This window comes from Impatiens glandulifera, chromosome 3 (genome assembly GCF_907164915.1).
Source record: "Impatiens glandulifera chromosome 3, dImpGla2.1, whole genome shotgun sequence".
NCBI lineage: Eukaryota > Viridiplantae > Streptophyta > Magnoliopsida > Ericales > Balsaminaceae > Impatiens > Impatiens glandulifera.
The window spans coordinates 6645279-6706226 of NC_061864.1; the positions used below are offsets into that span (position 1 = coordinate 6645279).

At 30.1% G+C, this 60948-nt stretch overlaps 10 protein-coding genes and 1 non-coding gene across 16 annotated transcripts; 7 read left to right on the forward strand and 4 right to left on the reverse strand.

Annotated features, from left to right (window-relative positions):
- Positions 1 to 11745: 11745 nt before the first annotated feature.
- Positions 11746 to 17706, forward strand: LOC124932937 (LRR receptor-like serine/threonine-protein kinase ERL2). Of its 3 annotated transcripts, none has more exons than XM_047473649.1 (27): positions 11746 to 12195; positions 12278 to 12419; positions 12524 to 12595; positions 12682 to 12753; positions 12821 to 12892; positions 12986 to 13057; positions 13277 to 13348; positions 13430 to 13501; positions 13578 to 13649; positions 13726 to 13794; positions 13876 to 13947; positions 14028 to 14099; positions 14180 to 14251; positions 14326 to 14397; positions 14505 to 14576; positions 14662 to 14733; positions 14818 to 14889; positions 14970 to 15041; positions 15131 to 15202; positions 15428 to 15499; positions 15591 to 15662; positions 15744 to 15815; positions 15894 to 15967; positions 16048 to 16179; positions 16257 to 16595; positions 16670 to 17040; positions 17115 to 17706. In XM_047473649.1, exons 1-27 carry the CDS (start codon positions 12096 to 12098, stop codon positions 17496 to 17498), a joined length of 2979 nt encoding a protein of 992 aa, XP_047329605.1. In that variant the 5' UTR covers positions 11746 to 12095; the 3' UTR covers positions 17499 to 17706. The 3 variants fall into 3 exon arrangements, with proteins under 3 accessions (XP_047329605.1, XP_047329607.1, XP_047329606.1); XM_047473651.1 differs by having other exon boundaries at positions 17119 to 17244; XM_047473650.1 differs by lacking the exon at positions 16048 to 16179.
- Positions 17482 to 22338, reverse strand: LOC124932938. 2 transcript variants are annotated; one of them, XR_007098799.1, is made up of 15 exons: positions 21958 to 22338; positions 21623 to 21778; positions 21196 to 21355; positions 20930 to 21032; positions 19905 to 20002; positions 19627 to 19675; positions 19456 to 19515; positions 19309 to 19359; positions 19147 to 19205; positions 18906 to 18987; positions 18740 to 18808; positions 18616 to 18663; positions 18489 to 18533; positions 17933 to 17999; positions 17482 to 17602 (listed from the first exon to the last, which is right to left on the reverse strand). XR_007098799.1 is itself a non-coding variant. In XM_047473653.1 (14 exons), the coding sequence occupies exons 1-14, from the start codon at positions 22106 to 22108 to the stop codon at positions 17994 to 17996; spliced, it is 1137 nt and encodes a 378-aa protein (XP_047329609.1). In that variant the 5' UTR covers positions 22109 to 22338; the 3' UTR covers positions 17798 to 17993. The 2 variants fall into 2 exon arrangements, 1 of the variants encoding a protein (XP_047329609.1); XM_047473653.1 differs by lacking the exon at positions 17482 to 17602 and having other exon boundaries at positions 17798 to 17999.
- A 2365-nt stretch (positions 22339 to 24703) lies between these two features.
- On the reverse strand, positions 24704 to 25748 carry LOC124929600. Its single transcript, XM_047470004.1, has 2 exons — positions 24924 to 25748; positions 24704 to 24847 (listed from the first exon to the last, which is right to left on the reverse strand). Exons 1-2 carry the CDS (start codon positions 25668 to 25670, stop codon positions 24704 to 24706), a joined length of 891 nt encoding a protein of 296 aa, XP_047325960.1. The 5' UTR covers positions 25671 to 25748.
- Positions 25749 to 28298: 2550 nt separating this feature from the next.
- On the reverse strand, positions 28299 to 30201 carry LOC124929353 (protein PSK SIMULATOR 3). Its single transcript, XM_047469697.1, has one exon. The coding sequence runs from the start codon at positions 29976 to 29978 to the stop codon at positions 28572 to 28574; it is 1407 nt and encodes a 468-aa protein (XP_047325653.1). The 5' UTR covers positions 29979 to 30201; the 3' UTR covers positions 28299 to 28571.
- A 13947-nt stretch (positions 30202 to 44148) lies between these two features.
- LOC124932307 (65-kDa microtubule-associated protein 3-like) lies at positions 44149 to 47250 on the forward strand. Its single transcript, XM_047472923.1, has 9 exons — positions 44149 to 44297; positions 44379 to 44458; positions 44531 to 44737; positions 44807 to 45049; positions 45138 to 45350; positions 45434 to 45589; positions 45668 to 46144; positions 46230 to 46304; positions 46378 to 47250. Exons 2-9 carry the CDS (start codon positions 44384 to 44386, stop codon positions 47113 to 47115), a joined length of 2184 nt encoding a protein of 727 aa, XP_047328879.1. The 5' UTR covers positions 44149 to 44297; positions 44379 to 44383; the 3' UTR covers positions 47116 to 47250.
- A 294-nt stretch (positions 47251 to 47544) lies between these two features.
- On the forward strand, positions 47545 to 49371 carry LOC124932144 (AT-hook motif nuclear-localized protein 1-like). The gene is made up of 5 exons (XM_047472751.1): positions 47545 to 48222; positions 48459 to 48502; positions 48589 to 48726; positions 48800 to 48961; positions 49058 to 49371. The coding sequence occupies exons 1-5, from the start codon at positions 47871 to 47873 to the stop codon at positions 49157 to 49159; spliced, it is 798 nt and encodes a 265-aa protein (XP_047328707.1). The 5' UTR covers positions 47545 to 47870; the 3' UTR covers positions 49160 to 49371.
- A 629-nt stretch (positions 49372 to 50000) lies between these two features.
- Positions 50001 to 51697, reverse strand: LOC124931519 (protein PPLZ12-like). Its single transcript, XM_047472000.1, has 5 exons — positions 51202 to 51697; positions 51012 to 51132; positions 50821 to 50912; positions 50638 to 50734; positions 50001 to 50558 (listed from the first exon to the last, which is right to left on the reverse strand). Exons 1-5 carry the CDS (start codon positions 51388 to 51390, stop codon positions 50191 to 50193), a joined length of 867 nt encoding a protein of 288 aa, XP_047327956.1. The 5' UTR covers positions 51391 to 51697; the 3' UTR covers positions 50001 to 50190.
- Positions 51698 to 52074: 377 nt separating this feature from the next.
- TRNAM-CAU lies at positions 52075 to 52158 on the forward strand. The gene is given in 2 exon segments: positions 52075 to 52112; positions 52123 to 52158. It is a non-coding gene; the product is annotated as a tRNA-Met (tRNA).
- A 127-nt stretch (positions 52159 to 52285) lies between these two features.
- LOC124931346 (40S ribosomal protein S13-like) lies at positions 52286 to 53703 on the forward strand. Its single transcript, XM_047471790.1, has 5 exons — positions 52286 to 52428; positions 52513 to 52585; positions 52667 to 52805; positions 52907 to 53093; positions 53366 to 53703. The coding sequence occupies exons 1-5, from the start codon at positions 52406 to 52408 to the stop codon at positions 53397 to 53399; spliced, it is 456 nt and encodes a 151-aa protein (XP_047327746.1). The 5' UTR covers positions 52286 to 52405; the 3' UTR covers positions 53400 to 53703.
- A 1806-nt stretch (positions 53704 to 55509) lies between these two features.
- Positions 55510 to 57216, forward strand: LOC124931563 (chloride conductance regulatory protein ICln). The gene is made up of 7 exons (XM_047472056.1): positions 55510 to 55730; positions 55804 to 55927; positions 56257 to 56374; positions 56468 to 56533; positions 56618 to 56674; positions 56769 to 56857; positions 56945 to 57216. The coding sequence occupies exons 1-7, from the start codon at positions 55567 to 55569 to the stop codon at positions 57017 to 57019; spliced, it is 693 nt and encodes a 230-aa protein (XP_047328012.1). The 5' UTR covers positions 55510 to 55566; the 3' UTR covers positions 57020 to 57216.
- Positions 57217 to 57841: 625 nt separating this feature from the next.
- Positions 57842 to 59133, forward strand: LOC124928811 (40S ribosomal protein S20-2-like). Of its 3 annotated transcripts, none has more exons than XM_047469062.1 (4): positions 57842 to 57959; positions 58081 to 58222; positions 58463 to 58576; positions 58807 to 59133. In XM_047469062.1, the coding sequence occupies exons 2-4, from the start codon at positions 58105 to 58107 to the stop codon at positions 58947 to 58949; spliced, it is 375 nt and encodes a 124-aa protein (XP_047325018.1). In that variant the 5' UTR covers positions 57842 to 57959; positions 58081 to 58104; the 3' UTR covers positions 58950 to 59133. The 3 variants fall into 3 exon arrangements, with proteins under 3 accessions (XP_047325018.1, XP_047325016.1, XP_047325017.1); XM_047469060.1 differs by having other exon boundaries at positions 57849 to 57959; positions 58084 to 58222; XM_047469061.1 differs by having other exon boundaries at positions 57874 to 57959; positions 58078 to 58222.
- Positions 59134 to 60948: the final 1815 nt, after the last annotated feature.

The following is a 60948-nucleotide window of genomic DNA, read 5'->3' on the forward strand; positions in this document are numbered from 1 at the left end:
ATGTAACTATGACAGTAGATGAACACAGTAAATAGACACGTGCTGGACATGCTGGACATGTAGAAATTAATATGCATGTAAGTTCGATACAGTTAAGACGGTAGATAGACACGTAAGGTAGACAGGTGCTGAAAATGTAGATGGACATGTAACAGTAAACATGCAAAGATAGACAGATGCTAGACATGTAGAGAATGTGAATTAATGTACTTAGGATTGTGAAATGTGAATTCTGACTGTGAATTAGGATTTTTTTCAGCCTCCTTTTAATGAAAATATAGATCGGGATGCTTTATGCAGTTTCAATTTTTTTAAGTGATCATAATCTTGTTTTCATATGTTTTGGGTTTTATAAATGAATCTAATTCTTTAATGTCTTAACTTTATAAAGTTACTTAAGATTATGTTGAAAACTAATTTGAATTTTTGTAATTTAAATATATCATAAATATTGAATAACCTTAAACAAAGCTCATTTATAAAAAAAAAATATATATTTGTTGTGTAAAAGTATTTAATCAAATACTGAATTAGGGTTAAAACAAGAAAAACTACATGTGAGATATAATTAAGGTGTATTGATATAATCTATTAAGAGCTTGTTCGGTTTGAATATTTTATTTAAATAAATCCGGTTTATCTATTTACAAGATGTATAAGTTTTGAGATATGTTTTTTTAAAAGAATTTAAAGAGTATTAATAAATAATAAACTAATTTTGTTTAAATAGATAATATTTTAGTATTTAAATTTAGTGATTTGATTGATAAAAGAAATATGAAATGATATTTGATTATTATGATATAAATATTTATATTTTTAATTAAAAATTTTAATTATACTAACAATTAATCTATTATTTTGTAATGTCAAAAACAAATTTAATTTAATTATTAAAGATAGTTAAAGTTTGATTATCTAATTGAATAATTATATAAAATATAATTATTACATTAAAGTTTTATTTTAATTACGAAAACAATGTAAATGAGAGAACGAGTTAAGCACATAGTCTGCAAATACATTTAATCATTTAACTATACACAGAACTTGTCCTGACGGACAACCTATGACCTCAGGGAGACTGAGAATATTCACCTCTTATTAACATTAACGTTAGACTGAAAATATACATAGTTAGGTTCATTAATTCCCTAACTTGATGAATAAGATTAAAAGTCGCTTATTGTTTTGTAATTTCTTCCTTCTCTATTTTGTTTTTCAATTTCTCTGCCCAAATATTCTCATATTTGTTTCTTGATATAAGCTTATGCATATTGAATCTTACATGATATTAGAGCAACTCGATACAACTAGGTTTAAGATTCATTAATCATCTCCAAACAAAAGCATCTAAGAGACAACAAAAACAAAACTCTAATTCAATCCGAGAGAAATTTACGATCGACTCTTTGGCGATCAACTTTTAGATGACAAAAAAGAAACGTGATTGACTAGTCGACCATTCTCACATGGAGGAGAGTCGACCATTCTCACATGGACGATCTTTACAAGAATCAACTACTTCGAATGGAGCACGAGCATACAACTTGGACTTTTGTCGAAAATGAAAATTGGTTTCATTGACGATTTTTGTAAGACAGTAGATCCAAAGAGGAAACACTATGGAGAATGGTAGAGGTCACGGTGAGGACCTAGATAATGAATACAACCGACAAGAAAAATAAGGTACTTTCAGAGCACTCTCTATAATATTAGATACGGCACTATACTATCGCCGTCCCTAATAGTTCTAGAATATCAACCACAACGATAACATAGTGTTGTGGCTGTTATTATCGATTATTAGTCACGATATAATGTTATCACCGTGACTAATAATCTTTTTAAAAATGGCGGGAAAGGGCCGGAGAGCGAGAATATTAGCCATGACGTTCATAACGAAAACCGTGGCTGATAATAATAATAGAAGAGTGGTGGAAAAGCCAGAATATTAGCCACGATACCAACAACGAAAGTCGTTGCTGATTTTTTTTATGAACGTCAACGTTACATTGCCGACACTAATAATTTTTATTAACCACAGCATAATAGGCGCTAACACTAATATTTTTTATTGATCGCGGCGTTATTTTGTTGTCACCAATGTTCGTCGTTAAAACCCTATTTCTACTAGTGTTATATATGGAATATGTCGGGTATTTAGTGGGTTATACCGAAATCTATTGTTAGATGTTGGGAAGTATGGATAAAGACGGTGAATTCAGTTGGTCTAAGTCGTTGGGTCCATATATCCCGCTTAACCATTTTTTTTTGAATGAAATCGTAGAACGTTCAGTGATCGTTGTCGACCAATGCGTTTAATTCATAATTATGTTATTATAACAATCCGAGAGGTTTCATTGGATAAACCGAATGAGGAGTTCAGGGAACTAATTGATTTTTTCGAAGACCTTCGTGCTAGTTAAAATTTGTTTTTTGTTTTTTTTGTCGTGAAAATTTTTGTGAGTGTTTTTTTTTTCAAATTTTTGTAATGCTTTTGTTGTTGAGTTGAAGAGACTCTTTGTATCATTTTACTAATGACTAAGCTCTAATCAATTTGCTCTTTTTATGCAGCAAGATAATGATATGATAAAGTAAGAAGAGTTCACATAATATTTTTTTTCATAATTGTAATGTTATCATAATCCAAACTAATCAAGAAAATTGGTAGATTAGTTATTGTATTATCTCTTAAATTAGTTAGTCCCTATTAATTAATTTTTAAAATAAAATTTATTAATTAATTTTACAATTATTATAAATAGATAAATTGTTGTAAATATTATTAATTTAAGATATTACATTAAATTTTTAATTTTTTTTCTTAAAGAAATTAATTAAACAGTTCTTAGTTTTTTTACTATCATAAATTCTAAAATTTAACTATAGTCATATATGAAATTAAAAGATTACTAAATTAAAAAAGACTTATTTAAAATCAAGTAATAAGTAGGCAACAATTAAAAGACCATCTAATGATTACTTGATTTGATTAAGATAACTTAAGATATATGCAAAATTATGTAACAAGGAAACAATTGAAAGACCACTTAATGATTTTTTTTACTTCACTAATTTTTAAAGAAGAAAAATATATAGTATTATTAACAAAACTAGATTTATCATGTATTATAATTTTAAAATATATATTTTTTAAAATAACATTTTTAATTTAGGGTTTACTTCTAGGCCTTGTTCGGATTGATGATTGATGATTTTGAGGAAGTGACGATTATCTTTTGTAAAAAGACTTAAAAGGTATTAATTTATATAAATAAAATAAAAAAATAATAATTTTAAATAGAGGGTATTTTAGTATTTTGATTAATGAAATGAGTGATTTGATTGATGGAAATGATTGATTGAAAAAACCTAAGAAGAACATGCCCTTCAAAAACAATATTACGTTGGACCAAAAATAAACTAGTAATTGTATATACAGTTGGAGACCAACCTTTGAATTGTTAAAAATAATTATTGTTGTCTATATATATTAACCATTTTTCTGTTTTAATTTTTAAAAATTAACAGATTATTATTTTTTTTAAATGTATAAAATTAAAAAAAATTACCCCATAAATAAATTGAATAATGTGATATATGTACTTGTCCAATTGTGTATAATATAATTTGATATTTTAATAAAAAAGTTAAATGTTGTTTTGATTTAATAGTATGTATTAATTATTATTATCAATCTTAATTTCAGGTCCTTATAAAATAAAAATGTTATTTATTAATAATTTTGTTCATTTTCAAATTAACAGAATTATTATATTTTGTTTAGTATTTTTAAAATTTATATTTTAATTAAATAAATATTAAAATAACTTTTGTTTAATTTATATAACATTTAATATATTTTTATCAATATATATGATATCTCGATAGATTATCATGACTCACTATAACTGAAACAAAAACATTGTTAAACATCTAATAAAAATAAAACTATTTAAGATTAAAAATATTTTTATATATTTATTTTGATAATAAAAAAAACTTAATTTAAAACTTTTGTGTCAATTTATTTTGTAAAAGTTATAGTTGCACCACTTGGGCATACTACTTTGGGCATAATAGTATTTATAAAATATTAATAATACTAATTAATTAGACAAAAAAAAATTAGATTTAACTATAATAAGATTAATAAGATTTTTTTAAAATATAATAAAACAGCTAAACAATCTTTTAGATAATTAATTACAAAATTTTAATTTATATCTTATATGTTGTAAACACACTAATAGTTATATATTATATTTACAATTTAATATTAAGAAATTTATATTACTTCTTATTTTATTCACTCTTATTTTAATTGTTTTTTACTAATAATATAATATTTTTAAAACATTTTAGTATTATGAAATATGAATACTAGTTTTACAATTAATACTTCAAGATATTTCATCAATATTTCAATATATATGGTCTTTTTAAATAATAAGGATTTTTGAATTTTAAGATATTACTTATTTTGATAAAGTCAAATATAAATTAGGAATAATAATATTTATTTAATTCAAAATTTGACTATGTACAAAGAGAGTGACGCATTCAAAATGGTAAGAAAAATATTATCAAAAATAAATATCAGACGTTAAGATAAAAAAGAATAAGTTAAATAAATCCAATGTCTTGCAAAATATCTTGAAAAAGTAAGTTACAAATACATGAAATTTATTCTGAATATATATATATATAACACCTTATTTTTCAAAATTCAAATTTAAAATATAAAATATAAAAAATGAACATTATTTTTTTAGATTTACTATTTATTAGGGTTTGAAAAACAAAATATTTTTTTTAGTTTAAAGTTTTTAAAATTATTTTTAAAAAATAAATTATTTATTGAGTCCAATTCTCTACATTATAAACCATTATTTGTTTTATTAATATTTATATTAAATGTTTTTATTTGATTTTAATAAATAAATTATTTGTATATCAAACTTTGTAATTTTTATTTTGTTTTTTAAAATAACTTATCAAATATTTGTTTTTTTCATTTTTACCACAAAAATAAGCATAATAACAAGATACAGACAGAGTAAGGACACATAAAACTATACTTGACATGTTTTCAAAAGATTTTTTTTTTAAATTAACACACTCAAAACACACCTGAAGACACGGTTAAATAATGTGAATCGTGTTAGACATTTTACTTGTCCATGCCTAATTTGAAGTGAAGTGATTTTCAAAAAATTATGATTATTTTTTCTTTTATTATCTATTTTTTATTATGTTATTCAATTTTTAATAAATTAATAATGTAAAATAAATACAACTTTTTAATTTAAAGTTTGTGTTAAATAATTTTATAAATAAAAAAATCTTATACATTTAGTGTATACTTATGCATAATACATGCAATAATATTGATGTAGGTACTTGTTATGTTGAATTAAAAAAATGGGTTTAAAATGATTTATATGACTATTTATTTACAGTAAGAAATTAAGAATTATAATATTTTTTATTTTTTAATATAATTATAATTTTATTTTTATAAGTTTTAAGGTTTTAGAAATAAATTAAAGCGTGTTTTTATAACTTAACTTATTATTTATTTAATATATTAAAATATTATTTAATATATGTCTATTTAATAACAAATATTTATATTCACTTATTTTGTTTTATATATTTAAGTGAAATATATTTAAAATAAATTAAAATATTAAACTTAAAGAAAAAAAAAGCTAAACACGTTACTTTAAAAATAATTATATTACTTTATTTTTATAAATTTAATAAATTTACTACAATAAAAAAAGTTAGTATTAAGTTTTTCATTTTTTTTATACAAGTATAACAAATTTTATTTTATTTTCGTTTTAATCAAAATTCATCAGTGAAATACTACTATATTAATTTCAAACAGTATCTAGAAAATAAAATTTTAATCATATCTAAAATAATTATAAAAAATGATATATGAAATATATATATATATATATTTGTAGACACTCAAATTTAACTCATTTAATTTGATAAATTTTTAAATAAATTTAAGGTCTTTAAAATGTTTTTTATTTTATTTTAAGACTCCTAAATAAAATAATTATTTTAGATAAATGTTATATTCATAAATTAAAAATAATTAAACACAAACTAAATAAATATTTTTGTATAATATTGTATTTATTAGTATTCAAAATAAATGTCAATCAAAATTTTGAACCACAAACAAATAAGAATTTTGAGAAAATGTTACCTTCTTAATCTCAAAATAAATAAAATTTAGTTCATAAATAAATTAAATAATTATTTTGAACAATTTTGTATTCATTAATTCAAATTAATTAATTTATGAAATGAATAAATTAATTAATTACTTGTAACAATATTTATCTATTAATTCCAAATTAAGTAAATTAAATTAAATAATTATTTTGATTAAATATTATAGCCATTTAAATTTAAAAATAATTAAAAATAAAATTCTAAAACACACAAAATAATATAAAAGTAAAATTGTAGGTCTACTAATTAATTTTTAAAAGTTTATAAAAACAAAATAAAATAAATAAAGAGGAAAAAGTCAAACGGGACTCAAATCATTTGGTCCAAATGAAACCTAGACCACGCGGAGTCCATGCACGCTGACAGTAAGGCCAAACAGCAACGCCAACAAACATACACTGACGGACTGAGCTCAATGTGCGCGCCCAACAAGCGTTCACATCGTTCGCAGCTTGAAGTCGTCTTCTTCTTCATGACAAGGAATAAGCATGGTCAATTTTTTGAAAATCGATCATTGTTTATCTTTCTCCATACTCAACCAAAATATAAGATTAAAATGTTAAAAGGATCACAATAGTCATGTAACCATCTCCCCTTTAATCTTAAGGTAAAATTATGACTTTAACCGATCAAATTCAGTCTAATAATTGAAAATCATTGATAGTCTTTCGTATGAAATTCATAAAACTTGGGACATTAACTAACCTAAGACTCCTATAAAAAAGATTTACGGACCAAGACGAATCAGAAGAACCAAAACACAAATAATCAATCAACCTCTTTCATAATTCATCCAAAAAAAATTAAATTTTTTAAGATTTGGTTGGAAATCTTATATATAGTTTTTAAACTCAGTTCTGATCTATCCAAAACTTTTAATAAAAGCCTAAAAATGTTATCCAACTCATAGTAAGTTATCAATCTCATTAAAAATTTATGTTGGAAAATAAAGTTGAAAATTTTGTATTTTTCGGTTCAAGTGTTATTCAATATCGCTTAATTTTTTTTACCTGATATCGACCTTAAGATCATTTAAGAACATTTTGTCAAAACCAAATCAAATCGTTCAACTTAAATCAGAAAACTCCAAATTTGATTTTAAAATTTCTAAAAAGTGGGTTTCTGACCAATAACTGTAAGCCATTAAGGACTTTCATCGTCCTTTCAAACGATGATGGAAACATTTTAAAATCAATTTTAAAGAAAATGAGGCATTCTCATTTGTTTATCCTTTCACTTGTCATTTTTTTCTAGTAAAATTAAGAAAATGAGAAAAATAAGCTTTTTCAAACCATTGGAATCTCTAAAACAAAAATTCAAGAGAATAATTATATATGGCTTTCACTTGGATCTAACTATAAAAAGAAATTTATAAGTATTATATAGATGAGAAGATGTCAAATACCCTAAAACACATATGCATAACTTGTTGTAAGAGAAAAAAAATTAGTGACTTCTTTCTTGGGCCACCAAAGTTATTTGATGGACTAGCTTCACCTTTGACAGAACACATCTTTATCAAAATTTTCTACATAATTGATATTATTTGTCTTTTCTCTCTTGTCCCCTCAGGGAAGATGAAAAAAAAATCATTTGATTTCAACTTCTGACTTGTGTTAATATAAATTCTTATCATTTTTTTTTAAACTTAATTAGTTCCTCTTTTATTTATATTTAAATCCTAATTTTTTTTTTAAAAAAAAAACAGTTCTCTTTAAAATTGGTTTACTCTTTGTAAATAAATAAAAATTTAATTTAGAATTTATTTTTAAAGGGAATTGGAGTCACTAATTATAAATTGTCTTTTTTTTAAAAAAATTATTATTACTTATATTAATTATTTTTATTGAATTTTAATAAATGTATAATTTAAAATAAAATAAAACTTTGTAATTTTAAGATTTTTATTTAAATTTTCTCTTAAAATAATCTTAAATAACTAACTTTTATTATACTCCTTAAAATAATTTAAGGCACTACAAGATAAAAGCACAAACACAATAAGTTGTGATGGTTAAAGTATAATTTTTAATTAAATTTTAAAAAGTTTGTATTATGGAAAAACGACACAACTGTACACGGTTAAATCAAACTACACCGCAACACGTCACAATTTCATTTGTCCACATTTAGTTTGAATTAAGAATTAGTTTAAAAAATATTAATATTAATTTTTAATACTTATATTATTTGTTTTCTTTTTAATAAATTTAAAATATAAATAAATCTAACTTTGTAATTTTAAATTAATGATTTTATAGTTTATTACAAATAATAAAAAAAAAAAAGTTAGACAGATTTTAAGTTAATTTTATTTTAAAATAATGTTGGACATATAAAGCTAGTCACCTTAATGTTAGGTTCGTGTGCAAGGATATGTTGTGATATCTTATCTTTTGAATTTATTTTCAAAAATTATAACAATTAAAGCATGAGATAGTAAATAATAATAAATAAATTTTTTTAAAGCTAGTCACAACTTTTCGGATGCCTAGTTTGAAGTAAGGAATAATTAAAAAATAATAATAAATATTTTTAAAGCTTTGATATATTTAAAAATTGAACAGCAAGAAATAGTAAAGCATGAGATAGACACGTGACGGACATGTAGAAGAACCGCATTCTAGATTGATGTAGTTAAAATTTTCAGTGTATTGTTTGTTTTGTTTAAAAGTATATTGATGATAATAATGATTTTAATAATAATAATAATTTGAAATTTTTTTATATTTTTTCAAATAATTATAAAAATTTTATTTATATAAATTAATTTATTTTTATTTTTTATAAATTCTTAAATTTATAAAATAGCTTTAAATTGTTTAATGTTTTATAAAAAATATTCAGTTGTTAATAAAAAATAAATTTGAACTGGGCTTAAGTCCAGTAAATTTGAACTGGGCTTAAAGCTCAGTAAAATTGAACTGAGCTTAAACCCAATAAAACCACTATAACCTTTTAGAGGTCTTTTGATGGATATTATTTAGAATTATCATCCAAACTCATATATATGGTATATTTATTTTAATCTATCACTCAATTAATTGATTAATTAAAATATATTTATTTTTATTATATAAAAATTTAAATTTTAAATACAAAATAACATTATAATAATTCAACTAATTAAAAACTTAAATAACTTAATTTTAATCAAAATAAATAAAAATTTCAATTAAAAAAATAATAATCAACATCAAACCAGTCCTGCCATCTTAGACAAATCACTTAAACTATAAAATGTTTAAACTTGTAGAATATGGGCTAATCAACTATTGATTTATTCATGTTCATGTAAATAAGTGTAGGGTTATTTAGAAATAATTTGAATTATTTAAAAGAAAATAATGAAAAATTATATTCTTTAAGTTAAATGGTTAACATATATTTTTTATATTTGGTAGTGTAAAATATTATAAGAAATAAAGTAAATATATTTTAATTAATTATTTAAACCATCTAATTAATGAAATTTTTATCAAACAATACTTACTCATTATAGAGCGGAGTCATTTGAGTTAAAAACGAAACCGTCTGATTTTTTTTTTTAACCTGACTGAATTTAATAATAAAATATTCTACTGTAGTTTTAGGAAGAAGACCTTAACCGAATATTGGACTCAGCCAACTCGGGATTGCTCCCTTTAATAGCCACTAATATTAAATAAATAATTGAAAAAATATGTTTGATACATAGGTGGGTTTTGGAAAACATGGGCTATATATATATATATTCATCGTGTAATTATTTAATTTATTAATTAAATAAGTTTGATGAGAATTAAAATAATTAATAATTTCTCAAATAATAAATTAAAATATTTTAAATAATGTATCAAAATATTTTAATTTGACCTAAATAATATTAAAAATATACAAGCTCAAACAATATTGTCTATGGTGAGAAAGAAGAAGCGTGGGACCCATGAAGAAGTTGATCGATTAATTACACACATCATAGCACCCGTGATGGCTGTCTCACCTATATAAATGATTAAATTAAATTTTGTATTACAAAAATTATGTTTACAATTTTTGTTTTGTAATAAGGAAACGGTCAGATGAGATGAGAAATGACAAAGTAATAATAACCAGAATATGTAAGTTATTTTTTTTTATTAATTGAAGATTCGAGCATTGAATTATTCTATATAGGACTATATATTGATTTGTATGTTTTCTTAAACATGTATTTTTCTTTCTTAACTAATTTATTGTTAAGAAATTAGTATTTTTTTAGAAGAGTGATAAGTGATGAACTTGTCACTACATTACTGTAACCGTGAAGGAAAGAAAAGAAAGAGAAAAATTATTCATTTTTTAACGAATCAAATTAAGCATAATTCTCACTCAAATTTCTTTCTATAATCATTTCTTTCTTTTTTTCATTATTCTCACACATCACACATTTTTTAAAACATTTAAATTACATTCGATAATTTAAAACGCATATATCTCAAAAGAAATACTTAATATAAAACATAAACTAGGTTCAAATTGGTAAACAGAATAAAGTTATATTGTTTCAAAATTATGTAAAAAATAAATACAAAATTTATCCATATTAATATGTTCTCAAATATTTTCTTAGATCATACATTTTTTTAATCACCCAAGCATATTTAACAAACTAAAAAGTATAAATCTCGGAAAAAAAAATATAATTTCATTTATAAATGTGTTAAACTAATTAAAAAAACGAAAATGTTAGGTTATAACAAAATAGACACGTTTAGTCAATTTAGGAAAAAATCAAATTATTAAAACTTTGATAGTTCGGAAGAACTTTATACGACAAAATTTAAAATTCGAGTCTCGTTGAAAAAATAATAGAAAAAAAAAGAAAAAAAAAACTTTGATAGTTCGGAAGAACTTTATACGACAAAATTTAAAATTCGAGTCTCGTTGAAAAAAAAATAGAAAAAAAAAGAAAAAAATATAAATTAAGATAATATAAAATTAAGAGAAATGATTGAGAGAGGGAATTTGAGGTAGGGAATGATGTGGTGGCGCAATTTGATTAGCAAAAAAAATAACAAAATTTCTCTCATTTCTCTCTCTTTACCTTTTATTCTTTTTACAACTAGAGTGATGTAGTGACACATCATTCCCTCTCCATTTCCTTCCTCCAATTCTCTCCCCTTTCACTCCTCTAATTAAATAATATCTTATTCTACAATATATATAAAGCCTTGTATAAATAAATTGTTATAATAGTTTGTTCAAACTCTAACTATTGAGTAAGTTGTTTCCTTTTTCTTTCTTATTTTGGTAATTAGAATATCATTTTTTCCAAAGAAAAATGGTTGATATAAAGAAAGTGAACCGGTTTTGCCATTTTACGATTCTGTTGTCCTTTTCTTTCATTTTTTACCTTTGTCCGGGAGGGGACCCACCCACTACCAACAGTAGATTAAGGCGGCATACCGGCGGAACAGTTGCCGGCGACCAACAGCTTTTCTTCAAGAGTTAGAGACAGACAGACGCTGCCTAGACGACGACCACTCCTCCTATACCATTCTCCTTTTCATGACAATGTGTAGGCCTTTTAAGATGCACTCTTCTTACGACACGTGTCATGCCCATTTTCATGTTAACGCTGATCGGAATCCGGCGACCATACCACTGGATTGGACCTGCCTTGTTTATTTTTACAAATTAATATGATTTTCAAATAAAAATCTCTTTCTCCTCCTTTTTGGGTCTTCTCTGTCGCAGTCTTCTTCTATCCCCATTAACACAATATTGACGTACTACTCCACTCTCTAACAATCCTTTTCCACTTCCACTATAGCTACCTTTGTTTCTTCAATCATCTTCTCTAATCGACGACAATGGAGCTACTGCATCTCTTACTCCAAAAAATACTTTTCTGCACAGCAATGGCAGTATTTTTTGCCCTGTTCCCTCTTGCATCTTCTGTCAACGATGAAGGTGGTTGTTACTTCGTCATGCCATTGCCGTATGAAGTTCTGATAATTGTACAAGTCAGTCATGCATTTTTTTATGCCTACAGGAAAAGCATTGATGTCTCTCAAGGCGTCTTTCAGAAATGAAGCTAACATGCTGGTGGAATGGGATGACACTCAGAATGTTGTAGATTTCTGTTCGTGGAGTGGTATAGTCTGCGATGATTCCAGTCTTTCTGTTGTTTCTCTGTATGTTTCTTTCTCTCTCTCAGACCTCAATTAATGATGAACAACCAATATTTGTATTGTTCATGTTTCTGAGTGATGTTTTCTTCTCTATGTCTGTCTTCAAGGAATTTGTCTAATCTGGGTTTGGGTGGAGAGATTGCACTAGCTATTGGTGACCTGAAGAATCTGGAATCACTGTAAAATCTCTCTGGAAAAACAAAATTACTATTTGCTCTCAACTGCTTACTGATTATTATTATTATACCATTTTCAAAACTTGTAGAGATCTTAGAGGGAACCGTTTAACTGGTCAAGTTCCAGATGAGATTGGAGATTGCATATCACTTCAACTCCTGTAAGATTCTCAATATTTTTATGCTTAACAATGTTGGAAGTAACTAAACGAGAACTTCTCATTGTAGGGACTTATCCTACAATATGCTTGAAGGAGACATTCCCTTCTCGATATCTAACCTCAAGCAGCTTGAGATACTGTGAGTTATCTATCCCCATTTGATGAACATTTGTGTTCTACTTTTTAAATACTCTTACTGTAAATCATTCCCTTTGTATTCTTCTTCATCCAGGAGATTGAGGAGCAATCAGTTGACAGGTCCTATCCCTTCAACATTAACACAGATACCCAATCTTAATACTATGTGAGTTTTATTCCTACTCAATCATGTATTGTTCTTTCTCAGGCCATGTTTGGTCTAGGGTTAGTTGTATAAATATATAATTTTATATTTTAAAATAAAAAGTATTTTGGTTGATGATTTGAATAATGGGTTATTTTAAATTAATCTCAACTAACCCACATGAAACAAGACCTAGTTATTCTAACAAGATGCTTTTGCAAATAATCGTATATTTTGTAGCGACCTTGCTACTAATAGGATTACAGGGGAGATACCGAGGTTGATATATTGGAATGAAGTTATGCAGTATTTGTAAGTAGTTATGACACTACACATATTGCACTTATACAATTTTACACATATTAATAATGATTAGTTATATATGTTTGACAGGGATTTACATCATAATCTACTTACAGGAACACTATCCCCAGATATGTGCCAACTTTCTAGCTTGTGGTACTTGTGAGTATATTTACAAGCAGCAACCCATTATTTTAAAAATAAACATATCATTGAAAGTTTTCGTTATTGCTTTCAGCAATATAAAAGAAAATAACATCACAGGAACAATCCCAGAAAGTATTGGTAACTGTACAAGCTTTGAGATTTTGTAAGTTAATAATAGATGCATGCAATTGTGTTGTTTTTTATCATATGAAACTCATTTCTGGTTGATTGGATCTCAGGGATATCTCATACAATCAGATAACAGGAGAAATTCCTTACAATATTGGGTATCTACAAGTGGCCACTTTGTTAGTTTCCAACCAATAACTTGTATTTTTTATTTACTCTGTTGATATTTGCATGTGGTTTATTTTCTTTTCATGTCGCAGATCCCTGCAGAATAATAAACTGACAGGGAAAATTCCTGAGGTGATTGGTCTTATGCAAGCTCTTGCTGTTCTGTGAGTTTATGAATTCAGGGCTTTCTGTTTGAACAAAAGGGTTATTATTGATATATGATATATTTTTTTCTAAATTGTAGGGATTTAAGTGAGAATGAATTAGTGGGACCAATACCACCAATTCTTGGTAATTTATCATATACAGGGAAACTGTGAGTTTCTGCAATTTATATTCTAGGATTTTGTCAGTCTGTTTGTCCTGTATACTAATACAAGTTTTTTACTCTACTAGATATCTCCATGGCAACAAACTAACAGGGCCAATTCCACCAGAGCTTGGAAATATGTCAAAGCTCAGTTATCTGTAAGTTGCATCTGTTAGCAACTTAGCATTTTCTCGTGCCTTACCTGATAGAATGGTAATCTATTCTATTCTAGGCAATTAAACGACAACGAGTTGGATGGTGGAATTCCAGCTGAACTTGGAAAACTAAAGCAGCTCTTTGAACTGTGAGATTTTTTTATTTTTATTTTTTGCATTTACTTAAAAAATCTTCAGATAAGTGTCTTTGATCTAGTTAATTGATGCCCTCAATCATTTTTTTTTTATCTTGCAGGAATCTTGCAAACAATAAACTAGAAGGACCTATCCCTCACAATATCAGTTCATGCACAGCTCTAAATCAATTGTAGGCAATCTAAACAATTTTATATTAATATTTTTGATAATATAGCGTATGGATCTCTGACTGTCACCTACTATTTCTTTTCCAGAAATGTTTTTCGTAATCGTTTAAATGGGAGTATCCCCATTGACTTCTCTAGTCTTATGAGCATGACATACCTGTAAGTTATTTTCTGATTCTATCGTGAATACTAACATGATCTTGTTTATAATATTAAGCACCTTGCTTTCTTTCACCCTTTCAGGAATCTGTCATCTAATCATTTCAGTGGCAATATTCCTTTAGAGCTGGGGAGAATAGTCAATTTGGATACCATGTATGTGTTGGAATATAAGTTTTGTATACTTGGTTACTATCAAGTTTAACCAAGGTGAAACCCCCCCATAAAATTTTCAGGGATCTCTCAGGAAATTTCTTCACTGGCTCCATTCCCTCATCTGTTGGTGATCTAGAGCACCTTCTCATCATGTGAGGAACATTCTTGATCCAAATCTATAATTTGGCTTAAGTTGTGGCTACTAATATATATCTTTTTTTCCTTACATGATGTGAAATAGGAACTTGACTCACAATCTTCTTGATGGTACACTACCAGCGAAATTGGGAAGTTTGAGAAGTGTACAAATTATGTTAGTATCGTCTTCAAGACCTTCAAGATTTAATCAATCTCAAAGAACCACCTTTTGGAAACACCTACTGTTTATGTTTCTATATCTGAATCCATTTCTAGATATAAAAAATTCCAATGCGTTTGTGTATATGGAAACTGATCAAGAGATATCAACCAAAATAATAAGCATTTCCGGGAATGTATTTTGATGGTACTTAACATGTTCTTTTGTTTTCTTTTGCAGAGATTTATCATTCAATAACCTAACAGGGAATATACCTGAAGAGTTGGGTCAGTTACAAAACATTATGTCCATGTAAGTTACAAATGTTAAATGTACTATAGTTTAAACATTTCAAATATTTCCCAACTAAACAAAGTTAGTTCTACCTCTCATGTTTTATTAGTATATTGAACAACAACAACCTGTTTGGAGATATTCCATTTCAGCTGACTAATTGTCTAAGTCTCAACAGCCTGTGAGTTCTTTTGCATAATCCTTTTTTATCTTCTTTTCTAAGTTTTACTTGATCTGGATAGCTAATTAGTTCATGTTATAGGAATGTATCCTACAACAATCTATCTGGGATTGTTCCCCAGTTGCGTAACTTTTCCCGGTTTTCACTAGAGAGGTATACTTGTATCAAAACATCTCAACCCAATGTCTATGGTCTTAGCTACTAATTTTTATTTGTTACGTAATCCTGCAGTTTTATTGGAAACCCATTCTTATGTGGGAACCGGCTAGGACCAATGTGCTGCACACACGCACCAAAATCGAGAGGTTTTAATCTACCTTCATGATTTCTTTTTAAGAATATTGTCGGCCTCAATCAATTCACATGTCCTTTTGTTCCATTGTAGCAATTCTCTCGAGGACAGCTATTGTTTATTTTACTGTGGGCTTTTTCATCCTATTGTGTACGATAATGCTCACTCTATACAAAACCAACAAACAAGCTCCCTTCGAAACAAAATCTGAAAAGTGGATGAAATGTATGTATTTTGGTGACCTTTCTCAGATGAACTTATTTTTCAGGGCACCAAAGTGACACTTTTTTTTTAATTCTTAGGTCCGCCCAAGCTAGTTGTTCTTCATATGGATATGGCCATGCATACCTACAATGACATAATGAGCGTCACTGAGAATCTAAGTGACGCGTACGTTATTGGACATGGTGCATCCAGTACAGTATACAAATGTGAACTAAAGAATTCTCGACCAATCGCAATCAAGCGATTATACAATCAATGTGGGCATAACTTGATGGAATTTGATACCGAGCTTACAACCATTGGAAGCATTCGACACAGAAATCTTGTTTGTTTGCATGGATATGCTTTGACACCTGTTGGGAACCTCCTGTTCTACGATTACATGGAAAATGGATCTCTGTGGGATCTTCTTCATGGTCAGTTATATATATATGTGGAATTACCTAGTTTTGCATTCACTGATCACTAAAAATGAAACCTGATCCAACAGGGCCGTCTAAGAAAGTAAACCTGGACTGGGAGACACGGTTGAAGATAGCCGTTGGAGCAGCTCAAGGGCTATCTTATCTCCATCATGATTGTGATCCTAGAATTATTCATAGAGACGTTAAATCATCAAATATATTGTTGGATGAGAATTTTGATGCCCGATTATCTGATTTTGGGATTGCAAAATCCATACCAGCAGCCAAGACCCATGCATCAACCTGTGTTGTTGGAACCATTGGGTACATCGACCCTGAGTATGCTCGCACGACTCGGCTAAATGAAAAATCAGACGTTTATAGCTTTGGAATAGTTCTCCTTGAGCTGCTGACTGGTAGAAAGGCAGTTGACAATGAATCTAACCTCCTGCAGCTGGTAAGTCGCCTCTATTTCTCAGAATAATAAAGTTTTTTGCCGCTGCCTTCAATGATTGGATTATATTGTTTCAGATAGTGAGTAAAGCGGGCAATAACACAGTGATGGAAGCAGTTGATCCAGAGGTTACTGTTACGTGTACGGACTTGTTCTATGTCAGAAAAACAATGCAGCTTGCTTTACTGTGCACGAAGAGTCATCCTAGTGAAAGACCAACTATGCATGAGGTGGCAAGAGTTTTGGTCTCCATTCTACCACCTCCAACTGCTAAGATGTCGACGAATCCAAACCTTGCTAAACCTGTTGACTATGCAAGGTTTGTGATCAACAGGGGAGGATGGCCTGGTAGCCAGCCCCAGGCCGCTGACTCTCATCTGCAGCTAGCTGATGAAGTTGATTCGTCTGATGCTCGGTGGTTGGTTCGTTTTGAGGAACTAGTATCAACAAATACTGAATAGGATTTGCCTATTGCTAACTAGCTACTGTTAGTTTCAACAAAATTAGCTGGGCATCTCTAATTGTTGTGGCCCGCTTGGGTTTCGTCCCTCTCCCATCTCATTCTCTGAAACGTCGGTAAATGTTGTGTTTTGGTTACGTGAATTTAACTTTCTATGCTAAATTATATACTCTAATTAATGACCTGGTTAATATTGAATTAAAGTCTCAGCTTAGATTCATTACCAGCTAAATAATGGCACTATTTCTATGTCAACTGAGACAATCTTTAGCCTTAGGAGCTATCACTAAATGAAGATAATTATTTATTATACAGTATATATATTATTTAAAAAAAAATATTAATAACATCAGAGAGAGATAGCTATATATATGTACACTTGCTTAGAGAAAACTAAAGTAGGACATTATCATTAGCAAAATTCATTAGTAATACCTTATCACAGAAGGGTTGAATATGCCACGTGGAAACACTCATTTATCTTCACTCCATTTCCCTAGTTCTAACAACAAAGGGTAAGGTGGGTTAGTTAAAATTTATATTGCCTAAATTAGTGCATAATATTAGAGCTATCTTTGAGGACTTCGAACCTCATCCCTCGCCTATCCAGAAAAACTAAAAAGAGTAAGGCGCATAGGCCAATGTATTTTGAATGATTAAGCCAACAATTAACTATTTGTTTCAGCTTTGTCAACATCTTTAGATTAATTATTTTTTCAATTCAAATCAAAACACTTGTATGTTCAAATAGACAATTATACACCACCTTACAATTAACTATTTTTCATAGCATCATAAATAAACATTAAATGGGCATTCATATATTTTTTTTAAGTGTTCCATGTATTATTAAGATTTGTTTCTATAGTATTGCCAGGGTTGATTACCAATTATCATCAACCTTTTAGGTTTTTCCTTTTGCAAGTTGAGAATTTAGAATGGATCAAAATGAGAATCAAATCATAGGAAAGTGTGAGCATAAGTTGGGCACCTGAATTTCTCGATTGAAGCAACCTGGTATATTTTCTTTATAATCCTAAAAGTGATCAACAACAAGATAAGTGTAAACAAGAGTAAAATTGAGTATATTAGAAGTTTGGATTCCCTCATGAATTTACCTTAGCTACTGATTCCGTAATTAGCTCTGGTTCAGATTTCAGAGACAGCTAAAATATATGTAATGGAGTTAATTAGTACACACGCATAGAGAAGGGAAGTGGTGGGGGTGAATTCATGTTTTACCTTGCCAAACAATTCTGTGGGTGGTGGATTATGGGGAAAGCTGTTGTCTTCGTTTAGTAGTGTAAGTTCCTAAAAGAAATGATAAAAAATAGAAAAGTCACCTCCTGTAACTCAAAATTGCCTCAATCAGAGGTTGATAATTACCTCTTGAAGAAAAAAATATTACCTCATTATCAAGCAGACAGGCTGCTTCTCTTTTCATTATATCATACTCACAGTTCTTACTGGTGTTGTCTCCACAGCTCATCCTGAGACAGAATAATGATTATCTTCTGTAACAAAACCCCCTAAATATTTATCTTAATATATTTAAAGTAACTTTTATTTTACTACACAATACAAGTAATAGTTATCCAGGTGGGTCAGTGAATGTTGACTTAAACTTAGCATTGGTTGAAGTCACTTACTTTAGGGCGTTTATTACGCTCGCTCTTGAAGCAGGCTTACAGCTCTGATTGGTCTTTACCTACACTAACAAATTAATAAGCAAATAGAGACATTACAGAAAAAAAAATGAAGTCAGAATTGTAGATAACTAGAAGGGAGTAGTAATATTTGCATGCACCTACATCAGAAGGGAACTGTTGTTGTCTTGTCTTTGCATTCTTCAAGGGGAAGGCCTAGTATTTAATAAGGAAAAAATGGGAAATAGTTGAATCACTCAAAGAGCTTATTTAAATTTTAAAGGGTTTTTTTAGGCAATATTTACAGCTTACTTGAATTACTGGAGAAAATGTGTTTTTTCTTGCATGTCTAAATGAAGAAGATTTGCATATCTGCATGAATTAAGTCAAAAGCCCACACAGCATACAATTAAATTCTTGAGATTCAAGAACATAGGGACATTTCAATATTAACTTTAAAGTTCAATGGTTTGCTTTAAATACATGAGCAGCTTTTTTTGCACGTTCACCATTCTCTATGGTGTTCTTCAACCTGAAATATGAAAAGGGAGTGTTCATATGGCTAAATAGGTTGAAAATTTACAGAAATCATTCTAAGGCCCCATTTGGAAACACTTATTGTTTTTGTTTCACTGTCAATACCTATTTTCACCAACAGAAACAAAATAAATTTCTGAATTCGTCTATGACTAAATTTAGTTTCCAAACAATCGAAAACAGTAAAAAGAAAAATAAGTGTTTCCAAATGGAACACAGTCTACCTGTGTCTTTGTGCTCTAATTGCTGTTTCAAGGATAGGCTCTCTTGGTTTAGTAACTTTAGGCCTACAATTTATTATACTAACATCAACTGGTCGAACCTGGAGACAAATAGAGAGTGGCAAAGAGAGATAATGAGAATCATGATGCAAATTGCTTCAAAGTTTGAAAAAAAGATCAAGATAGTGCCAAGTAAAATTTGTGTACATTCTACATGTTAGAAATGATCCAATGATCAATCTTATCTTGCATCTCTAGAGGATTACTACACACTTCAAAGGAAACAGTTTACCTTGCGGGACATCATATTCTGGAGTTTCAGCCTAGCAGGCCACAAATACAAATATTGCTAGCAGATTGTGATAACAGCTTATGCTAATTGTCTAGAAATGTATGAAAGATAGGAAAGACCACACATATAAACTGAGAAAAGGCACTTGATGAAAAACTCATATGACAGCAGACACTAAGTTAAGAGAATCCACACCTTATTTATAGAACTCAATTTGGTAATGAAGTCAATATTTTCTTTATTCCTATTAGTTTATTAAGCTAAACTACTTTGCAAAAGGTTCATGAAAAACAGCTAAATGAGACTAACCTGTACTCCTTAAAATCTTTACATATTTACGTTTACTAATATGTTCAATATAGAGTTAATTCATATAAATATTTTAAGGCGGATTGTTGTACAAGTATCCGTATGTGACGTGATTATAGCTTAGTAAATAAACATGCACAGATTCTCACAAACAATGTCAGTCCAAGTGACAATAACATGTTCAGCATCTCCATGATTCAGTACTTTAATGACTTTAAGACTTCACTAGTAAAAATGAGTCACAATTTCTCTTATAAATCTAGAAATATTTAGTCAATGTTTGTGATGATTTCAGGATTTGAACCAAGAACAGAGACAAAATCATCAAATGCGCACAATTGAGCAAAAGCTTATTGAATGGACCAGTGAAACCTCGGGTGCTCAAGCAAATGACAAAAATATAGTGTGTAATAGACTAAAATCACACCTTACATAAATAGCCATATTCCAGCCTTTGTCTTTTGGTTGCTTCAACAACACGACTACTCTGGGAACTCCTGTCATCGCTAGTTATGGATGAACTCTTAGACCTGGCAGTTCAAGGAATGAGAAATGTAAGCAAACATTATGATCATGTTCGTGTATTTGAAAATTGAAATTAACACAGCAGAAGGAGATATATAACAAATTAGACAAGTGATAGCCACGATATGACACCAGGCAAATGTATATATATAAAAGAAGAAATACGACCTTCCAAAGTGATTACCAAAACCTTCTCTTGCATGGTTTATCTTGGCCAAATGGCTTGCTGTAGGTTTCATGAATGTTGAACTCTTTGTCTTTGATGATTTTGCACTACTTTTTGTTTTATCTTTTGAAACATCTTCAGTCATGCTCCTTTGATGAGATCCTGTTCATGAATGGGGCATAAGATATAAACAAGCTTAATGACAACAGATCTGGCTAACGATTACCATGAAAGCAAAAGAAATCCAACAAAAACTGTTCTTCCAATTAAATTGAGTGCTAGATGGAATTAGTATACATTTTGAAAATTGGGAGATATAATTATATGCAAAGACCAGAAGCTCCTAAAATCGGAACAGTAATACCGAAAACTGCTATTGAAAATAAAATAGTATTAAACTCATAAAAAATAACCAAAACGAAACAGTACCTCTGTCGTTATCATAGAGTACAGAAGCTTGAGTTTCAAAGTCAACATCAGTGGCAGTGCAAATATTAGTCATATTTCCACCATGATTTGACTTGGGAGGAGCGTCCGAGTTATTGAGTTTGCTATATTCCATTCGGTGCAACCTCGTCGCGAAAGCTAAAAACGAAGTGAGTAAAAATGAATTAAAGAGCGAGTTTAGATGATAATAGAGTATGTATGTATGTATATGTAGACGGATGATAAACATATAAAATGAAATTTGAATAGAATTCATCTAGATGAACAGACAAAGAGATAATTGACAAGAGATGTTAAGAATTGAAGAAAATACATACTAGATGGAAACCAGTTTTGAGCTTCTTCAGCCTCGGAAGGTGATTCAGGACGAGTGAAATCGAAGAACCGAGCTGCATCGAACTCATATTCAGGATCGACGTCAGATATCGTAAGGGAATGATCATCGAGGCTATCGAAATCGTGATCCATATTCCAAGCCCGTCGTCAATGACGTCCCGCTCCGAGAAGAAGGCGAGAGAGGCGGAGATGGAAGGAGAATATATATACATACATATTTAGGAGCTCCAGGAGTGGAAGCTTAATAGCTCCATCATCGTCGTCGAGATGAGGAAATGGGAAGGAATTATGGTTTTGGCAGAATGGAAATGAATAAAATCAACAATGATCCCAGCCAAGCTATGACGCGCCTTCGTCCATTTAGCGCCAAGCCTCACGAGTCATGACGCCTCTATTGTGAAAAGTGGGCCATTTTCTGTTTAACTCCCCGTCATGTCCCTTTCTCTCTCTCTCTTTTTCTATCTGTTTTCCCGGTTAGTTAATTAATTGTAGGGCCCATACAATTAATTAAAAACAAATGTTTTTACGTAAAAGATGAAAATTTTAACTTTCACCCGCATTGAGTATCCTGTTATTTGATGATGGGTTATTTGAGATATATTATTAACCTAGTTACCCAATCCAAATCAAATAAGCTTGTTTGATATTTAAGAGTTTAATTAAAAATAAGAGATATAAATTAAGTGTTTTAGCATTTTATCATTTTTTAAAATATATGATTAAGTATTAAATTATAATAAATAAATAACATTGTTTTAAAAAAAATTGTGAACACTCAAACTTAGTGATAATACAAAAACTTGTATCTTAATGGTTATGAATTTAAGTTTTTACACTCCTGATCATTTACAAACAATAAAATATATTAAAAATTATAGTTACATTCATTCATTTGAATAAATAATAATCTTTTTTTTAATTTCAAAATATAAATTTATTTATTTTCCTTGTAAATTAAATTTATTTATAAACTAATAAAGTATTAATATTATAAATTTAAAATTGCTTACAAATTTGCTTAGTTTAAAATTTTATCTAAATTAAACTATTATTTTATAAAATAATAAAATCCTAATATTAAATTCAAGATTGTAAGAGCTTTCTTGAGTGGGAGTAGGTTATTTGGGTTTTTTATTTGATTTTTTTTTTAATTAGTTATGTTAGGTAGGTTTTTAACTGATTGTATTATTATATTATTTAAATTTAAATTTTATAAAAACATAGTAAAATTATTTTAATAATTTGATTAATCAATTGTTTTATTGAATTATAAAGGATTAATTTTTTTTATTGTATAAAAAAATCCACATAAATATAGTTTTAAGTAATTCGTTTGATGATATTACAAAAGGGAAGAACGTCAATTTTATTTATAAAGTTGAAATGATATGTCAAATTTATTTATAAAGTTGTAAAATTTTATTTATGTATATAAACTTGTCAAAATGTGTCAAAATTATTTAACATAACGAAACACGGGGTTAAGTTTTTTACACGTGGATATTTATTTTTTATATTTTTTTAACCTATTTTTTAGGTTTCAAACGTACCTTCTTTTTCTATTTAATATATAAAATTAAATAAATAAAATTTCTCTTCTTCTACCCGCAACCAATCCATTCACATTCAAGAACTCAACAAATGAATCTCAATTTATAGAGAATGTTGCAAATAGTTTTTTCTATTCCTTTTTAACTAGATCATTCATAGACTTTGATATTGCTGTTAGACTCGTGATCTGATCATCGGATGGACTAGTTTCGATCAAACAATATAATATCTGTAATAAACATCGCTTATCTGCGATTGAACTCTGTAATTGAGGATCTAATTAAATGAATTTCAAAACCCTAGTTGAAGCGATCTTGGAACTAGTTATTCCTTTACGAAGAACAATCAAAAACAATGACAAACAGAAGACATGTCACATTTAACTTATCAACTCCAACTACGATTATAATTAAAACTAGAATCTCAATAACCATTTCTAGAATCTCAATTTTATTTTTCAAAATTCAAACCATCACAGTTGATCGCTAAAAACTTATTGTTCTAATCTCCTAGCGAAATCGAAAATTGCAGACAAGTTATTCAAATGAAATCCAGAATTTCTAATTTCGATGTTTCGCATTGAATATATAACCTATTGTTTTGACATCAATTGAGAAGAACATAGAGTGAAATTCGGAGAGAGAAGACGAAATGGGTCTAAGAAATGGTGATGAGATTTCGGAAATTAAGATTTAGAATGAAAAGAATATGAATCGGTGAAGAAGGAGAGAGAATGAAATTTTTATTTTTATTTATTAAATGTAAAGAAAAAGTCGGTTTGAAATGAAAAAAAATAAGTTAAAACAAAGTATAAAATAAATATCCACGTGTATAAAAACTTAACTCCGTTTGAAACATTCCGTTATGTTAAATAATTTTGACACATTTTGACAAGTTTGTATACATAAATAGAATTTTAAAGCTTTATAAATAAATTTGACACCACCTTTTAACTTTATAAATAAATAACCGTTACAAAAGTGTATAAAATTGATATATTAAAGTGATGAATTTGATTTTTCATGTATTATTAAAATTAGAGTGAAACAACCAATAATATAAAACGGAATATGAAATCATTTATAATATAAAGGAAATAGTTACTTAAAATAAAAGGCAATGGAGAAATAGTTTTCAATCCAAAACAAATAAATACAAACCAATGTCCCATCATTTTCACATAAATTTGAGTCGATGAAAATGATCATGATGAGTCTTCTTCCAAATGGAGTTTGGCCAGTGCATTATTCCTCCTCCAATCTTGTCAATAACTCCAAACATGCAGCCTCCCATACATAGATCACTCTTGTCTATCACTTCCTGTCATCATTCATTCATTCATTCACTAACTTAGTTGAAATAACATTATTTGTGTAAGTAACAATATATATATTACCATGGAAAGGCCCTGTCTTTGGATTTGAATTGCTTTCCTTTTGCGGCTAATTCTTCGGCTCATCATTATCAGCTCTCCCAGCGTATGCACCCGTCTAGCCACAACACACGCCTTGCTTTCGCCGCCCTCCTTCTCCTCGACAGTAGCCATAGAGCTCGATCCTGTCTCTGAATAAGAGTTCCCTGCATTTTGTCGTAAACCGCCTTGATGGGAGGAAAGCAACGGAAATAGACGCTCCAAGAATGATACCCCAACTAGACTCGCACCTCCCGCCCCGTAGGTTCCCTCCGATTCAGATTCTGGCGACGAAGGACTCGAGTTCCAATCCACTGGATCAACAGCATTATAAGAAGCTGGCTCTGTGGAAATATTCGAACAAAGCGACGCATCAGCCTCGGACCGTAGTCCATAATATTCAACATCGCGATCTTCTGAGAGGAGAGGAATAATATCTTCAGAGTAAGCCGGAGGAGGCGGAAGCGCCAGAACGGGAAGGATTTGTTGTTCAGTATTTTCCGGCGGGTGGGAAAAACAAGAAAAGGGTTTTCCGGGTAACTCCTCCCATTCGAATGGCACTGAAGCGATAAGCTTGAGCGGTGGAGGGATGGTGGCGACGTTAGCAGTGGTGGTGGTGTCGGGCTTCCAGTGATGTTTAGCGGTTCCTGGGCGTTCTTCCCATAAAAAAGGGACCGCCGGCGGGTGTTTTTGCCTTATGGAGGTATGCTGTTTGAGTTGTTGTTGTTCCATTGTGGGTTTGGGGGGAAACTGTGATGAAATTGGGTCTTATTTTATAATGTAGACTATAGGAAATGTTTTTGTGGAGTTGGAAATTATGTTATAGCTTAAGGGTTTAGTTAAACTACTCCTCTTAATATTTTTAGTGATTCAAGAAACTTTTAATTTCATATCTTCCATTATTTATTTGTATAGAAATAGTAGTTATAGAAGAAAGCCCAAAAACAATGCTGTTTTTGTGTGTGTGCAAATGAAGGTCTATTCTGAGGCTTGGGCTTTCATGAATGGCCGGGACAGTTTATTAGCAATTGTCAATAAAAGCTATTTGCTTTCAAGTTTTATGGGATTATCTAATTTTGACAAAGTAGATGCGACAAGAGGAACCAAACAAGACAAGATTTATTAGGAAAACCAAACTTTACTAAATGTGGTGGTGGTAAAGAAAGTATGAGAGAACTGTAGAATGGTATTTTTGGTGGTCCAGCCAGCACAAATATTATGGAATACACAAAAGACCTTTCACAACCGCCCCATTTTGACCTATATCGTTCCACAATTTAAGGTTTAATGGTCCACTTTCTTGTCACAAATATTTCTTGCTTTTACGCGTTGTAAGTCGTCGTTCCACTCAAGTTTGTGGTGCGACTTCCCCACTCTGATTCTTGCACGTGGACTACATGGGTTCACCTCGTGGGTTGGGTTTGAGGTATACGATACCGACTAATGTAATTTTAAGTGTCGCATATTAATAAATTTAATTTTTGAAGTATTCTAGAACAATATAATTATCTCCAAAATCTTAGTAATATTCTTTTCAGATTGTAAAATAGTGATGGAGGTACCTTCATCTCATGATGTACATATACAAAATAAATAATATGTTAAAAAAAGATTTTGATTAATTGTGAGAGGAAAGACGTTTCACCTTTAAGAAAGAGTTTATATACCCCATTTATAATTATAGATTCGTAGAGCTATAATTAGGGGTGAGCATTGGGTGGTTTAATCCGAAATCCAATCCGAATCCTAAATATTAATTCGGATTGGATATTTCAGATTGGACTGAGATCGGATCGGATTGAGTTCGGATTGAATTAAATCGGATTGGATTAGGATTATCCAAACTATCTAAATAAAAAAATATTTTTTAATTAATTTTCTTTAAATTAAATTTCATCTCAATATAATATATATTTTACTTATCATAACTTGAAAACGATATTTTTTTTTATTTTTATTATTATTATTTTTATTATTTTTTTCAGATTCAAATTTAATAATAATAAAAAAAATCGAATTTAAAAAAAAAATTATTATTTTTTTAAAAAAAAAAAAATTGTTGACTAATTTCAAGCTGATATATATAAATATTTTTTAGTTTGGATTATCCAAACCATTTTCAATCCAATCCGTATACGATCAGTATTAATTAGTAAAATGGTTTGGATTACGGATTGAATAAACTTAGTTTGGATTTAATACAGATCGAACAAAACGGATTGATTTTACCCATTTGCTCACCCCTAGCTATAATTCAAGTAAAGTTTTTTTTTAAATAAAAAATAAAAATCATTTGGACTCAGAATATATATGTTTCCACTTGGTTATCAATATTATGATTCATGCAACATTATTGGGTCTATTCTAGTATGTCTTCAGAATTAATCAGCTTAGAGACAAAGTAACACAATTTCTCATCTTCCCCATTTACTCATTCTTATAAGTTATTGTCATGCCTTCGTTTGTTTGTTAAATAAGCCTACCTATGTGTGTTTGGGAAGGCTCAACATCTCTTCAGGTTTAAACAGTAGTTAATGATATTTCATATTTGTCCGCCGTTATTAATCAATCAAAGTAGTTATAAAGAGAATTATCCCCTATTGAGTTCTCATCATTAAAATGTATGGAAAGAGACAGATCTATATTAGAGTTCAGTTAGTTTCAACTCACTTTTTTTTTTTTTTAAATGTGTCATCACTTTTTTTCGTTTTAATTAATTTTTTTTTCTAATTCTAGAAAATGACAAAATTTAGGTTCATATACTCTTTTTATTTATAATTTTCTTTCTATTATTTTAAACCTTCATCGTATTTTTTTTAAAGTTCATCCACACTCTAATTTTAATTAGGACATCCTAAAAGATTTAGTTTATGATCTTTTGATCTTTTGAATTTGATTTCATGTATGAATATAGAAGATAGTGCATTTATTCTTGTTTATAACGTTTTAAATTTAAGTGTCAATATATACTAATTTTTTATCTTGAATTAAAAGAAAAATAATGCATTCTAAAAAAAAATCAAATAATAAATTTCTCAATATATTTAAAAAAAATAGAAACTAATAATGTTATTTTTATGAAGCTTGTTGTGATTCTTTAACGAAAGTTAGTAAAATTGGTAGAAGTTAATAGTTCTTCTCTCAATAATTTACTCGGTTGTGCTTAAATATTTATTTTTTCATTTTAAAAAAAAAAGAAATAAACTTAAAAAAAAAATCTTTAAAACTCAAAATAAAATAAATTAAAGCAAAAAAAATCAATTATTTTATTTTGGCGAGTAAAAAAATATAATTTAAATTTGAAAAACGATAAGACTCACTCCACCTTCATATTAAATCTGAAGAACCTGATGATAGCAATAGAAGAAAGCATAAAACTTATTATTTAATTAAAGCTTCGATAATTCTCAACATTTTTTATACTATTACTACTTTGAATCATTTACATTAAAGGATCACTGGGAAGACAAAAAAAAAAAAAATTAAGAAGAAAGGAATTAGAAGCTTTCTCTCAGATCCAAGTGGGTTGAGTTCATCTGATCGATAGAAGCAAGAAGAACTAGAAGACATTATAGTATATATAGATTGCATTTGCATGTAGAAGACTGTAGATGAGCAAAAAAATGAATGATTTCAGTTGATGCTTTTATAACACTCGATCAAGGCCTTAGCATTCATTTCCCTATCGAACCTCCATATGTAATTCAAACCCACCAATAATTCAGTAATGGCAGCTTCAGTCTTGTCCTTGTTCGCGAAGAACAACGTTTGCAATAGAAGAACGCTGGTCTTTTGAATCATATGCTGTTGTTCAAAGCTTCTCTCGCTTTGCCACTTTATCATATTATGTGCCAACGGCGAAAGCCATCCCAGTATCTTCCCCAGCGCGTCTCTCCACTCTCCGGCCAGACATGGATCACTAGCCGAGAAACCCACACCTTTTAACCGCGTCCTGAGGGACGATCGTATGCTACTCGGGAGCATTGAGTACAGATCATCTCTAGCGTCCATTCCAACTAGCTGAGGTGATTTTATCATCTTCTCCATTACTATGATCAAGTTTGCGTAGTGCAGAGGTAGAGCTGCTGCTCCTAGAGTACTCGATGGAGCCCTCAACGCCTTTGAATTCATCTCGATAAATCCAGGGCTACGATCATCGTGAATCTTATAAGATGGGCTCATCGTGATCAGCGGCCCTGGTACGAAGTTGCAGTTATCTTGATTTTCCGACGGGTACACGGTGGCGGAGGCAGAGAGGCTCCGGTGAAGAGAGCCGGGAGGAAGGGTATGTCCGACTCCGACACCGAATACGTTTTTGATTCTAGACAGGATTGTGAAAATCAATCTGACGAGAAACGAATTGACAGTGTCGTAGCTTCTATTCCATAAAGATTTATCTTTTAAAAGCTTAATCTCCTGCCTCTGCCATATAATCCTCTGTTTGAGATCAATAATCCTCTGTTCCTTCACCGATTTGTCATTGTCTTTGGAATGAATCAACTTCTTTAAAGCAGTTTCAAGTGTTGTAAGCATATCCATCTCTTTGTGAAGGGTAGCGGTTGAGGCGATTAAACGATCGATTTTCTTTACTTTAGCGTCGGTTTCTTTGGCGGAAAGAATAACCCAGTTGTGAGGATCCAAACCCATGTCAGCAAAGAGATGAAATAGCCGATCGAAGTTACTGAGAGATGGATCAACGCAGCGGGAGCTGAACCGGGAAGCGGATCGGGCGAGTAAGCCGAGATTGTCGACCATTTCAGCGCAGGCAAGGCCGAGAAGGAAAGAATCGTCGTTTGAGACAATTTTACGAACACCTTCTAGGCATATGGCTTCGTTCTTAAGACGGATAACGTTTTTGTCAGAAAGGCATTGCCATAAATGGATGAGCTTGGACATGAGGGCGGCGATCTCGAAGGCGAGGACTCCAACGTTGGATTTCTTGATGATGAGGGGTTTCCCGTTGGGGGGTAGGGATCGAACGGAGTCAAAGCCGTTGGATAGAGCTGTTTTAACCTTGATTAACCATGATTCGAGAGCCATTATAGCTTGGAAGAAGAAGAAGATGATGATGATGATTAAAGGACACAACAAGCAGTAGGTACAAGGGAGAGTTGGCCGCAAACGTTTGTTATTAATGTTGATGATTGGGAAGGAGAGAGAGAATATGAGTGGGAGTTAATGCAAGATGCGTATGATGGGGTTGGAAGAGAGAGAGAGATTAGAATAATTGAAGAATGGAGAGTTTGATGCAGAGATAGCTTACATGTATATGCAGAAAGGCTCGTGGGATGTTTGAAAACAATTACATATATAAGCAACAAAGCACTCAGGGAATCAAAACTCATCCACCCAAAATATATATTTTATTAATAATTCAAAAATCAAAATCAAAATCATTTTCATCTCTACTATATATATATATATACTAGGAAGATGACATATCCCTAATTTTTTGGTTTTTCAATTTTATTCAATATTTATAATTCTAAATAAAGTAAAACACAAGTTGATACACTTATTTCATTTATAATTTTTTTTTTTTTTCTTCAAGTTAATCCCAACTCTACTCACTTTTCTCCTTTTCTGAATCCATTTTTAAGGTATACAATTTTTACTGTAGAGTTCTGAAATTGAGATTAAAAAAATAATTATGCTGAAGACATTAATATGTACTTTTTCGTTTGGTTTTAGTTGTGATGTATTTAATTACTATTGATTTGTAATTTTCAATTGTCTTTATGTTTTTATTTTAATTGTACAGGCACGTTGATTTATTATTGTTATTATTATGAGAGAGAGAGCGCGTGATTGCACTAGGGTCGTTTCCTAGCGGTGGAAAGGCGATGATGGTTTAGGTTTTGACGAGAATGATAGCACGCGATTGCATGGCGTAGGGCTATTTCAACTTTATACTCAATTTTTCACTAATAATTTTAGCTAGATGCTCAGATGCTTAATTTATTTTGTTTCTCTCTCTAATTGTTTTATTCTCTTAATAAAAAATAATTGTAGATGAAATTATTTCAAAATAATTCAATATTTAATAGCATTTGATAGTTGTTTTTTTTTTTGTTTTTTTAATAAAAAATTTACTTACTATATTTTATTTATATTCATTCAATTATTTAATTAAAATATTTATATTTTATTCTTATCAAATTTAAATATAAAAAAAATATTACCATAATTCAACCTATCAAAAACATATATAATCTATTATTTCATTAAATATATATATATTTTTAAATCCCAATAAAACTCCCCAAATAACCCTTATGTTTCAAGAATCAATCCAATAAGAAAAATCTAATAAAAGTTATGAAAAATAACTTCTATTGTTCATGTTCTTTTAAGTGAAAATTAAACTCAAAATTATAAATATCTTAAATAAGATTTATATTATTTAATCAACCTAATACATTAGAATCAACTTCTATTATCTATCCTAATTTATCACTAATCAAAATGTCCATAAAAATTGATTATAAAAATAGCAGCTTATAATTAATACAAGCTATTAAAATTATTCTGACTTTCTATATATCACACTTTTTTATGTTTATATGTTAATCATATTATATATATGGCTTAAATTGATTTTGATTATTAATTTATTTATTTATTTGAAAAATATACCTATGTAATGTGATAGAAATGATATTTGTTTAAACATAACAGTAAAATAATATATATTGTTCATATTATTATTAAACACATCAAAATTATTTATTTGAGAGGAACAATAAAAATATTAAACAAAAAAATATTTAACAAAAAAACGAACAGCTTAATTTTTTTTTTATCTAACAACTTCCTAATTAGGCTCACAAATAATTAGCATGGTTGAGTGACAAGTGCCTAAGATATGGTGTACTGAACGACAAAAAAAACAAAGGCTTTAATATCCAAAGGAAAAATCGTTAATATTACCAAATTTACTAACATTGATATCTGGCAAAGGATAACTAGTGGTGTTCTTGGATGCCAACGGATAACTAGTGGTGACTACTGAGGTTGATTAATTAATTAATTAAGATTTAATTGTATGCAAATCTTGGATCGGACCCAATATTTGGTAGTTGGTACAGTAGTCAAAGATGACTTATATTATATAGGAAAATAAAATATGATTATATTTTATGGTTATTTAATTAATTGTTTACTTAGGATTTCGATAATTATTAAATGAGAAATTAATTAGGAAAGCGGTGCAGTGTAGTGCCTGCCTTTAATTTGTTTGGTAGGTGGGTTGGTTTTCCTTCTTTTCATTTTGTCAAAAGGGATATTGTCATTTTCCCCAACTCACCTAATTCCAAGCATAAAATCACATTTCTATATATAGGAGATGATTGTATTCAATTTATTGTCCATATTATTAGAAATCCACAATTACACCCCCACAAGTACATAGTAATCAATCTTAAGAAATTAAAAAAGTCATTTATTTGTTTGATCTAAAAATAACTCAACTAGCATGTGAGTGTGTCTTGTTTATCTAATTAATTGATGTTTTATTTTGTGTTGCATTGTTATAGGTCGTATCTAATTTATTTTTTAAAATGTAACAATGTTTTAATTTAATTTGAGTTGATTTTTTACATGGAAACCTCCTTGAATTTGTTTGACCTCATTTATTATTGATTTACATTAATGAAACAAGTGTATTATTTAAATATTCATAATTAAGTTGAGAATTTGAATTTTTATTTGGTAACATGACACACATTACTCTAAGCTTTACATCTCCTTTTAAGGTTTTTTTTTATCACTTCAAACTTTTAATCCTCGGCCTCCCTCAACTCCCACTTATTATTCCTGTGTGTGACTGTGTGAGAGAGAGATATGAATGTCTTTAAGATAAAAATGAGAAGAAAGTTAGCCGAAAGTAGCGAATTAACGTTAGTAGCGTATGCAGCTAAGAATCTCGTAGTAGTAGTCAATGCCTAAATTAATTATATATATATATAATTAATTTAGGCATTGACTAATACTACGAGATTCTTAGCTGCATACGAATTTAATTTAGGCATTGATTAACTCAATATATATATATATAGTTTTGCCTTTTAACTATGATAACGAATTTAACTTAAAACGTTTTAAGTGAATTGTTTGGAATTGAATTAAAAATAATTAATAATAAGTAATGTATTATCAAACTAAAGTGAATTACATCCAAAACCGTTCCAAGCAGGTATAATCTTTTGCTCAGATTACCAAATTAAATCTGAGTAATTATAAACTAATAATAATAATAATAAATAAATGACAAAAATAATATGAAGTGTAAGTACTGTACATCCACCATATATAAAATGCTCTAGCTAGCTACTCATAATATATTGTACATCGATCTACCGTGCACCAAATTAAAGTTGATGTCAAAAGCAGAAACAACACATAATTATTATTGCAGCCGTTATCAAATCACCTTTCATGTATGTTCTATTCTTAGTGGTCAATATTTTGTAATTGTCATTTTGGCATATTAAATATAAATTAAAGAGTATATTCTTGTGATCAATATTATAATAAATCAGTTTAAAATAACGTCTCACAGTATTAAACTTATTTTCTTACTTTAAAAATTGAAATTAAGTTATTACAAGAAGCTGAATAAATTTTTAATTTACTTCAAAATGACAACAATAATAATAATTTTCAAAAAAAATCAATTATATCTGCAGATATATGAGAGCTTTAGGCGACCAAACCAGAAGGTAGCAGTAAAAGAAAGCCCACATTCTTTACTCTCTTTGTCGGTAAATACACTAGCAATCCATTCATCCTTGTTTAAAGCGCTCCCCTTTTTCTTTTTCTTTTTTAATGTTTTTCTTCTTCTTATTATTATTATCAAAGTAGGAAATTATTCTCTCATCTTTCTCTGTCACGCTCACATACATTCGTATTAAAATTCCAAGTATGATATTTCTTAACTATATTAAAATACATTGGAATAATTGACTAAAGAGATTGACCGTATAACTGACAGGTAATTATATTATATTATTTAAAAATTATTATTTTGTCGTGAGGATGGTCGATCATAAAGTTATAATTATTTTTGAAAATTAATTAACAAAAATAATAAGTGAAATTATTTTATTTTTAATTATTAATATAAAAAATGTGATTGAATTAAAAAAAATTAAGTAAAAACTAGATAGAAAAAAAAATATTTTGATAATTTTTTAGACGAAGTTGAAAAAAAAAAAATTGAACAATTTTTTATAACATGTATGATTACTTTTAATTTTTGATGATTTTTTTAAACAAATAAGTTGAAAGAGATTAACCCAATAACACTTGGTAATATTTAGTGTCAAAAGTCTTGTCAAAAACGTTTAACTTCTAAATAAAATTTATTTATTTTTAAATATTTTAAAAATAAAGTATTCATTTATTTACATGTTAAGTGTCTTTTAATCACAAGTTCACAACTATATATAGAAACATGTACAATAACTAATTAAGACATTAATTTCTCAAACATAAGGTAATGGACAAAACCAAACATATGCTAAATGTCTAAAATGGAAATTAGTACCAAACTTGCATCTTAATTTACCCTCTTGTGGTAATTAAGTAAACCGTACATATACTGGTGCTACCAATTGAAAAAAAAAAAAAATTATGGTTGGTTTATAATTTTATATATAAATGGATAAGTTGGTTCTAAGATAAGATCAATATTATTCTGTTTGTTCCCAATATTTAGGTCAAATCCTAGTACACAACTCTGGGTAATAGTGATAGAATTACAGAAGCACTTGCCGTTGTGTGGTGCAGCCAATGAACGCTTGAAAACAAGAAGAGAGATAGATAAAATAATTGAAGAATAATAATATTAATTAGAAATGACCTTATAAGTGCTTAATTAATTAAGCAAAATAATAAATCTGAAAGGACTTTAGTGCATAGTTGCTTAATTAAGCACAAGAAATATGTTGGTGGATTAACTATACATACATCATGCATTAATTGTGCATGGTGGTTTATGATGAGATCTCCATTCATATATTTTCTTTGTAGATAACTATATATATCATTATATGTGGCTAATTAAGATCAATCTAAATAGTGGTGATGCCAACTGTCAATTGATTAATTAATTAATTAATTAATCAAATGCTTAATTAAAGGTCGCATGCATGCATGATCATACACCACTACCTATCATTTTTTCCTTTTTGTTCTCCGGCCAGAAAATGATCAATAATAATTACATGAATCAACTATAACATGATAATTAATTTTCTGTATACTTATTACATGGAGCCTTCTAAGATGTTTTCTTTGGTTAAACTACCATCTTGAATGGGAAATCAAATATTACTTATGATCAATGAAAATCGTGGTTAGAAGACTCGTAAATTTCAAAAAATATTAAAATAGTGAAAACGCATCAAATTTGGTCAAAACTCTAACATTATGATTAGATATATACTAGAAGGTTGATCAGCTACAATAAATAAATAAAATTTATCATACCTTCAAAACAATATTTTTAAAGTGTTCATATATAATAACACAGTAATAAATTAAGTTGCCTACATATAAGGTTTGTTCAATGCTTATTATATTTTTTTTTTTTAAAAATATCTTATGATTAGTCATCTTAATTAATTCACTTAAGTTATTGACTTCGATTCTCATTAAAAACGATTTAATTTGAAGTAAGAGTTGATTTTTTGTGAAGTTTGTGCCAGTTTCTAAATAAATAATAATTATTATAAATATAAAAATAATATTATAATGTATTTGAGTTTCAATATTAGACTCATTTAAAAAAAAAAAAAAAACAATAGGGAGTCAAAGACACACAAAAATATGTTACCGGGAATCGCTTAAAATATATATATAATCATTCAAAATAAACTCCTCACACTTTAGATTCTTCACCACAATTTTCTAATTTAAATCTTTATAACTTTATAAAACTCAATTAGAAGTGTATAAAATAAACACTTAACCATTACATCAATTGAATTATATTTATATTGTTGTGTATGAATATATATTTTTTAAGAAAAAAATCTATCCCGTTTGATTTTTATTTTAGTGGATTACTCATACTCATTTACATTCCGAATATTCAATTTGTTGTCATTTACACTCAAATGAATATTCAAATAGTTTTGAGCGCGTATCCAGTGGTCTCCCAATAACTATATATATATATATAATCGATTTTAACTTTTTTGTTTTAACTTTTCGCGTTTATTTTTAAACAAAATACATAAATTCGAATTCAATCTATATGAATAATTGGAACTTATAAAGTATAATGTCAAATTGAGGTTTTAAAAATAAATATATAACAAATCAAAATAAACTTATCACTACCAATGTTTTCTCATTTATATATCTTTATAAGTTTTCAAATAACAATCTCAAATTTGCACAAATTAAAATTTAAATTCTAATATTCTAAAGTATAAAATATAGCACTAACAAAATTGTAATTGTTAAATTACATTTATATTCTTTAATTTAGTGTGAATATATATCTATCTATAAGTATAAGTTTGAATCTGCAGCCTGCAGTGAGGTTGATCTGAATATTGAAAGCTACATATTACACATGCATATCATTTACATTTACATGAAAATTCAAGCACGGTTCGATGGCCTTTTCGGTTAACCATATATGATGATAATATTCAGTTAACTATATAATAGATTAATATATAGATAAGATGTATACAGTTTCACTTTGAAAAAAAATGATGTATAGTGATCATCACAGAGCCGTGTTTGACATTATAGATTGTTTTCTTAACACTATAGATCACAAATAGGAGGTTTTGAACTTTCGGCTGACGCATGATTTCACTTTGTTTTTCTTCTTCTTTTGTCCCTCGCTTCTTAAATCTTATTTATATACTAAGATACTCATTTTTCAAAAAAAATATATATGATATTTATGTACACGCGGTCCTGCAGATTAATTATATATAATAACATGAATTTATTTGTTTAAATAAAGTAAGTACTAATTGAGTTTATATGATGAGATCTAGCTATATGTTATCAACAATATTATATGGTATAGTTTGTGTAGCCTCATTTTGAAACACTTTTATATCTAAATTTGAATATTACTGATACATTATTCATTAAATATACAAATTATGATTTCAGAACCTGAATTAAGTTTAATTAGGTTAACTCATTTTCAAACGAAATCTCATCTGAATTTACACGGAATTTTTTTTTTGTCGTGTGCATGTATGTGCAGGAGTACCAAAATCCTATTTTAAAAGAATAATTAATTAGTAAACTAGAGATATTTTATATGTGGTAATAACTCATTAACTGTACCTGTATAGTAGAAACGTGGAGTCAACCATTTAATTATGGATCCATAAGGAATGAAAGCTATCCACAACCACAATTTAAAAGGTGGATTGTGGACTTTTTGTAAGTGGCTACCCAACTAATATTTCTGAATTGGGGGATAGATATATAAATATAAATATTATTAATTTATTTCAATAAAAATATATAATTAAATTTGTCAAAATGAAAAAGATTATCTACACCACCTTTGATATTATTATTGATTAATTTGTTCAATTTTGTGTAGAGTAATAGTAGTGAAAGGGATAAGATTAATTAATATATATATGTGAAAGGAGGAGACACATGAAACTTTATTGTGTTTGATATATATGGCATGGACTGATCATGCATGTCCCATTGAAGACTTTAGGAAGATAAAAACATGGAGAAATGTACATTCATTTGCATGTGATTTGTATCACTAAGGAGTAAGGACATTGACCATGCCCAACTTTTGCTTTAATTTGTAATTGAGAGAAATAATATCAAATCTTTATATACCTTAATGCACGAGTAAATAAAAAAATAATAAATAAAGTAACCCTTTAATTAGGTTATTAGGTTAATCATGCCATGTTACCTAATACTTTTGTAAAGATTGAAAAAATAAAAATAAAAAAAGTGAAGAAGGCATATGTATATAAATATAATTGAGGAGGATTTTAATTATTTGGAATATAATAAAGAAAATGAATATTGGATCATGCATGTCTATTCATTTCAAAACACACTCATTTTGCTTCCTTCTTCTACTTCTTCATCATCCCTTTTAATTAATTTGTGGATGGGGACCTCTACAAAGCTAGCTAGCTAGAGCTACTTTCTCTCCGTTTCATTGGATTCCATTTACAATGCATGCATCATCATCATCATCATCTAATATGTTCTGGCTATGACCTAGCTGTTTCAAAACAATTCTAGCTTTATGTGAAATTTTCTTAATTTTTTTTTACTCTTATCTTTTTAACTACTAAATTACTTAATTAAAATATGAAATTATACATTGCGGATTCGTGGTCATATACATAGTTAGGTGGTTTACTGAAAACTATATATCAAAATGTATTTTCCAAAAAATAACTCAATTTTTTTGGACTCGAATTTGAATTTTTTTTTATCCAGTGGAGCTCGAACCTTTAATTGTGTTAACAAAATTTTAACAAATTGATTTTTTTTCCTAGATGGAAGAACCGTTTGTTTATTATAACATATCATTTTTATTTTAATAAATTTGACACGTTTGTAAATTAAATAATATTTATAGATGTTTTTAACGTATTATTTTTAATTGTGTTATTTTCCGAGATCTACGCATTCTAATTTATTGAAAGGGATTTTTTGTGACTAAAAAATATACGGACTAAGAAAAGATTTGATTAAATCCAAATAGAGATACATTATATATTTATTTTTTACAGAACTTCGAAACGACATAATTTTATGTTCGATTTACCAATTTGGACGTATTTGTGTTTTAAATTGAGTATTTTTTTAAAAATATACGTGTTTTCAAACTATGAATGCAGCTTGAATGTTTAAAAAAATGTATAATACGTGGGAATAGTTGAAAAATCGATAAAATATATTACTGCTATTTTTTTACAAACATCTTAAATTATTTAAGAAAATGAAAATACTACGTTAAAGTAAGAATGCAAACGAAAAATTTTAGACGATTAAATTTGTGATATATAATTCAAAATTCGAACACGATCCAATCTCTCAAACTTCAAACAACACTTTAGGTAAAAAGAAAGAAAAAAAGCAAGCACTTATTATAAGAAGCAAGAGCACCTTCTAAAGTCTATCTTTCTCTGTCTTGTTATGTGGTTTGGTCGGGCCTTAAGGGTTGCCGACCGTGTTTGTAGGAGTGGACCAAATTTGCTCACGTGCACCATCATTCATGGTCTGCTTCTGGTTGGTCTATTTTTTTATAGTAATAATTAGTAAAGCAAGGGATAAATGATTGGATCGTTACGGGCGTACTTAAGAAGGCCCAGTACATCCGACCCATTCCGTAATTCGTATTGCAAAACAAAGCCCATCAAATCTTATATTTACCAATTTTAATTTATTATTATTATTTGTTATCATTGCCATCAAACTCCTCTCCTCCTTCCTCCCTCCCTCGTGGCCTCCATAATAATATATTATTACTTTTTTATATTAAATATAAATAAATATCTGTAACTTGTAACCTTCTCAATATTTAAGCAAAATATTTATATAAATAAATAAATAATTAATAATGGGTGAATAATTTCAAGATAAATTCAAATGTGTGTCCCTCTACATGGGAGCATAAGGATCTGATCCATGCCACAATATGTCTCCCAAAGCAACATATGTCTGCGTGTGTTTGTTTGTGTGTGAAGTTCTTTTACTAACATTTTAATGATTTTTATTTTTTAAAGTTATTTTAATAACATAATATAATTAAAGTTATAAATAGTTATTTTATTACTATATAATATATGGGTTATAAATATAATTAACTAATTATTAAAAATGTAATGAAAAAAAACATTTATAGTCGAGCCAAGGTGTACTTATTTGTACTAATTTTGAGAGGATTTTTAGATGAGTTTTTTTATATGCTAATATGATTAAAGTGCAACTATTATGGGCCTTAACAGCCCACAAATACCTTGGTCGTGCCACTTCCGGGAGGACCGGGACATAGCCCATGCTCATATGTGCAAGATTCTGTTGGGCCCAACAAAATCTTATATAACAAGTTTATTTAAGAATATTTTCTTGCATAATAAGAATGGTTTGCTTCAAATTAATTTATTTTCAATCATATTAATATACTACTATAATTTTATTATATAATAATAAGAATAAATAAAAATGTTATGAATGGGATAATCGAATTACTACACCAATAAGTCATTAAAAAAAACCACTGTTATACCAAGAAAATAATTTGAAATATGAGTGTTCAATGAAGACAATTAAAACATGTAATATATAACTAAAAGACTTTATTAAATTAAATTGAGAAGACAGTTTATATAATTATGAGATGATTTGTTTATAAAATATTACATTTCAAACATAAATTCATAAAATAATAATTATAATTATTCTAAATTATATTAATATTATACTATAAAATATTATTATAATCTCATAATATAAAATAACATATTTCAACATAAGTATGATTTGAGTCTACTATAAGGATAGGTTGGATCGGGGGAATTGACATTAGAATTCTAATTCCAATTTTATGAGAATTGACATTAAATTATAATTCAATTTTTATGTTTCGGAAAATTATAGAATTGTAATTCAATTCAAATTCTTATGTTTGAGAAAATGATAGCATTGTAATTCAATTTCAATTCCTATGTTTGTAAAATAAAATATTGGTTCAAAATGTTAACTTTTTAAATATATTTTCACGTTTTTGGCACGTTTAATACGTTTAACACATTTAACACGTTTTTGACATGTTTAACACGTTTAACACATTTTTTACACATTTAATACGTTTTTGACACGTTCAAACACGTTTTCACATTTAAAACACATTTTCACATGTTTAACATGTTTTTCACGTTTTTGGTATGTTTAACACGTTTTTGACATTTTTAATACGTTTAACATGTTTTTCACACGTTTTGACAAGTTTAACACGTTTTTGACATGTTTAACATATTTTTCACACGCTTAAAATATTTTTCACGTTTTTGGTAAGTTAAACACATTTTTGGCATGTTTAACATGTTTTACACATCTTTGACACGTTTAACACGTTTTTCACGTTTTGGCACGTTTAACATGTTTTTTCACGTTTAACACATTTTTCACGTTTTTCACGTTTAACACATTTTTCATGTTTAACACGTTTTTCACACGTTTTTACACATTTTTGACATTTTTGTACGTTTAACATGTTTTCACACGTTTTGATAAGTTTAACACATTTTTCACGTTTTTGACACGTTTAACACGTTTTTGACATTTTAACAAGTTTAACATGTTTTTCACACGTTTAATACGTTTTTGGCATATTTTACACATTTGGGCACATTTCACACATTTTAAACATGTTTAACACGTTTTTGGTACGTTTAACATGTTTTTAGCACGTTTAACACGTTTTTCACATTTTTGTCATTTTTGGCATATTTAACACGTTTAAAAAAGTGTGTTAAACGGGCCAAAACATATTAAATATGTCAAAACGTGTAAAACGTGCCAAAAATGTGTTAAACGTGCCAAAATGTGTTAAACGTGCCAAAAATGTGTTAAACATACCAAAACATGTTAAACGTGCTAAAAATGTGAAAATGTGTTAAACGTGTCAAAAATGTATTTAACGTGCCAAAAACATGATAAACGTGTTTAATGTATTAAAACGTATTAAATGTGTCAAAAATGTAAAAACATGTTAAACGTATCAAAAATGTGTTAAACGTGTCAAAAATTTGTTAAACGTGTTAAACGTGTCAAAAATGTAAAAAACATGTGAAACGTGTCAACAACATGTTAAACATGTTTGATGTGTTAAAAACGTTTTAAACATGTTAAAAATATGAAAACGTGTCAAAAACGTGTGAAACGTGCCAAATATGTGAAAAACTTGTTAAACGTGCCAAAACGTAAAAAACGTGTTGAACGTGTCAAAAATGTGCTAAACGTGTCAAAAAAGTAAAAAAAAAAATGTGTTAAACGTGTCAAAAACGTGTTAACGTGTCAAAAATATGATAAATGTGTTTAATGTGTTAAAAATATGTTAAATGTGTCAAAATGTGAAAACATGTTAAACGTGCCAAATGTGTGAAAAACTTGTTAAATGTGTAAAATGTGCCAAAATGTGAAAAACATGTTAAATGTGTCAAAAACGTGAAAATCGTGTTAAACGTGTCAAAAACATGTTAAACGTGTCAAGGATGTGAAAAAAACATGTTAAATGTGTAAAAAAAACGAGTTAAACATGCCAAAAACATGAAAACATGTTAAATGTGTAAAAAAAAACGAGTTAAACATGCCAAAAACATGAAAACATGTTAAACATGTCAAAAATATGAAAAACGTGTTAATTTAGAATTACAATTCCGACCTATAAAGATTGGAATTGAGAACTCTCAAATTCCATTATATTGAATTCCATTGGAATTTTAATTCAAATTCTTAATATTAAAGTGTCTAACAAACATAAAAATTGAGTCTCAATTCTAGGGTTACCAAACATACCCTTAAAGAATTTGTTTGTGCTTATGCTCAGTAATAATATATATATATATGATGCTTAATTATAATTTGGGGTAGTTCCTTGTTTGATTCAAAATATGTAGAAATCATATTTTAATGTAGTTTTAATTTATCTTTATTCAATGGGACTAATTTTGATTAGGCTATCGTATTGTTAATGCCTCTCATGGTTAATTGTGAAACCCTCTTATACATCTTGGAGATCTCTATTTGTGTCTCACTAAAAGAAAAATAGCCATTAATAACAGAAAATATTGTGGTTAAAAGTTTAACGACACTAGCATATTGACACTAGCATATTGTTGTTAAAATTGTTGATGCATTAGAAGACATCTTACATGTTTTAAAAAATTGTTGATAAAGTTTTTGGTCACGTGAATTAAAAACTTTCATTAAAGGTATTTTGCAACTAAAGTTTTTTAAAATGTTCATAATTAGTGATAGATAACATATTGAGATTTGATGTGTTAATATTTGAAGTGTTATATTTGGGTATGAATGAAATTTTGTAACTTATAATCACATTTTTTTTTAAGTTTTTGGACTATTCTTCTTTATTATTATTTATTTGTACGAGGATTTTATTATTGAAGAAAAATATCATTACTTTTTTTTTTTTTCCATTTTAACTTAAAGATATTTTTAATGATAATTTTGTTATCTTATGCCTAACTATTTATACTTAAATTATATTATTATACTATCTATTAAAATAAATTTGACTTTTTTTAAACTTGCATGAAAATAAAAAGGTTTACTCCATTCTTTAACGGTAAGAAAAACAAATAAATGGTCATAGTCTAAAGCAATTTAAATGACAATATTATTTAGTTAAACTTTACTTAACCAGATATGTAGCTAAATATTTTTCCATTTTGAGATAGAGTTAGATTGACTCATTTCATTTAAGTTGGTGAAAACAAATCATCTTATATATTCCATTGATATTGTTGATGGACAAGCCTAATCTAGAAATGATTGATAATTGCTATTCATTTATTTGACTACATATATTTGACCAAATATTTACCTTCTTAGGTTAACTAATTTTTTCCACCTTAAATTTTTTTTAAGTTGAATTTCATTTATGGTTATTCAAGAACATTTTTTCACTTTTTTTTTTTTTTTTATATTTTATTCATTAAAAAACATCATTTTTTAAATATAAATTTAAAATGTACAATTATAAATGTGTAAATTGTATTGTAAGAATCTTAAAATAATTATATTAATACAAACTTTTACTTTTATAACGGCTATTATAGAGAAATCTTGTAATTGATTCGATAATGCGTTCGGTTTGGTTCGACTAATTGTTTTAATTTAAAAACATAATATTAATATATTTAAATTTGGATTGTAAAAATCACTTTGAAAAATCTATTTTCACTCATAAAAGGGAAAGAAAAATAATAAGAAGATTACTATTTTATTTTTAATTAATGAATAAAATAGGATAAAATCATACTTTATTTTGTAGATCTTGAATAATCTCAAATGATCTTAACATAATCAATCTCTCATTACTACACAAGACTTTTGAATTCAAAATTTTCATCCGTTTTCCAAATGTCGTTACTCTCAATTTCTGTTTAAAACCCCCCCAAGGAGAGACACTATACATCAACGGTCGAATTCTTTCATTCTTCATTCTTCAAACATATTTCTCTCTCTCTCTCTACAAAGAAATTTCCAATTTTTTTTCTAGCTGATTCAGTTTTCAGAAGGAGGTTTTCGAATCATTGAACCCACTTAATTCAACATCTTCGTTTGCATTGAGCACTTAACGTGAGAATATTTCCTCTGTTTTGATGAAATTTTCATGGAAATGAAGAAGCTTTGGCTAAATATATTTTAGTTTAATTGCAGGTAACATGTCTATTAAGATCAACGAAGATACCCTTTTGCAGGTGGAGACAACATGTGGAACTCTTCTTTATGAGCTTCAGGTTTGTATACTTGTCTTGTTTGATTATTCATTTCAAAACAGGACATTCTTAATTTGTCGGGCCGATGATCAGATTATATGGAACGAAGTGGGGGAATCGGAAGCCGAAAGGGATAAGTTGTTGCTTGAACTTGAACGCGAATGTTTGGACGTTTACAGAAGGAAAGTAGATCAGGCTAATCGCTCAAGAGCTCAGTTAAGACAAGCCATTGCTGATTCTGAAGCAGAGCTTGCAGCAATTTGCTCTGCAATGGGGGAAAGACCTGTACATATTAGAAAGGTATAAATTTTCAAGCTCGAATTCATTTTATCTCTGTAATTTGGGTGTTTAAATTTGTTATTTTTTCAGTCGGATCATAACCTGGAAAACTTGAAGGAAGAAGTAAGAGCTATTCTTCCTCAATTAGAAGAGATGAGGAAGAGGAAATACATGAGGAGGAATCAATTCAATGAAATTGTGGAGGAAATACAAAAATTGTCTAATGAGATTCACAATTCTTCTTGTTCTTTCTCATTAGTGGATGAATCAGATTTGTCTCTAAGAAGACTCGAAGAATTGCAGAAAGATCTACATGCGCTTCAGAAAGAGAAGGTCTGAGTCCTGGCTAACCCTTTTCTCTATTTATCACTTTCCCGTTACAAATCCAATGGTATTCTAAACATAGTTTGATTTGATGCAGAGTGATCGGCTGATGCGCGTGGAGGACCTTCTAAATAGTTTGAATTCGTTATGTGTTGTGATCGGAGCTGATTTCAATCTGACGGCTGTTGAAATTGATCCTAGTTTTGGTGATGCTGATAAAGGAGGCAGGAATATAAGTGACGAAGCAATTGGACGGTTGACAGCGGCTATACATTTGATCCGTGAGATCAAAATACAGAGAATGCAACAGGTAAGTAAATTGATTTATTTGAAAAAAAAATCCTCTAAATCTCTGAATGTATAAGTAATTAATTCCCATTTATAATCTGACAGATTCAAGAACTTGCAACCACAATTCTGGAGTTATGGAATCTAATGGATACGCCGGTTGAAGAACAACAGCCTTTTCAGAACGTTACAAGTCATATAGTAGCTTCCGAGGAAGAGATAACAGAGGCTAACATGCTTTCTCTGGATTACATTAACATCGTGAGTTTAAATTTGTTGGTGGGTTTATAGTTCAGGGTTTAAGGTTGTTTTGGTTTCTTATAAAGTTTGAATCTGTAGGTTGAGGCTGAAGTTAGGAGATTGGAAGAAATGAAAGGAAGCAAGATGAAGGAATTGGTAATGAAGAAAAGAATAGAGCTTGAGGAGATGTGCATGAAGATGCATTTGGTACCTGAATCTGGAACTATGGATGGTAATATGATAATTGAAGCTATTGAACGTGGAACGATGGATGCTGGCGTGGTTCTTGAGGAAATAGAAAGGGAGATATCGAATGCAAAAGAGGAGTGGCTGTGTAGGAAAGAGATAGTTGAGAAAGTAGACAAATGGGTTTTGGGATGTGAAGAAGAGTGTTGGCTGGAGGAGTATAATCAGGATGAAAACCGTTACAATGGCGGCCGTGGAGGTCATCTGACATTGAAACGAGCTGAAAAGGCTCGTGCTTTGGTGAATAAACTTCCTGGAATGGTGGAGACGATTGCGTTAAAAGCCAGAGCATGGGAGAATGAAAGAGGAATGGATTTCAGTTATGATGGTGTAAGTTATATTCATACATATAACTTTGTTTGTTTGTTTCTTTATTGAATAACCCATTTTGATTGGATTGGATTGGATTGTTCAGATTCGGCTGATTTCTATGCTGGAAGAGTATACCATTCTACGGGAAGAGAAAGAACAGGAACGCAAGAGACAGAGGGTAAGAAATACTAAAACCAAAACAAGACAATATACCCATTAATTAGTTTACTTACATCAAGCTTTCTTTTCAGGATAAGAAGAAGGTTAAAGGACAATTGATAACAGAACAGGAAGCGATGTTTGGTTCAAAATCAAGTCCTATGAAACAGCAGAATGGTAAAAAGGCATCTAGGCTATCAATGGGTGGTGGGCAAAGCGGCGGCCAAAACAAAAGGAGAATCTCTCTTGGAGGAGCAAACTTACAAACACAGAAACCAATCATTAATAATCAAAACAGTAACAACACCCTTCTTCTTCTTTGTCATGCAAATGCAAAGAAGAAGAATCAAAGAAATGATTTTGATGATGATTATGAAAACGATTCTTCATTTCAATCTTTATTAGCCGCCACAAACAACAACAACAGCAAGCTTGATGAAACTATTTCACGCAAACCGTTTTCCCCAATTTCTTCCAAGGCAAATGTTATTCAAGACTTTATGAACAGAAAACAGACAACAACAACAACAAGTCCTTCGAAAGTAATGATGATTCCGGCTGAACCTTCCACACCATCAGTGGTGGCAGTTCCTATGCAGACATTCATGACTCCGGCAGCAGCAACAGCAACAGCAGCAGCACATCCACTTCATTTCAATCTTAACCCAAACCGATCACCGCCACTAGAAGAAGAAGAATACTCATTTGAAGAAAGGAGACTCGGCTTTATGCTTCCTAGAACAACAACAACAACAACAACTACACACCTCATCAAGCCATTCATCGTACAAGCTGCCAATTCTTCTGCTTTACTCATAACTCAATCTTAGTTTTATCTATTGAACAAGATCCAACCTTTAGTTAATTAATTATATGTAATAATCATTCTTTTATAGTTTTTAGTTATATTTAATAATCATGTTTTAACTGTCATACAAACAATTGATTAATACTAAAAATGACATAGAACAGGTCAAGGTTGAAGAAGAAGAGAAATGGTAATGAATATTATTATTACTCCCCTTCAATGCCCTTTACCAGCTTTATTGTTTTTTATTATTATTGATGAATATACCAACTTTTTATTTGTTTACGGAACTCAAATCATTTATTTAACCAAAATTAATAATGTAAAATTTTAAAATATAAAATTGATTATCGTGTTCCCTATATTACTTCTTTATTGATCCTTTTTCCTGTAAGAAAACCCTAATTTCGTTAGCTTTAAGCTTAAGACTTCTTTCTGATCATTACCCACAGCCCCTTTTTTTTCTTCTTTAAAATTTTCAGTACCTCCATTGAAGTATTGTTGCATGCTGTTGAAGCTTGAGTACAGTTTTTTCTTCTGATTCTTTTCCGAATATTTCGCGATCTTGTTTTCCATTCCATATGTGTGTTATCTGAACGTGGCTGTTGTTGTCGCCGAAATGGGTTTCCGTTCACTGTCTGGTTTTGTCTTCTTGTTTATGCTGTCCTTCTAGATGATTTTTCTGTTCTTTTCGCCATTACTTCCATAAATTTTTTATTTCTCTCGTGGGTGTTTTTGTTCTGCTTTCCCTGCTGCTTCATCTTCTTTAATATATGAATGGAAGGAAATGGGTTCACACCCGATAGTTACAGAGTAACCGCCAGCAGTGAAAATCAGAATCATCCAGGAATATCAATAATGTCGGAGTCGGCGCCGGCGCCGGTGTGCGAACCATCAACTTTAGAGGCGTTGTGGGGGGCGGATGTGAAGAAAACGAAGAAGAGAGGAAGGCCTAGATTAAATGGGCAAGATGGGAATTCAATGACTCTTTCACCAATGCCTATATCGTCCTCTGTTCCGTTGGCCGGAGACTATTCTTCTGTTGCTGCCTGGACACAGAAAGATTGGCCAATAATGGATTCAGTAAAGAAGAAGAAGAAGAAACATGAGTTTGGAAATGGAGGTTTAGGTAAAGATCAAATCGTTTCAATCTTTTATACTTTGGTTTTTTAAATGGATCTTGTGTTTGATAATATGGGTTCGTGGGACCAAATTGTCCCTGAGGATCTGGGTAGAGAGAGAAGTTTAACTTATTAGGTTACATCAAGGGACCTCTTCTTTTACCCTAAAAACTTATAGCAGTGAAAAAGACTCCATTCTGTTTAAACATTCCATCGATAATGTCTTTCATTTGTCTTTCTGCAGGCACCAATTTCACACCTCATATCCTTACTGTTAATGCCGGAGAGGTACTCTCTCCCCGAACATCTTGTTCTTCCTTAAGCAGCACCATTTTTTCTGGTCTGCTTTTCTTAATTTTTTTGTTCTGTTTCAGGATGTTTCAAAGACAATAATATCATTTTCTCAACAAGGAGGAGGATCAAGGGCTATTTGTATTCTTGCTGCCAATGGTTTAATTTCAAACGTCACTCTACAACAGTCCAACTCTTCTGGTGGTACTTTGACGCACGAAGTGAGATATATACATAAATAACACTGTTTCTATTGAAAAAGATTCCATTTTTATTATCAAATTTTGATTGCAGGGTCAGTTTGAGATACTTTCATTAACTGGGTCTTTCATGCCCATGGATGATGGTGTGACAAAAAGTCGATCCGGTGGGATGAGCATTTCCTTGTCAGCCTCGGATGGGCGAATACTGGGCGGAGGACTCTCTGGATGTTTAGTCGCAGCTGGTCCGGTTCAGGTTCTGTTCATTGGATTATGATCCTATCTAAACTTGAAAATATTGTTGTCAATTGAATAAATTAAATTAAATGGCCTATTTCAACTTCTACATCAGGTTGTGATCGGCAGTTTCTCAACCGACCATCAACTAGATCAGCAGCCGAAGCAGAATAATCATTCAACCCAAAATGGGACTGACGAATCCTATTACTATTAGTCCTGCTTCCTATCAACTACAATGAAGTGCCGGTTTCAATTAGTGTGCCTGTTTCATTTTTAACTTTATGCCAGTTTTTTATGGAGACTTGTAGTATTTTTTTAGATTATTATTCGACAGTTATTTGAGCTTTTATAGAACAGCGTCAATTACAACTTAAGGAAAAGAATAGCAAGTTATGGCGAAAGAAAGATTATGGTTTTAGCTTATCAGAATGTCCTAGTTTTTCTTCTTTCCAGCTTCTGTTGATCTTCTCAATGAACTCCTCCACTCTTCTCTTGAGCTCATCGTCGTCATCATCTAACTCGTTCCTGTCATTTTCTTCGCAAACCCCTTTTTGAGCTGGCAGTTCTTGATGGATAGTATCTGCTGCTGGATTCTCTATTCTTCTTCCACGAGCCTTATTCTCATGATCACTTCTTGTGTTCACAGCAAGAGGGAGGACCAAGCTTCTTTGTGGAATCGCGGGTTGGGATCTCGATTGAGACAAAAGTAACACTGCTATGATTAGATTACAGAAGCAGAAAATGAAAGCGGAATTGGAGGCAGCTGAAGAGAGCAATTCAACGGTGAAGGTCAACACCAACATGGCTGCTGTTGGAGGAACTCAAGAGAGGAGGAGAAGATTGTTGGAAAATTATTTAGGCTAAATAATAAGACCCGGAGGTTGGTTAGGTTGCAGTTGATATATATTTTAATCATTGGATACCTCTTAGGAAATGATAAGGAAACTTAATATTCCAAACAAAGTCTTATTAGTAACAACCGAAAAATGGACCCCCTTAATTTTGTCCTACCTTTCCAAGTCAATGATATTTTTCAAGGTGGAGTCTTTTTTAAATTAAAACACTTAATTGTGACTATCATTAAAATAGTCATCATTCTTGAACATATATTGAAGAAGTTCATACAAAACAATAATAGAAACAAAGTTGCCAATATAAAGGCAAGCACAAAAAAGCACACTTAATTTATATACTATAGTTACTACCTGAATTAATCTCATTCAGATTCATCCCTTAAAAAAGAAACTAATCATTGATATGGGCGGCTGAGGCTTCCATCAAGCCATTACGAATCTGGTCACCAATTTCCCCAACATAACCGGGACCATGAGGAATAAAGACAGTAGTGTTCTTGGACGAGTTTCCAATATCCCTTATGGTATCGAAATACTGTGTGAGCAAGATAAGGTCCATGACATCCTTTGAAGAGGTTCCTTCCACCTTATGGGAAAAGTTAAGGATGTTCTCCCTCAGACCATCAGTTAAGGCCTGTCTCTGCCTCGCCACACCAACTCCGCCAAGGTACTTGGCTTCTGCATCCGCCTCCGCTTTCTTTACTAAAAGAATCTTCTCTGCCTCCGCTCTGTATACACTTGCAAGCTGAAGTTTTTGAGCTATCAACAAAAGAAACAAATGTAAACTCGGCGAATCCCCAATTTCAATTAAGGTGCTTCGATCAGAATTGATACGAACCTGCATTGATCTCGGTCATAGCGTCGCGAATAATAGGGTCTGGTATTATATCAACAACTAAAATGTGCTCCATGTGGTAACCATATGCACCCATAACCTGGTGAATTTCATTTTCTTCTTCTTAGAATATAATATGAAAGAAGTTTGCTTTTTCATTGATTACAATTATCTTTTATTCTTTACCTTTGCAAGTTCTAGTAAAACAGCCTGTGCAACCTCACCCTTTTGCTCAAAGAGCTCATCGAGACTCAGCCTAGGAACATGAGCTCGAACCTCTGTCAGTTGTCAGTAGTCAGTCACATATACCAATTTGAATATATAGAAGTAAGTTGTAAATATGGAGAAGAAACTTTGTTGGATATAATCAAGATTACCATGAAAGACATAAGATTGAATCTGTTCTTTCGGGGTTGCTAGCTGATAAAAAGCATCATGTGCATTTTCTTTGACAACACGGTATTGGATTGAGCAAAGAAGTTGAACGAATACATTATCCTGCACAAGTTATAATCATATTTTTCAAACAGATCAAAAAGAAGACTGTATTAGTTATATGTACACTACCTTGGTTTTAGTGTCGATACGAACTTCAATTGAGTTTAACTTGGTGGAGAGTTTTCCGGCGAGATAGATGCCGTCGGTAGGGTTAAAACCGTAGCAACCGGGCTCGACTAACTTCTCGAACCTTCCCCACCTTTCAACTATACCGACGCTGGATTGACCTACGCATCCGCAGAAGAACATATTACCCATTTTCTGATAATGTCAATTCGCTGCTTTCGCTCTCTGATGTTGAATCTTGAAGACGAAGGAAGGTCATGTTTATACTTGAGAAGGAAGCATTTGGGAGCAACAGTAATACAGAAACGGCCAGTCGATTTGCTAATATTGGATGTTTCGTTTTTTGTTCTCTTTTTCCTCAAGGCAATTTCCTTTCCTTTCCCGTACATACATATGTTTTTTCCATGCTCAACCATTGATTCATTTTCATGGCTGTCTGCGGAGAGGAACGATACTTGTCCAACTGAAGAAGAAACCAAATCCATAATAACGTACAAGGAGCTCAAACGCAAACGCAAATACAAACGAACATTTGGGCTTCTTTGGAATTCATTTTTGTTTAATATCTATTCTAATCCACAATTATGTTACACAATATACTTTTAATTTTTAATCATTGCTAGAATTTGAAATTCTAACAGCAGTCTTAGTATATTTCAAAATTGTTTATTTATTTATTAGCAAACCTGGGTAACAGATAAAACCACAAAAATGAATGAATTTGGAGGAGAATGAAGTAATGTGCTGTAGTAAATTAGTAATGAGTATGAAAGAACATTAAACTAATCCTTATATTTTGGCATGTTATTAAATGAAACTAGGAATTATTTATTAAAATTAAACTAATTGTTATTCGTGGACCCGGAAGAAACAAATGGGGTGGTGGCGCAGTTGGCTAGCGCGTAGGTCTCATAGCTGAGAGTAATCCTGAGGTCGAGAGTTCGAGCCTCTCTCACCCCATATTTTTTTTTTATTAAAATTTGGCACTCAAATAATTAAGGTTGTTTATTGTAGATATAAAACATTAAGCCTCACTTTGATTATATCATAATAGTTTAGGACCATCATTATATTTTATATTATTGTAAAGAAAAGAAAAGAGTATCCGTGTCGTATATATTAAAGAGCTAGGGTTAGCGCATTCTCTCCTTCATCAGAATCTTCACATCCGCCGGCCGCCGCAGTCACATTCTCCACCACCGCCAGCATGGGTCGTATGCATAGTGGAGGGTTCTCTATCTTTCCCTTTCTTTCTACACATACATTATAATTTATATGAGCTTCTTCTTCCTAATGCTAACTTCTTCTGTTCAGGAAGGGTATCTCCGCATCTGCACTGCCATACAAGAGAACTCCTCCCAGTTGGCTCAAGATCTCATCTCAAGATGTTTGTGAAATCCATTCATCTTTCCCTTCATCTTTGTGGGTCTTGGATTAGTTTGATGATTTATGATCTAATTTCTTTCAGGTCGATGACAACATCTTCAAGCTCGCCAAGAAAGGCATGACTCCTTCTCAGATCGGTGTCATTCTTCGTGATTCTCACGGAATTGCCCAGGTCAAGAGCGTTACAGGAAACAAGATCTTGCGTATCCTCAAGGCTCACGGTACGAAAATCTATTTCTTTTCCACTCACAAATGCTCAAGATTTTATTTTTATTTTATTTACTTTCCCTCTCAAATTGATTGATATACTTTCTTCTTGTAGGGCTTGCACCTGAGATTCCTGAGGATCTTTACCATCTGATTAAGAAGGCCGTTGCCATTAGGAAGCATCTTGAGAGGAACAGGAAGGACAAGGACTCCAAGTTCAGGTTGATTCTTGTTGAGAGCAGGATTCATCGTCTCGCCCGTTACTACAAGAAGACTAAGAAGCTTCCTCCAGTCTGGAAATAGTAAGCCATTTGCTCAATTATAACTTTCTATGCATTTTGTGATCAGATTATTAGTTGCCTCTATTGTGTAAATGAGCCATAAAAATCATAGCTTTATTGTATCATAATTTTATAGGGCTAATGCGAAGTATTCTTGCAAATATAATTATACTTTGGTGTAGATCCTAGTTTGGTGAATCAACCTTTGTATACTATGATTCCCTATTTGGAAGTGTTATCTTGAAAATTTGAGTGCTATTTCTGAGTTCTGACATGGGTTTGTTTTAATGCAGTGAATCTACTACTGCCAGCACTCTTGTTGCTTAGGAGGAGTGTGATCATCCAGAAACTAATAGGCTTCATGTTTTGCTTGCTCCATTCTAGTTTTACTTTAGTGTGAAAAATGACTTGAAGCAATCATATGAATTTGCGACTTCAAATTATTCGAAGGAGAAATCCTTTGGATTTGTTAGACGGTCTGAATGTTATCATTTATGCTAGCTTCTTCTTCTGTTAGTTGTTCAATTATTAAAGAATTTCTGAAGATAACTGCCATTACTTTCAAACATACTTTTACTTCAAGCATGTTTTTCTAATGAGTTATTTATTAATTGTTATCATCATGCTTATGGGATATAATGTTTTTATTTTCTTGTTTTTTTTTTGTATTTGCTTTGATAAGTGATTGCAAATCTGTGATTGATAAAGAGAGTTTCTTGAAGGGTTTGAGTTTCATTTGTAATCATTTTCTAGGTTTGAGAATGGATTTAGATTAGAAACATTGAATACGACGTTGATAATGTTCTAATTAAGTTATAAGAGTTCAAAGGTTTTCTTATCTGTATACAAATTTGTGCGAAATGTTTGATAAAAAATAATTTATTGCAGTTTTCTTGTAAAGATTTTAAGTTGAATTACGAAAGTGTGGTAAATGTTCTGCTTTGTTAAGTTGAATTACGAAAGTGTGGTAAATGTTCTGCTTCCTTAATTTCTCAAGGATGAACTATGAATTTACATCTGTCAATGTGAAAAGCTTTTCAATTGAAGCTTTTGAAACACAGGAACTCTCCTATTTTCCTGATATATTTTTGAAACATGAAGCTGATTTTAGTTCTACATTAGAAGTAAACTAATTGGGGTTCAGATCAGCACTCCAACAAAACTAATAGTAAAAAAATAAAAATATTCACTCTTTAGCCTTCACCTAATCAGACAGAAAACCATTCGCCAGAATCTAATTTCTTCTTCACCAGACATCCTGTGATCCTGAAGAGTCATTTGTAGTGATGCCACATGTCTTTGCCAGATTTGATCGCTTTCTTCGCCAAAATGTGTGGGACAGTAGATTTTGAACCCAACTAATAGTCACTTCAAATCTTATCTATTATCTCCTTCAATCCCTTAACTGGATCATCTCCACCCCAAGGATCCTTTTGACATCCATGGGTATCAAGGCACTTTCTTGGAGAGAGGCTCATGTGAAATTCAAAACTTTCATCATTCATGATTGCTTCATTGCAAATGATTCGAGTTTGACGAATCTTTATACTAGGTGGTTGCGACATATTATACAATTGAGACCATCATTGTAAGTGATTCTAGTTTGATGAATGGACTAGGTGGTTGTCACACATTATACATTTGAGAGGGAATTAACATGAACTATGAGCTCATCTCATGTAGATATAATTCTATCTATTTTGTTGAAATCTTTTGATAGATGGAGTACAATATCATCCTTGTTTGGGAACATTGATCTGTGTGTTACTATTGTTTTTTAAGAGTTTGACAGAAAAGTAGTATATATATTTTTCTTCATTGATTGATTGGAACAAAGAATTTCAAATTATGAGAATAATCTTGAAAGACTTTTTTTTAGTCAAGTGGTAGTCCAAGCAGCAAGACTGTTTACGATTTCATATCTATCTGATTAACTAGTCTGATTTTAAGTAAACTCTTAAATAGGTAACTTTTACGATTTTAAATTTACGATAATAAGATTTTACGAGTTTATAAATAATTTCGATTTTACGATTCTATACGATTTTACTTTAAAAAAAATAAATTTATATTAATTAAATTAAAAATTAAAGTTATTATTTATTTAAATTAATTAATTTTGTAAATATAATTTTTATAGTGTTATTTTATTTTTATTTTTTTAATTAATTTTATATTAAAATATATAATTTTTTAAAATTGGTCAAATACAAATACTTAATTATATATATAAATAATAATAATATATATTTATTATTTTTTAAAATAAAACTTTTACGATTTTGATTTTACGTAAATTTTAGATTTTACAATTTGAGGAATTACAACTGTTAAGGATTCTAGGCAAACTATATACAAAATTAATTGGGGATTTATAAAAGATAATCTCACCATAATGGGTGGCCCAATATATTCGGACTCATAGATGGCCCAAATTTAGAAGTTTGCAATTTGAAAAGAAGAAAGAAATTGGTAGGGCTTTTCGCTAGCAAAAATGGTGGGATTGAGGTTGTTCTCGGAGAGAGACGGCGACGCCGCCGGAGTTCCCGTCCTTGACACTGCAAATGATGAGGAACTCATTCACGTCCAGCCTTCCGTATCTATCGTTCTTGCCAATCGTCCCCCCGAGTCCCCTGGCACGCTCTACATCACTTCTAGGTAACTCTCACTCTCTATGTTATTGTTACATTTGTACCAATTTATATGGTTTCATGTTTTGTTTTGTTTGAAGGAAAGTAATATGGTTGAGCGACTTGGATAGGGAGAAAGGGTATGCCGTTGATTTCTTGTCCGTATCGCTCCATGCTGTATCAACCGATCCAGAAGCCTTTACTTCTCCTTGTATATACACTCAGGTAAATATTTAGGGCAAAAACATAATATTTTGACCTTCAATGACAATTTTGTTCATATAGTTGCAACTTCAATTGTTCTTCATAACAAATTTCATCTACTTCTCTTTTGTACACTGAGACTTTTTTAGTTTGAATTTGTGGGGGTTCATGTTTAGTAACGGTGGAGAATTTACCCTTTGATTTGTATAGTTAGACCTGCTTGAAGATTGAATATCACATTACTTCTGATTGCTTGTATTTCCTAACCTTTGTAATGCTGTGAACACTGCAGCCTTAGTAATGTGCTTGAGCCTTGTTCTAATGATTTTTCTTTAATTTCCTGGATTTAGATTGATACGGGTGATATTGGTGAAAGTGATTCGGAAGGATCAGATTTAGAATTAGAGGGAACACTTGACTTGTCGAATATTACTGAGATGAGACTCGTACCATCCGATCCAACTCAATGTGAGACCTTTTCTATCAAATGTTGTTTTTTATATTCTATATCATCTTTCAGAACAAAAAAAAGAAATATTTATGGTTCTTCACTTGTGACAGTGGATTCCCTGTTTGAGATTTTTTGTAAATGTGCTGAGCTAAATCCCGAACCTATTGAAGAAGAAGGTAAGTATGAATGTTGGTTGTCTAATCTCATCAGGGAGGGAGTTCCTTAAGTTAATTCTGCCTAATAATGTCTTATTCTTTTAGAGGAGGAAGAACATAATTGGATCTTTAGTGCTGATCAGTTGGAGGATGCAGGCCCTGGTGAGTAATTCATAAGATAGATGTCTATATTCATTCATTCTCATTCTCTAATAACACATTTGTGGGCATTAATTATTATTCATTTATCATGAAGACGATGCCGAATGGAGCTTCTTTCAAGATCCTACCAGTTCCATAGGCCAATCCAATGGCAATCATGATCTTGCTCACTCTGTGCTTGAGGTATTATGTCTTGCTTCCCATCACCCACTTCAAATGTATAATCATGGCTTGCATACTTCTTTCTAATGCTCATATCTATCTCATCAGCTTCAAATCAACGACGAACGTTTTGAGGATGCAGAAGAAGAGTCTGATGAAGAGGAAAACCCTGGCCATCACTAATCTATTGTTTTCCTTCAAACATCCTTTCTTTTTCTTTTGTATTTTTTGTCGGAATGAGAATCCCAAACAAGAGTAAGCTTGAAGTGTGTGAGATATGGCATACTATGGTTTGTGTTCTACTTACTATGGTTTGAAATGAAAGGTGTTTTATTTAAGACTTGATATGCTAATGAATGAGCCAATACTAAATATTTTGTAACTTTCTTTTTTACACAAGTGCTTACAATGTAATTTAAAATATAATAAATATTTAAATTAAATTCAAAATACAATACTTTGTATCACTCTTTAAAAATATATCTTTTGGGTTTAATCTTCCTCACTAAATGATCATCAAACCCTATAAACTTCGATTTATTTTTTCCTTTTATTATAACTTTGCTTTCTCTCGAATTAAAGATGAAAAGAATCTCCTAGAAAAAGAAGACCCCATTAGGTTTTTAATTTATTGTTGGATTTCCACCTTAAAAAAAACATCTTACTAAATTTTAATAAAAAATAAAATAAAAACTTATTTACTCTCACTAGAATCTAGGTTTAAAGTTATAAACGAAGTATATATGGTTATTTAAAAATTCCAAATCTCTTTATTAATTAATCTAACAAATTAGTTAGTAAAATATAATATATATATATATATATATTTAAATATTAATACATTTAAAAAAAATCAACTAATAATTAATTTTTTATAATTACAAATAAACCAGATTAATAAAATTATCTAAATCTGAACAAGGCCTAAGATTCCGAACGGGCCCAATATATTGGGCTTCATATTTGATGGGCCATAATGGTCGCTCCGGAACCCCAAACTTGACTCCTCCTTCTCGTGTTAGTGTTATTATGTATTGACATCCGATTACAGAAGTCGGCCGTTCTCTCAAGTTCTTGCGTCTGAAGTGCAAAGGGTTCGAGGGCTACTCTACTCGTATTTCAGGTTTGTCTTCCTCTCTTTCTTTCTTTCTTGATTGTATCGAGATTCCTTTTGTACAGATTCTTTTCCATCAATTAGATTCTAATGATAATTATTGTTTATCATGCCGCTACTGTTGTTACAGAAGAAGAAGAAGATCTGATAGACAATGGCTTACGCTCCTCCTAACATGAAGCAGACGAAGCCGGGTTTGGAAGAAACCCAGGAACAGATCCACAAGATCAGGATCACCCTTACCTCTAAGAATGTTAAAAACCTCGAGAAAGGTTTCTTTTTTTCCCTTTATATTAATTGATTTGCGTCTTAATCTGTAGCCCTTTAGCTGCTTTGATTATATATTCATATGCAGAGTAAAAAGTTTCAGGCTTTTGGTCATGTTGTTCGATTTAGGGAAGGGGAAAATATATTGATTGATTGATTGTACAGAATAACTATCTGAATTATTTTTCCATGTCATTGGAATTCTGTGTTCTTATGGGTTTCTTCAACTTTTATTCTTTTTTCAGTTTGTGGGGATTTGGTGAAAGGTGCCAAGGACAAGTCATTGAGGGTTAAAGGACCAGTGAGAATTCCAACCAAGGTCCTTCGCATCACCACCAGGAAGTCGCCTTGTGGTGAAGGTAATTTTTCGATTGCATTCGCTGAATTGATCAAGATGCTGAATTTCTCTTTTAACTTGTGCTTGGAACAAGCTGGATAATGCTTGATGTCAGATGCTCTAAATATAATTTGTATACTTATCAGAGTGAACTGTTTTTGCCTGGACTTCATGACACATTTTAGTATTTACCATATGGATAATTTTTTATTCCCTGAATCATAAAACTAACTTGTTCTTTCCATGTTTTAGGAACCAACACTTGGGACACTTTTGAGCTTAGGGTACACAAGCGTGTGATTGATCTGTTCAGCTCACCGGATGTAGTGAAGCAGATCACTTCTATTACCATTGAACCCGGGGTTGAGGTCGAGGTCACAATTGCTGACTCTTAAATATGATGTTGCTTTTGAAATGCTTACATTATCCTTCGATAATTAGACATCTTTGGTTCACTGTTTGTCTTTGATATTTTTTTGGTTGAATCTCTTTTTGGCAAGTGTTTGACAATTAAATTTTGATCATCTCACTATTACTTTTTAATTTAGTAAAAGATTTTCAGTTATTTATTTATGATGATTCTTTCTAGTTGTTTCTATTACCATCATGGTTATTTAGCAATATCTAGAAGTGATGAAATTCTGAAGGGTTTCTCTCCCAAATGCCAATCTTAGTTCCTCAAATTATGTCTTGTTATTATTAACTTCTGATCTATCCTCCAATTCTCTTAAGCTTTTAAAAGGGTAGTGGATTTGGCTGAATCTTTGGTGGCAACATCATCATTTTCTAACATTTTATTGTCTATGATTTGCTATCAAATCTTGTAATTAGTTTGGAGACCATGAAATTTTAAAAAAAAATTACTCTGTTGTTCATATTCTCTCTATATAGATGAGCATGATCAATTTCTCTTGATGGGAATTTTAATGTTTATGATACTCTTGTGTAGTTTATTGCAACTCTTTATTTTTATTATTTAAATATTATAAAATATGAAATACTCAAGTTAAACAATCCACCAAATGATAATCGTGATTGTGATCTACCTGTTGTTAATCATCTTGTTTTTATTCTTGCTTTGGTAATGATCCACCCAACAATTAATTTCTTTATATCTCATTCAACTTTCAGGATGTTTCATAATAGATCTCAAAACTGATTAATACAGAGATAATATAATTAGATATGTTATTGCCTCGATTCACTAAGATGACATAAATAGTTCCTAAGATAACTTAGAAAATTAGATTCACTTAAGTTCAAATTTTATTACAATGCTCAATTTTATAGCTATTGTAACTCATTATATAACTTATATAATCGTGATTATGAACATGGTTTGACAAGATTTCAGTATTAACTTTTATTGTGGGAATGAGAATATCTTGTAAATTGGGAAATTAGATCTCTTGAAGAGATTCACCAGGAAAATCTATCAAATGCAAAACACCTCTAATATGTGTCTTGGGTGATTTTTTATGCACAACAAGCGTCCTAGAAGACCAGCAAGGGTGATGAGAGAAAAGTGATGTGTAAGAAGAGATGCCTACAACAACGATGAGTGCAAAGTAGTTTACACGAAAATAATAATAAATTTTGCGAAAACAATGCTACTGCTTCGGAGAGCTAATCTGGCCTTGAGATGGCAGAACCGTCTACACGGTGGTTTGAGGGTGAAGAAGATTATCAAATTACAGACAATTTTCAATATAATTCTCAGTTTTTTTTATCTAATTATTAAAAAAATTGTAAAATATATTTTTATTTACTTGTTTTATTTTAAATTTTCTTATAATTTTTTAATCTCACCCTCATTTTTTTTATCCCATCTCAACTATAAATTCTGGATTCGTCGCGAATTGCGGAGATCTCGATAACCGAAAATTTGTTAGAATTTTTAGTCGAACCCGATTGGATCTAATTCTTATCTCTACGAAAGGTAACCGTATTTAAGTTAAAAGTCAAAACGTTCATTCACCCGTTTTTCAGTTGAACCGCTGACCGGATTTTTTTTTACAATTCAAAGCTCTCTTTATCAGATTTGAGCCAGTTGACTTATTACTCTGCCACTAATTAAAAATAAGCTTAAGTGGAAGTTATGCTAACCTCTCCAACATTAAAAAAAAATGTATAATAAAAAAAAATTGTCATTGTCTAGTTATTTTCTGCAACCTAAATGATATATGCTTAGCTCTAATAATATTTATTGTGCCAATTCTATTATCGATTCTTGTAAAATATATCATTGAAATAAAGATCTTACGACAAATGTGTAATTGTTCCAAACACTGGGAATCGTGGAGGCATGACCAAACATACTAAACTGATCATATCTACTCGAACTGTTTTACATTTGACTTGGATTCTTATTTAAAAAATGGTAAGCTTATTTTA

What these genes read in the sequence shown, in the direction of transcription:
- LOC124932937 (XM_047473649.1), top strand. Translation starts at nt 12,096, where the DNA reads ATGGAGCTACTGCATCTCTTACTCCAAAAAATACTTTTCTGCACAGCA. An exon ending in TGCATATCACTTCAACTCCT is followed by an intron (nt 12,754 to 12,820) that starts GTAAGATTCTCA and finishes TTCTCATTGTAG; the next exon opens with GGACTTATCCTACAATATGC. An exon ending in ATAGTCAATTTGGATACCAT is followed by an intron (nt 14,890 to 14,969) that starts GTATGTGTTGGA and finishes TAAAATTTTCAG; the next exon opens with GGATCTCTCAGGAAATTTCT.
- LOC124932938 (XM_047473653.1), bottom strand. Translation starts at nt 22,108, where the DNA reads ATGGATCACGATTTCGATAGCCTCGATGATCATTCCCTTACGATATCT. An exon ending in TTTGGTAATCACTTTGGAAG is followed by an intron (nt 21,033 to 21,195) that starts GTCGTATTTCTT and finishes TTGAACTGCCAG; the next exon opens with GTCTAAGAGTTCATCCATAA. An exon ending in AATATGGCTATTTATGTAAG is followed by an intron (nt 20,003 to 20,929) that starts GTGTGATTTTAG and finishes ATTTGTCTCCAG; the next exon opens with GTTCGACCAGTTGATGTTAG.
- LOC124932144 (XM_047472751.1), top strand. Translation starts at nt 47,871, where the DNA reads ATGGAAGGAAATGGGTTCACACCCGATAGTTACAGAGTAACCGCCAGC. An exon ending in GTGGTACTTTGACGCACGAA is followed by an intron (nt 48,727 to 48,799) that starts GTGAGATATATA and finishes TTTTGATTGCAG; the next exon opens with GGTCAGTTTGAGATACTTTC. An exon ending in TCGCAGCTGGTCCGGTTCAG is followed by an intron (nt 48,962 to 49,057) that starts GTTCTGTTCATT and finishes CTTCTACATCAG; the next exon opens with GTTGTGATCGGCAGTTTCTC.
- LOC124931519 (XM_047472000.1), bottom strand. Translation starts at nt 51,390, where the DNA reads ATGGGTAATATGTTCTTCTGCGGATGCGTAGGTCAATCCAGCGTCGGT. An exon ending in TCAATCTTATGTCTTTCATG is followed by an intron (nt 50,913 to 51,011) that starts GTAATCTTGATT and finishes GACAACTGACAG; the next exon opens with AGGTTCGAGCTCATGTTCCT. An exon ending in TATGACCGAGATCAATGCAG is followed by an intron (nt 50,559 to 50,637) that starts GTTCGTATCAAT and finishes TTTTGTTGATAG; the next exon opens with CTCAAAAACTTCAGCTTGCA.
- LOC124928811 (XM_047469062.1), top strand. Translation starts at nt 58,105, where the DNA reads ATGGCTTACGCTCCTCCTAACATGAAGCAGACGAAGCCGGGTTTGGAA. An exon ending in TGTTAAAAACCTCGAGAAAG is followed by an intron (nt 58,223 to 58,462) that starts GTTTCTTTTTTT and finishes TTCTTTTTTCAG; the next exon opens with TTTGTGGGGATTTGGTGAAA. An exon ending in GAAGTCGCCTTGTGGTGAAG is followed by an intron (nt 58,577 to 58,806) that starts GTAATTTTTCGA and finishes TCCATGTTTTAG; the next exon opens with GAACCAACACTTGGGACACT.
- LOC124932307 (XM_047472923.1), top strand. Translation starts at nt 44,384, where the DNA reads ATGTCTATTAAGATCAACGAAGATACCCTTTTGCAGGTGGAGACAACA. An exon ending in GACCTGTACATATTAGAAAG is followed by an intron (nt 44,738 to 44,806) that starts GTATAAATTTTC and finishes TTATTTTTTCAG; the next exon opens with TCGGATCATAACCTGGAAAA. An exon ending in AGGAACGCAAGAGACAGAGG is followed by an intron (nt 46,305 to 46,377) that starts GTAAGAAATACT and finishes CTTTCTTTTCAG; the next exon opens with GATAAGAAGAAGGTTAAAGG.
- LOC124929600 (XM_047470004.1), bottom strand. Translation starts at nt 25,670, where the DNA reads ATGGAACAACAACAACTCAAACAGCATACCTCCATAAGGCAAAAACAC. An exon ending in AAAGACAGGGCCTTTCCATG is followed by an intron (nt 24,848 to 24,923) that starts GTAATATATATA and finishes GAATGATGACAG; the next exon opens with GAAGTGATAGACAAGAGTGA.
- LOC124931346 (XM_047471790.1), top strand. Translation starts at nt 52,406, where the DNA reads ATGGGTCGTATGCATAGTGGAGG. An exon ending in GCGTATCCTCAAGGCTCACG is followed by an intron (nt 52,806 to 52,906) that starts GTACGAAAATCT and finishes TTCTTCTTGTAG; the next exon opens with GGCTTGCACCTGAGATTCCT. An exon ending in CTTCCTCCAGTCTGGAAATA is followed by an intron (nt 53,094 to 53,365) that starts GTAAGCCATTTG and finishes GTTTTAATGCAG; the next exon opens with TGAATCTACTACTGCCAGCA.
- LOC124931563 (XM_047472056.1), top strand. Translation starts at nt 55,567, where the DNA reads ATGGTGGGATTGAGGTTGTTCTCGGAGAGAGACGGCGACGCCGCCGGA. An exon ending in CGAACCTATTGAAGAAGAAG is followed by an intron (nt 56,534 to 56,617) that starts GTAAGTATGAAT and finishes TTATTCTTTTAG; the next exon opens with AGGAGGAAGAACATAATTGG. An exon ending in GTTGGAGGATGCAGGCCCTG is followed by an intron (nt 56,675 to 56,768) that starts GTGAGTAATTCA and finishes TTTATCATGAAG; the next exon opens with ACGATGCCGAATGGAGCTTC.
- LOC124929353 (XM_047469697.1), bottom strand. Translation starts at nt 29,978, where the DNA reads ATGGCTCTCGAATCATGGTTAATCAAGGTTAAAACAGCTCTATCCAAC.